General features: G+C 41.3%; 1 long non-coding RNA gene across 1 annotated transcript; it reads left to right on the top strand.

Moving 5' to 3' along the window:
* Positions 1 to 18,565: 18,565 nt before the first annotated feature.
* Positions 18,566 to 38,145, top strand: LOC307165412. Its single transcript, XR_013822474.1, has 3 exons — positions 18,566 to 18,808; positions 36,375 to 36,420; positions 38,105 to 38,145. It is a non-coding gene; the product is annotated as an uncharacterized lncRNA (long non-coding RNA).
* The last annotated feature ends 33,944 nt before the right edge of the window (positions 38,146 to 72,089 follow it).

Below are 72,089 nucleotides of genomic sequence, written 5' to 3'. Positions count from 1 at the left end.
GGATCCCTCCATAGAAGAGAGCGGTGTTGTTCAAATAATGGCAAAAGCTTACAAAGACAGTAGTATTAGGATCATTTCGGCATTATATAAAGCTTTAATAAACAACGATAAACACACAACTCAAAAAGTTAAACTAAAATGGGAAAAAGAATTTAACATAGAAATTGATGATATGGATTGGCTAGACATGTGGAAATTACACCATACAACAACCGGCTCGCGGATGTGGAGGGAGTTCGCCTGGAAAAATCTGATACGATTTTTTATCACACCCAAATTAAAAAGTAAACAATTACAGAGGCAACAGAAATGTTGGAGAGAATGTGGGGAGACAGATGTTGACCATTCACACATTTTTTGGAAATGTCCGAAACTTCTAGAGTTTTGGGAAAATACTTGTACTGCCATGTGCCAAGTCTTGGGATATACAATTCCTTTGAAACCTGAGGTTTTATATTTGTGTAATTTTTGTGATGGTACTATTCATAAATGTGATGAATATTTGGTTAAAATAATGTTGATAGCAGCAAAAAAATCTATCACGAGGAAATGGGGGAAAGCTACAGTGCCATCAAAGGAACAATGGATAACTACAATTGAGGACATATTCCTAATGGAGAAATTGACATACAGACTGAGACTACAAGAACCACAATTGGAAAGCAAATGGGAAAAATGGTCACAGTACAAGCAAAGTAATTTATAAGGATGTAAAACCTAGTCATGTTAATATTGTTATTGTTCTGTGTTAAAAAAAGTTCAATAAAATATAAGTAAAAAAAAATAAAATAAAACCAACAAGATGTCCAGCTTCTCAAACGCTTCCTAATTATTTTTAATTTGAACGCCCACTCGCGCAAAAGATATTCACATGCAAATCTCCACATGGAACGCGATCGCGCTAATTACCTCAAAAACAAAACACCAAAACACTTCACAAGTCTCTGCTTTTCGTCGAGTTTGAAAGGCGCACCGTGAGCTTACATTGGATTTAGGCTACCTCAGAAGAAGAAGAACGCGATTCGAAGACAAGAAAGATGTAAGGTAAGAAATTCTTACATATTAGTTTGTTATTGTTGCATAAATTTCACATTGCAGTTCAACTGTTGCTAGATATATGGTGAATATTATAATATTTAGACCCGTGTTTACTGTTACTGTGTTTGTGGATATCTGCTCAAACGTAGATATGTATATGGTAACCATAATGTTTTATATTTGAGCGCGATCGCGTTTGAATGTATCATATTTGATACATTCGAAAAGCAAAACTCACCAAACTGCTTCATGTTTTTACTATTATCTCATTTCATATCATCATAACGAATGGAAACATTTGAAGTAACATGATAATCAATATAATTTTCTCTAGCTTAGTTGTTACTGAAATATTTTGGAAGATTTATAGGCTGCTATGGTTATTGTTATTATTATTCTATGCAGCACTGCGCATAGCCTATGCCTACAAGGCACAACAAACCTGGTGTTCATTATATTATATTTTGTTAAAAACATTTGTGTGTGTGTGTGTGTGTGTGTGTGTGTGTATTCTGTGAATTTTAAAAAGCAATTTTAACCAGAAAAATCTAAAATGTATTCCCAAAATCGTGCAGGCCTTTCTCTTGATATCAGTATGTTCACTTTTTTTTTTTCAGGGCCCAGATGCCACTCCTGCTTACTTCAACATTCACATGAGTCTCTGTACATGAACATGGTAAAGTGAAAATCAAACACCTTGGAAATGAAAGGTATGTACAATGTTTTTAGGAATGGCACAAAGGTCTCTGTCTTTGGATCATTGGTTTCAATGAGTGCTTTTTTGTCATTTGTTGTGTATCTTTGGATTATGTTGTGTTGTAAATAAATCAAACAATCTAAAAGCCATTCTTTTTTAAATCTCCTCATTCTTTGTGAAAGGTTGCTCAGAATGATAGGGCCTGATAGCTCCTAATAGGGCCGTTAGGGGAGGGTCTTTGTCTTTCTCAGGTGTGAAAAGCTTACATATTAATGAGCTCCCGCATAAAGCTTTGTCGCACAAAACACGTCGTAAAAATTTTAAATCAATATATTGTCTTATCTGAATGAGCAGTCAGGGTGATTTTCACATAGTTTTAGAGCAAATATTCTAGGCTACGTCATACAATTTTCAAAAGTCTTGTGAAGAAATAATCAGTATGGGTTTCATGACCTTATTTCAGTGACAATTTTTTTTTGTATTTCCACAAACCACTCATAAATGTCATTATCTCAAAACTACAAACTTTTACACACATGCTGCTGATATATTATTGTAGCAGAGTTTGTGCTGAATACAGTGTAATTAGACTTTAGCCATGAAAATGTCACAAGTAACAGAAATAAGCACAAATGTCAGAGCATGTCAGAACACCTCCAGGGCCCAGAAAACAGCTCAGACCCCAGAGGGTTAATCGCTTCTCGCGACCTCTTTGCTTCACAGCTCTACGGTTTTTCGCTGACTTCACCACAGTCAACAGGAGGAAATATCTATTTTCGATCAGCCTCCGCCAGGCGTGATTGTCAGACGGTTACGTTTAGTTGCGATTTATTTCTGGTTGCAAGCCACCCACGCTCGCTACCTGGATTTGCTCAGGCTGCCCGCCTGTTTTCTTAGCCTTCACCTCTCCCATGGATCACAAGCTCTCTGGTCCCGCTAACGCGTCAGACTCGCAGTCGCGTGCATGCCCTGCCGCCTGCGGTTCTCTCATTGCCGCGAGGGATACCCATCCTTTTTGCGTGGTATGCATGGGATTGAAGCATGCGGAAGAAGTGCTTTCACTGCCTGAGAACTGCAGCCATTGCCTCGCTCTGCCTTGGAAGCTTCTTCGACGTAGACTTAACCCTCTGGGGTCTGAGGGGTTTTCTGGCCCTGGAGATGTTCTGACATGCTCTGACATTTGTGCTTATTTCTGTTACTTGTGACATTTTCATGGCTAAAGTCTGATTACACAGTATTTAGCACAAACTCTGCTACAATAATATGTCAGCAGCATGTATGTAAAAGTTTGTAGTTTTGAGATAATGACATTTATGCCTGGTTTGTGAAAATACAAAAAAAAATTGTCACTGAAATAAGGCCATGAAACCCCTACTGATTATTTCTTAACAAGACTTTTGAAAATTGTATCACGTAGCCTAGAATATTTGCTTCAAAATTATGTGAAAATCATCCTGACTGCTCATTCAGATAAGACAATATATTGATTTAAAATTTGTAAGATGTGTTTTGTGTAAGAAAGCTTTATGCGAGGAGGCGTGATCACATCATTAATATGTATGGTTTTCACACCTGAGAAAGACAAAGACCCTCCCCTAATGGCCCTATTAGGAGCTATCAGGCCCTGTCATTCTGAGCAACCTTGCACAAAGAATGAGAAAATTAAAAAAAGAATGGCTTTTTGATTGTTTGGATTTATTTACAACACAACATAATCAAAAGATACACAACAAATGACAAAAAAACACATTATTAAAAACAATGATCCAAAGACAGAGACCTTTGTGCCATTCCTAAAAACATTGTACATATCTTTCATTTCCAAGGTGTTTGATTTTCACTTTACCATGTTCGTGTACAGAGACTCATGTGAATGTTGAAGTCAGCAGGACTCAGTGGCATCTGGGCCCTGAAAAAAAAAAAAAAAAAAAGTGAACATACTGATATCAAGAGAAAGGCCTGCACGATTTTGGGAATACATTTTAGATTTTTCTGGTTAAAATTGCTTTTTAAAATTCACAGAATACACACACACACACACACACACACAAATGTTTCCAACAATATATAATATAATGAACACCAGGTTTGTTGTGCCTTGTAGGCATAGGCTATGCGCAGTGCTGCATAAAATAATAATAACAATAACCTATAGCAGCCTATAAATCTTCCAAAAGATTTCAGTAACAACTACGCTAGAGAAAAATATATTGATTATCATATGTTACTTCAAATGTTTCCATTCGTTATGATTATATGAAATTAGATAACAGTAAAAACATAAAGCCTAATGTTTGGTGCGTTTTGCTTTTCAAATGCGATCGCGCACCAAAATATGATACATTCAAACGCACAGCATGGTCCAAAATATGAAACATTATGGTTACCATATTATACATATCTACGTTTGAGCAGATATCCACAAACACAGTAACAGTAAACACGGGTCTAAATATTATAATATTCACCATATATCTAGCAACAGTTCAACTGCAATGTGAAGTTTATGCTACAATAACTAACTAATAATTAAGAATAAATAATAAATAATAAATAAATAATTACATCTTTCTTGTCTTCAAATCACGTTCTTCTTCTTCTGAGGTAAATCCAATGTAAGCTCACGGCGCGTCTTCCAAACTCGACGAAAAGCAGAGACTTGTGAAGTTTTTTCGTGCTTTGTTTTTGAGGTAATGAGCGCGTTCGCGTTCCATGTGGAGATTTGCATGTGAATCTCTTTAGCGCACGTGGGCGTGGTCAAATTAAAAATAATGAGCAAGCGTTTGAGATACTGGACATCTTGTTGGTTTTATACAAATTACTTAGAATATTTGTTTTCAGTTTGAATCCGATCATTTAAAAGTACACACTTAAATGTTTATAAAGGTATATGGCTCATAAATGTGTGACAAGTATTCGCTGAGTTTTGTTTCAGTTTATAGACGTGCTCAAGAAAAAAAAGTTCACCGCGACGGAGAGGCAGAACGCACACCCTGTTTATTTTCTTCATTTTACAAAAGCACAATGTTTTGATTTGATTGTAAGTGGACACATACAAAAGTAGAAATATCACAGATTATTTTTTCATATTTCTTTTTTCTGTATGACCATAAATGACGGAGTAAGGCGGCGCTCACATATCGCGCATAAAAACGCGTCGAAAACGCTAGGCGCGCCGCGTTCTCCTTTTTCCAAAGCGCTCGAGGTGGTTGCGCTTCGGAGGCGTCTGTCGTTGCTAAGCTTGGTTCTTGTCACGTGACCTGCGGTGCGCTTGCGGCATTCTGAAAAGTTGAGATGTTTTTATCTCGATGCGGCGCGGACGCGCTTGGAAAAAACGAGCGCGTCGCACCGCGACCGCGCCGCTTCCATTATGAGCGCGCATACCGCGCGGCTACATTTGAAATAACGAACTTGCGCGCGCAAAAGGCGCGATATGTGAGCAGGCCCTAATTTAAGTTTATTGTCCTACTATGTAAAGAAAATCCAGCAAAACGCGCCGGCACGTTTGCCGACCCCAGAGGGTTAAGGTTGCGTCCACCCAAAACACGGACGAACAATACGACTTGGATGTTGGAGTAGGTGAAAGCGTTGCAGCTCCGGGGACCTCCCAGAGCATGCCTGCTCTCAGTTGGGCTAACCAGTCTAACGAGGGCTTACTCAAGGAAATCCTTCCCGGTATTTCCTCGCTCGACTATGAGCCGCCCGGCTCAGGCAAGGACGAGGACCCCGCTATACTTGATGGCTCGGACGACGAGGAAACCATCCTGTCGGCCCAAGCTCCCCCGGTCAGCGGCTCGGCTACACTACTCGTCTCGGCATTGAATGGCCGGCCCTCCAGAATGCCGCTGACCAAGAGAGGGATGTGTATGACGGCAAACTCCTAGGCCCCCCTCCCGGTCCTAGGAAGCAGCTCATGCCTGTCCTCCCCGCGTGCGCTAAGCACATCAATATTGGAGAGACCCGCTAGATCTCAAGCACGGTTTAGCGGGTCTGGAGGTTAAAGATATGGCAGCGTGTGGCATGGGCGACCCTCCCACCATCGAGCCCTCGATTGCCAGACACCTTAACCCCTCGCAGGGAGGGTTACTGGCTCCTCCGAAGCTAGTCCTTCCTAATAAGATGGACTGCTTCTCAGCATCTGTTTTCCAGGCCTCGTACAAGGCCTCAGCTCTCGCGGTACGGGCTCTAAATGTTTCCTCCCTCCTCTCGGCCTACCAGGCTGAGCTTTTGGAGGATATGAGTTCACATTTGGAGAAAGGTGTGTCATCGCCGACGCTGTGGAAGGAGATTGTTACCGTGAACGATCTAGTCCTTCGCAACGCCTGCCAGGCTGTCCAGGCTGGCGCACGTTCTATGGCCCTGTCTGTTGTGGGGGGAACGCACCCTCTGGCTCAATCTCTCTGGTCTGCCCGACAGCGAGAAAAGACGCATAGCAGGAGCCCCACTGGAACCAGGCCAGGTTCTTTTTGGCCCTGCTATTGCCCTTATGCAACAGCGGTGCGACGATAAGAAGAAGGAGGATGAAGCGTTTAAACTGTGCCTGCCTAGAAAGGCCACTCCACATCAGCCCCCCTCATGGCCCCCTCAGGCCCCGGCCACGGGACAGCCGTACCATAACACAGCCAGACCCAAGGCTCGCAGCAGGACACCCAGCCAGCAGCATAGCCAACAGCCCAACCATCCTCCTAAGCCCTGGGGTAAGATGTCTTTCGCTGCGGCCGCAGCCAAAAAGCCCACCAACTCTACCCCGTTGGACGGGAAGAGGAAGCAGCCTACCTGATGTTCAGCTCCAGGGGCATCTCGGTCCAGGTTTTCGGGTGACCAGCCCATTGGACACAAGTTTGAGCTTTTCCCCCTCTTCACCCAAGAAGAGGAATTTCTCAACTCGAGGGCCCCTTTTCCCTCGTTCGGGTGCCCCTTTTCCCTCGTTCAGGTTGTCCGCTAGATGGCGCCATTGTATCACAAATGAACGATCTGGTTGTATTGTCAGCCCTAGGCAACTCTCCGGTGAGGGTGGCTTCTCTCACGGCACACGTGACAGCCTGGCAGTCTGTGTCGGCTCCAGAATGGGTGATTCGCACCATAATGAATGGCTACAGACTTCAGTTTGCCAGAAAACCTCCACGTTTCAGCTGAGTTATCTTTTCTCACACAGAAGAAAGGGCGTGGTTGCACAGGACGGGAAGCCTCCAGGGTGGAGCAGGTAGCTCAGGGAATCAGGGCGGAGCAGGCAGCTCGGGGGACCAGGGCGGAAGAGGCTGCGGGTGTGGCCACGGCGGAGCAGGCTGTGGATGTGGCCACGACGGAGCTGTCGGACCCTCAGGCGTCCAGGGCGGAGCTTTCGGACCCTCGGGTGTCCAGGGCGGAGCTGTCGGACCCTCAGGCGTCCAGAGCGGAGCTGTAAAACCCTTGGGCGTCCAGAGCGGAGCTGTCGGACCCCCGGGCGTCCAGGGCGGAGCTGTCGGACCCTCGGGCGTCCAGGGCAGTGGTGACCCTTCGGGTGGCCATGGTGGTGAGGACCCTTCGGGTGGCCATGGTGGTGAGGACCCTGTCGGCACGACCTCCATGGTCCCCTTAGAGGACGTACTGCGCCCCCCCAAATTTTAATGGGGAACTTGACAGTCACAAAGATTGGCTCTTGGTGTTCGGGACTGGACTCCTTGTACTCAGGACTGGGTAGGACTGGCGCCGGATCAGCGGGCTCTGGCGCAGGATCAGCAGGCTCTGGCACAGGATCAACGGGCTCTGGCACAGGATCAGCGGGCTCTGACGCAGGATCAGCGGGCTCTGGCACAGGATCAGCGGGCTCTGGCGCAGGATCAGCGGGCTCTGGCGCAGGATCAGCGGGCTCTGGCGCAGGATCAGCGGGCTCTGGCGCAGGATCAGCGGGCTCTGGCGCAGGATCAGCGGGCTCTGGCGCAGGATCAGCGGGCTCTGGCGCAGGATCAGCGGGCTCTGGCACAGGATCAGCGGGCTCTGGCGCAGGATCAGCGGGCTCTGGCGCAGGATCAGCGGGCTCTGGCGCAGGATCAGCGGGCTCTGACGCAGGATCAACGGGCTCTGGCGCAGGATCAGCGGGCTCTGGCGCAGGATCAGCAGGCTCTGGCGCAGGATCAGCGGGCTCTGGGCTGGGCAGGACCAGTGACAAAGAGGGCTCTGGGTTGGGCAGGACCAGTGGCGAAGAGGGCTCTGGGCAGGATCAGCGGCGAAGAGGACTCTGGGCTGGGCAGGACCAGCGGCGAAGAGGGCTCTGAGCTGGGCAGGACCAGCGGATTGGAGAACTCGGGGCTGGACGGGACCAGCATATCAGGAAACTCGGGGCTGGACGGGACCAGCATATCAGGAAACTCTGGGCTGGACGGAATCAGCATATCAGGAAACTCGGGGCAGGACGGAACCAGCATATCAGGAAACTCAGGGCTGGACTCATGGGCCGTAATCGATGTGTGTGTTGCCCACACACACAGAATAGCCGTAGACACAACAATCAGCACTGTGTCTTCATGAGCAGATTCAAGTGCGGCGTGCTCAGTCTCTGGCGGGCAGGCGTCGGGCTCAGGCTCTGATGGGCAGGCGATTGGCTCTGGTTCTGGCGAACAGGCGACGGGCTCAGGCTCTGGTGGGCAGGCGATTGGCTCTGGTTCTGGCGAACAGGCGACGGGCTCAGGCTCTGGTGGGCAGGCGATTGGCTCTGGTTCTGGCGAACAGGCGACAGGCTCAGGCTCTGGTAGGCAGGCGATGGTCTCTGGCTCTGGCGGACAGGCGACGGGCTCAGGACATACTGGACTCGGAACTGGCTGGAGTGGAAGATCTTCCACAACGAAGTTGGATCCACACACCCATAGCGTGTGATCCACGAACTCCAGGAAAGTCAGAGCACGATCTTTTACCAGAAGTATCTGGGCAAGAGGGTCTTTCAATCCACCCCAAAAACTCTGTTTAACCCTCTGAGGTCGGCAAACGCGCCGGCGCGTTTTGCCGTATTTTCTTCACATTGTAGCACTATAAACTTAAATTTCTCCGTCATTTATGGTCATACAGAAAAAAGAAATATAAAAAAATAATCTGTGATATTTTTACTTTTGTAGGTGTCCACTTACAATCAAATCAAAACATTGTGCTTTTGTAAAAAATGAAAATAAACAGGGTGTGCGTTCTGCCTCTCCGTCGCGGTGAACTTTTTTTTCTTGAGCACGTCTATAAACTGAAACAAAACTCAGCGAATACTTGTCACACATTAATGAGCCATATACCTTTATAAACATTTAAGTGTGCACTTTTAAATGATCGTATTCAAACTGAAAACAAATATTCTCTGTTTAAGTAATTTGTATAAAACCAACAAGATGTCCAGCTTCTCAAACGCTTCCTAATTATTTTTTAATTTGAACACGCCCACTCGCGCAAAAGATATTCACATGCAAATCTCTACATGGAACGCGAACGCGCTCGTTACCTCAGAAACAAAACACCAAAACACTTCACAAGTCTCTGCTTTTCGTCGAGTTTGAAAGACACGCCGTGAGCTTACATTGGAATTACCTCAGAAGAAGAAGAACGCGATTTGAAGACAAGAAAGATGTAAGGTAAGAAATTCTTACATATTAGTTTGTTATTGTTGCATAAATTTCACATTGCAGTTGAACTGTTGCTAGATATATGGTGAATATTATAATATTTAGACCCGTGTTTACTGTTACTGTGTTTGTGGATATCTGCTCAAATGTAGATATTTATATGGTAAGTTAACCATAATGTTTTATATTTGAGCGCGATCGCGTTTGAATGTATCATATTTGGATCGCGATCGCGTTTGAAAAGCACCAAACGGCTTCATGTTTTTACTATTATCTCATTTCATATCATCATAACGAATGGAAACATTAGAAGTAACATGATAATCAATATATTTTTCTCTAGCTTAGTTGTTACTGAAATATTTTGGAAGATTTATAGGCTGATATGGTTAGTTATTATTATTTTATGCAGCACTGTGCATAGCCTATGCCTACAAGGCACAACAAACCTGGTGTTCATTATATTATATATTGTTGGAAACATTTATGTGTGTGTGTGTATGTGTGTATTCTGTGAATTTTAAAAAGCAATTTTAACCAGAAAAATCTCAAATGGATTCCCAAAATCGTGCAGGCCTATAGTTTCTCTTGATATCAGTTTGTTCACTTTTTTTTTTTTTTTTTTTTTTCAGGGCCCAGATGCCACTCCTGCTGACTTCAACATTCACATGAGTTTGTACATGAACATGGTAAAGTGAAAATCCAAAACCTTGGAAATGAAAGGTATGTACAATGTTTTTAGCAATGGCACAAAGGTCTCTGTCTTTGGATAATTGTTTTCAATGAGTGCTTTTTTGTCATTTGTTTTGTATCTTTGGATTATGTTGTGTTGTAAATAAATCCAAAAAATCAAAAAAATCTAAAAGCCATTCTTTTTTAAATCTCCTCATTCTTTGTGCAAGGTTGCTCAGAATGATAGGGCCTGATAGCTCCTAATAGGGCCATTAGGGAGTGTCTTTGTCTTTCTCAGGTGTCAAAAGCTTACATATTAATGAGCTCCCGCATAAAGCTTTTTCACACAAAACACGTCGTAAAATTTTTAAATCAATATATTGTCTTATCTGAATGATCAGTCAGGGTGATTTTCACATAGTTTTGGATCAAATATTCTAGGCTACATCATACAATTTTCAAAAGTCTTGTGAAGAAATAATCAGTATGGATTTCATGGCCTTATTTCAGTGAGAATTTTTTTTTTGTATTTTCACAAACCACGCATAAATGTCATTATCTCAAAACTACAAACTTTTACATACATGCTGCTGATATATTATTGTAGCAGAGTTTGTGCTGAATACAGTGTAATTAGACTTTAGCCATGAAAATGTCACAAGTAACAGAAATAAGCACAAATGTCAGAGCATGTCAGAACACCTCCAGGACCCAGAAAACAGCTCAGACCTCAGAGGGTTAAGTTCCTCTTCATCCCATGTCACATCACCATAAAGATCCAGGTAAATCCCTGCATATTCCTCAAGTGAGCGCTCATATTGAAAGAGGATAGGTGTTTCCATAGGGTTCACCTTTTTCTTCTTTTTATTTCTCACCTTGCTCATTTTTGGTTTTAAAGGGGTTGGTCGTTCTGTCAGGGTTGTTGCAGGATGCTGAAGATGAGGACACAGGAACTTCAATGTAGTTGATTTATTTACAAACTAAGCTTCCAGAAACATACAGGAACAAAGGAAAAACTCCAGGAATTCAGTACACACAACCATACATGGACGACGACCAACAAACACTGAGGGAAAACACAGGGTTTAAATGTACTGGGGCTAACGGGACAATTAACAAGACACAGGTGATGGGAATATCTAATTAAACAGACAGGGAAAAACTAACAGGATTAAACCAAAATCACAAAGACAGGGGAAAACAAGATCACAGAACAGAACTCAACACATCAAAACGTGACAGCCACAAAACACATACTAAATATATGTCCACAAGACTTCTGAATAATGCATTTTGTCGCCTAGAGTTTTTTCTTCAAAATGATCTGAAAATCATCCTGCCTTATCATTCACATAAAACAATACATTGATTTAAATTTTGTAAGACACTTTTTGTTTGGAAAGGCAATATGCGAGTGAGCGTCAACGATCCAACACCATCATGCATATAGAGTGGTTCACACCTGAGAAGACAATGGGGCCCACATACATAATGAGCCTTTCATTCAGGTGTGTCACTGAGCCACAGGAAAGAATGCAAGGACTATATATATATATATATATATATATATATATATATATATATATATATATATATATATATATATATATATTGGTTCACAGTTGTTGTTGTTGTTTTTTTTCCACAAATTGTGCTTGCAAATTGTATAATATCCAAGGTAAACATTTCTAGTAATAGTGCAGTTAATTGTTCCCATACTGTATTTTCAGAAAGTTTTTGAATATATTCTCTACCCAAATGTGTCACTAATAAAACACAATAAAAATGATTTAAAGAGAAGGTTTATATTGACCTTTTAAGATTTTGTTTACATCTATCTTGTATATATATATTTTTGCAATTTCATTAAAAAGGTTATACAATTACAACAACAATAAAAATTTTAACAATATTTCCAGTGTAATCTTTCTTTGTAAAAACTAAAGTATACATTTTATTATACGTATTTCAAAGTTAAGGATTCATTAGTTTGAATATTGCCTACATTGGAACACTATAATAACATCTTAGTTGATTACTTTATTTTTGACAAAACATAATATAGGCCAGAGGTTCTCAACTCCAGTCCTCTGCACATGTTGTATGTCTCTCTTATCTGACACACTCAGTTCAGTTCATGGAGTCTCTCCTGACGAGCTGATGATCTGGTTCAAGTGTGTTAAATAAGGGAGACATACAACATGTGCAGAGCAGCGGGTCCCGAGGACTGGAGTTGAGAATCTCTGATATAGGCTATATATATATATATATTTAACATGAGCAGAAATTGGCAACATTATAAGCTTATTTGATGTGTGGCAGTAGGCTATTTTAGAGTAAAAACTTTATAATCTATCCGATTTTTGTAGTCGATTTTTCCTCATCTCAGTATAGCAATAGAGTTTGGTAAAAGCTGGTCATACATTCACACACAAAAACACGATTCATATTTAAACAGTCTTTTTGCGTACAGACACTATTGCGATTAGAACAAAGCGAATATGGAACTGACCTATTCCTGGATCCGTTGATCCTCGAAATGAAACTTCCAGCACTTCTGAGGTAAATTTTCCAGGATTATTAAGATAGTATTATTCCTCACAGCGTCGTAAAGTTTAGTTATGTTTGTGATTTAGTTAAATATATATATATTATAAATATATATATATATATATTATATAATATATATATAATATATTATAAAACTTGTCCACAATATGTATTTGGTTTCTGATTCTCTGCTTGCAACAAAGTCCATTTTACAACCTTGATCTTGTTACATGCTCTAAGTGCTGTACAGGCTAAGGAATAATTATTTTTCGGTGGCCATGAAAGATCCCACTGAGCAAGCGACGTCTGTTGACGTACAAAACAGGTTGATATCAAGTCCGTCCGTCCAGGCCATGATCTGAACGTCCATTGACAGCCAGAATTAGTCGATTTATGACACTGAGAAATTATGTACAATCCGGCCATAATCTAAACGTCCACTGACAGCCAGAACTAGTTCAGAAAAGACGTTCATACTGACTATAATCTGGACGTCCGTTGACATCCAGAAACAGTCCATAAATGACATGAATAAAGATGTCCAATCCGACCATTATCTAAACGTCCACTGACAGCCAGAACTAGTTCAGAAAAGACGTTCATACTGTCTATAATCTTTACGTCCGTTGACATCCAGAAACAGTCCATAAATGACGTGAATAAAGATGTCCAATCCGGCCATAATCTAAACGTCCACAGACAGCCAGAACTAGTTCAGAAAAGACGTTCATACTGACTATAATCTGGACGTCCGTTGACATCCAGAAACAGTCCATAAATGACGTGAATAAAGATGTCCAATCCGGCCATAATCTAAACGTCCACTGACAGCCAGAACTAGTCCAGAAAAGACGTTCATACTGGCTATAATCTGGACGTCCTTTGACATCCAGAAACAGTCCATAAATGACGTGAATAAAGATGTCCAATCCGGCCATAATCTAAACGTCCACTGACAGCCAGAACTAGTCCAGAAAAGACGTTCATACTGGCTATAATCTGGACGTCCTTTGACATCCAGAAACAGTCCATAAATGACGTGAATAAAGATGTCCAATCCGGCCATAATCTAAACGTCCACTGACAGCCAGAACTAATTCAGAAAAGACGTTCATACTGGCTATAATCTGGACGTCCGTTGACATCCAGAAACAGTCCATAAATGACGTGAATAAAGATGTCCAATCCGGCCATAATCTAAACGTCCACTGACAGCCAGAACTAGTTCAGAAAAGACGTTCATACTGACTATAATCTGGACGTCCTTTGACATCCAGAAACAGTCCATAAATGACGTGAATAAAGATGTCCAATCCGGCCATAATCTAAACGTCCACTGACAGCCAGAACTAGTCCAGAAAAGACGTTCATACTGGCTATAATCTGGACGTCTGTTGAAATCCAGAAACAGTCCATAAATGACGTGAATAAAGATGTCCAATCCGACCATAATCTAAACGTCCACAGACAGCCAGAACTAGTCCAGAAAAGACGTTCATACTGGCTATAATCTGGACGTCTGTTGAAATCCAGAAACAGTCCATAAATGACGTGAATAAAGATGTCCAATCCGGCCATAATCTAAACGTCCACAGACAGCCAGAACTAGTCCAGAAAAGACGTTCATACTGTCTATAATCTGGACGTCTGTTGAAATCCAGAAACAGTCCATAAATGACGTGAATAAAGATGTCCAATCCAGCCATAATCTAAACGTCCACTGACAGCCAGAACTAGTTCAGAAAAGACGTTCATACTGACTATAATCTGGACGTCTGTTGAAATCCAGAAACAGTCCATAAATGACGTGAATAAAGATGTCCAATCCGACCATTATCTAAACGTCCACTGACAGCCAGAACTAGTTCAGAAAAGACGTTCATACTGGCTATAATCTGGACGTCCTTTGACATCCAGAAACAGTCCATAAATGACGTGAATAAAGATGTCCAATCCGGCCATAATCTAAACGTCCACTGACAGCCAGAACTAGTCCAGAAAAGACGTTCATACTGTCTATAATCTGGACGTCCTTTGACATCCAGAAACAGTCCATAAATGACATGAATAAAGATGTCCAATCCGGCCATAATCTAAACGTCCACTGACAGCCAGAACTAGTTCAGAAAAGTACTGATTATACTGACTATAATCTGGACGTCGGTTGACATCCAGAAACAGTCCATAAATGACGTGAATAAAGATGTCCAATCCGACCATTATCTAAACGTCCACTGACAGCCAGAACTAGTTCAGAAAAGACGTTCATACTGGCTATAATCTGGACGTCCGTTGACATCCAGAAACAGTCCATAAATGACGTGAATAAAGATGTCCAATCCAGCCATAATCTAAACGTCCACTGACAGCCAGAACTAGTTCAGAAAAGACGTTCATTCTGACTATAATCTGGACGTCCGTTGACATCCAGAAACAGTCCATAAATGACGTGAATAAAGATGTCCAATCCAGCCATAATCTAAACGTCCACTGACAGCCAGAACTAGTTCAGAAAAGACGTTCATACTGGCTATAATCTGGACGTCTGTTGAAATCCAGAAACAGTCCATAAATGACGTGAATAAAGATGTCCAATCCGGCCATAATCTAAACGTCCACTGACAGCCAGAACTAGTCCAGAAAAGACGTTCATACTGGCTATAATCTGGACGTCCGTTGACATCCAGAAACAGTCCATAAATGACGTGAATAAAGATGTCCAATCCAGCCATAATCTAAACGTCCACTGACAGCCAGAACTAGTCCAGAAAAGACGTTCATGCTGACTATAATCTGGACGTCCTTTGACATCCAGAAACAGTCCATAAATGACGTGAATAAAGATGTCCAATCCGGCCATAATCTAAACGTCCACTGACAGCCAGAACTAGTTCAGAAAAGACGTTCATACTGGCTATAATCTGGACGTCTGTTGAAATCCAGAAACAGTCCATAAATGACGTGAATAAAGATGTCCAATCCGGCCATAATCTAAACGTCCACTGACAGCCAGAACTAGTCCAGAAAAGACGTTCATGCTGACTATAATCTGGACGTCCCCGTTGACATCCAGAAACAGTCCATAAATGACGTGAATAAAGATGTCCAATCCGGCCATAATCTAAACGTCCACTGACAGCCAGAACTAGTTCAGAAAAGACGTTCATACTGGCTATAATCTGGACGTCCTTTGACATCCAGAAACAGTCCATAAATGACGTGAATAAAGATGTCCAATCCAGCCATAATCTAAACGTCCACTGACAGCCAGAACTAGTTCAGAAAAGACGTTCATACTGGCTATAATCTGGACGTCTGTTGAAATCCAGAAACAGTCCATAAATGACGTGAATAAAGATGTCCAATCCGGCCATAATCTAAACGTCCACTGACAGCCAGAACTAGTTCAGAAAAGACGTTCATACTGACTATAATCTGGACGTCCTTTGACATCCAGAAACAGTCCATAAATGACGTGAATAAAGATGTCCAATCCGACCATAATCTAAACGTCCACTGACAGCCAGAACTAGTTCAGAAAAGACGTTCATACTGGCTATAATCTGGACGTCTGTTGAAATCCAGAAACAGTCCATAAATGACGTGAATAAAGATGTCCAATCCGGCCATAATCTAAACGTCCACTGACAGCCAGAACTAGTTCAGAAAAGACGTTCATACTGGCTATAATCTGGACGTCTGTTGAAATCCAGAAACAGTCCATAAATGACGTGAATAAAGATGTCCAATCCGGCCATAATCTAAACGTCCACTGACAGCCAGAACTAGTTCAGAAAAGACGTTCATACTGGCTATAATCTGGACGTCCTTTGACATCCAGAAACAGTCCATAAATGACGTGAATAAAGATGTCCAATCCGACCATAATCTAAACGTCCACTGACAGCCAGAACTAGTTCAGAAAAGACGTTCATACTGACTATAATCTGGACGTCCGTTGACATCCAGAAACAGTCCATAAATGACGTGAATGAAGATGTCCAATCCGGCCATAATCTAAACGTCCACTGACAGCCAGAACTAGTTCAGAAAAGACGTTCATACTGACTATAATCTGGACGTCCGTTGACATCCAGAAACAGTCCATAAATGACGTGAATAAAGATGTCCAATCCGGCCATAATCTAAACGTCCACTGACAGCCAGAACTAGTTCAGAAAAGACGTTCATACTGACTATAATCTGGACGTCCGTTGACATCCAGAAACAGTCCATAAATGACGTGAATAAAGATGTCCAATCCGACCATTATCTAAATGTCCACTGACAGCCAGAACTAGTCCAGAAAAGACGTTCATGCTGACTATAATCTGGACGTCCCCGTTGACATCCAGAAACAGTCCATAAATGACGTGAATAAAGATGTCCAATCCGGCCATAATCTAAACGTCCACTGACAGCCAGAACTAGTCCAGAAAAGACGTTCATACTGACTATAATCTGGACGTCCGTTGAAATCCAGAAACAGTCAATGAATGACAGCCAGAACTAGTTCAGAACAAAATGACAAACAATATCTGTAAATTAATTAACTGACTGTTAATTTACGGACTATATCATTAACTGTTAAATTGATCTTGCTGGTCAGACACCAACAGGGTTCATGATGCACACATGATGCTTTTAAGTCCTCCTGGGAAGTTTGTATTCATGAGGTTTTACTATTTTTTTAATTGTTTTTATGTTTTAAATTAATTTATGAAGCCACTGTAAAATGTATCATTACATGTTATATTGTAATACTATAATACTGTCATATTTTGTGCAGGCATTAGCTTCCTTCATCGTAAATAGAAAAGCCTGACAATGTAACTGCTAAATACCCAAGTATTGTGGTATTCCATGTTTCTCACTGACACACTCATAACTCTTCAAGATCGGGCTAAAAGAAAATCCCAAGCTTCCTACTCATATTTTCATCATTGTGGCGGCGTTCATGTATGTTCAATTTGTAAATACGATCTTTATGATACAGGTATGTCTTGAATGCATCAATAGCTCTAGTTTAGGGACAATCCATACAAACAATCTTTACTAAACAGAGTGTCACAGTGAGAAGATTTTTGTCCTTTATCAATGCTAAAGGCCTAACCACTGCAGTTAACACCATGCTGTTAAATAAAAGTCTGTAGACAAGTCTTAAGGTTAGGGTTAGGGTTAACCTTAACCCTTAATTTCTAACCCAGACCCGGTTTCACAGACAGGGTTTAGATAAAGCCAGGATTTGTCCTTAGTTCAATTTGGGTATTTAATTATAGCTTTTAAAAATGTGCCTTAAAAAAAAAAACATTACTGGCGTGCATCTTGAGACAAAACAATGGCACTGCCATAAGATATGTCAGTACAAGTTGCTTTCAGGTAATACAGCTCAAACATGCATTTTAGTCTGGGACTACAGGCTTAAGTCTTGCCTGTGAAAGTGTGAAACCCAGGGTATTATGTTGTAACTTGTATATAATTATGCCAATGTTACCAAAGTGTTGCGTTGGACAGAGGATTAACTCTAAACCAACAGGTTGTGTACCAGTGCTGTGCCACACAGGGTGAAAAAGGATGTTGACATTATTAGGCATAAGAGTGTTTCTAACTGTCACCACCATGATACCAATTCATTAGATTTTCACATAGATCTACATACAGAATTGTATATGAATATATGCAGTGTTTGCACTGTTTAATATACTGTTTGCTCTATTAAATTGCGCTTTATCAGAACAGTGGTAAATACATATTATATATGGTCAGTTACTGTAAGTTCTTACAGTATTTTTTATTAATTTTATTTTTAATGTTTAATTTTTAATCATGCACTGCAATGAAAAAAACAATTTAACCAATTGCAACCAAATAAATAACACATTATATATATATATATATATTCAGATTTTCCTGTAATTGCAATGTTGCCACACTATTGGCTGTCTCTCCTCGCTGTTTTGAGCATGATTGGTTATTCTCTGTTTATTCTGACTGTCATCCAGGAATCTAGCCAATGACAACTATGCGCGCCTTTACGAGTCAAGTTTGAATAAACGTCAGTTGAGTGAGTCGGTGTTTGCTTTGCTGCTGCGCGGGATCTTCAATATTAGCCTATTCTGTGGGTTTTACATCGTCTAAAACATGGATTATTTTACATCGGACTGCTAAATGTTTATTTTGAGCGAGTTGCTGGGTGTTGCTGGATGTAAATGAAGAACAAACAAGGAATATGGACAAAGAATTTTAACAACGGACATATTGCAATCTACGGAAGGTAAATAACTTTATTTTAATTCTGCTACATCAAGATATAGTGTATTAAATTGAGAATCTAAACGCGATTAGAGCAATATTTTTAGTGCATACGGTATTCCAATGTATTAATGTTATGTGCTGCTAGCATGTGTAACTTGTCTAACTTAGTTTATGATAAAAAAAATAAAATAAAACTCAGCATGGGAGCTTTACAACGAGTGAACTGAGAATATTGTATCTTTAGACAGAAAGGAACTGTCACAGTCTTACTCTAATCTGCAAACTAGGCTTTTGAATCTATTGTTGATCGCGGGATGGCTAACCGATCAGTTAAATTAACGAGTCGTAATAATATGTTTTGGAGCTAGTGAGAGAGGGAGTAAAATCTTTCCGTGGCAGGGGCAGCTGCCACTGGCGCCTGTCACTCGACCTGCCACCGCTATACGCGCCTGTCACTCGACCTGCCACCGCTATACGCGCCTGTCACTCGACCTGCCACCGCTATACGCGCCTGTCACTCGACCTGCCGCGCCTGTCACTCGACCTGCCACCGCTATACGCGCCTGTCACTCGACCTGCCGCGCCTGTCACTCGACCTGCCACCGCTATACGCGCCTGTCACTCGACCTGCCACCGCTATACGCGCCTGTCACTCGACCTGCCACCGCTATACGCGCCTGTCACTCGACCTGCCGCGCCTGTCACTCGACCTGCCACCGCTATACGCGCCTGTCACTCGACCTGCCGCGCCTGTCACTCGACCTGCCACCGCTATACGCGCCTGTCACTCGACCTGCCGCGCCTGTCACTCGACCTGCCACGGCTATATGCGCCTGTCACTCGACCTGCCACGGCTATACGCGCCTGTCACTCGACCTGCCACCGCTATATGCGCCTGTCACTCGACCTGCCACGGCTATACGCGCCTGTCACTCGACCTGCCGCGCCTGTCACTCGACCTGCCACCGCTATACGCGCCTGTCACTCGACCTGCCACCGCTATACGCGCCTGTCCCGCGACCCGTCACGGCTATACGCGCCTGTCCCGTGACCTGTCACGGCTATACTCTCCTGTCCCGCGGGTATACTCGCCTGTCCCGCGACCCGTCACGGCTATACGCGCCTGTCCCGTGACCTGTCACGGCTATACTCTCCTGTCCCGTGGGTATACTCGCCTGTCCCACGACCTGTCACGGGTATATGCGACTGTCCCGCGACCTGTCACGGGTTTACTCGCCTGTCCCGCGACCTGTCACGGCTATACTCTCCTGTCCCGCGACCTGTCACGGCTATACTCTCCTGTCCCGCGATCTGTCACGGGTAGCCTATATACTCGCCTGTCCCGCGGGTATACTCGCCTGTCCCGCGACCTGTCACGGCTATACTCTCCTGTCCCGCGGCCGCGGGTATACTAGCCTGTCCCGCGACCTGTCACGGGTATACTCGCCTGTCCCGCGACCTGTCACGGCTATAATCTCCTGTCCCGCGGGTATACTCTCCTGTCCCGCGACCTGTCACGGCTATACTCTCCTGTCCCGCGGGTATACTCTCCTGTCCCGCGACCTGTCACGGCTATACTCGCCTGTCCCGCGACCTGTCACGGCTATACTCTCCTGTCCCGCGGGTATACTCGCCTGTCTCGCGACCTGTCACGGGTATACTCTCCTGTCCCGCGACCTGTCACGGGTATATGCGACTGTCCCGCGACCTGTCACGGGTATATGCGACTGTCCCGCGACCTGTCACGGTTAGCCTATACTCGCCTGTCCCGCGACCTGTCACGGGTATTCTCGCCTGTCCCGCGACCTGTCACTGATATACTCGCCTGTCCCGGGTGCGGCTGTCCCGCGACCCGTCACGGATATGCGGCTGTCCCACGACTTCCCGCGAATTAGAGGAACAAAGAATTTCGTTTCTAGCCCTTTTGATTCAAAAGTTATTAGCATAAACATGTGAACAATAGGAGCCTCCGCACCTTCGGAGCTGGGCCCCTAATAATAATAATAATAAATTTATTGTAGCTAAATTATTAACTGTTTCATGAAATATTTCATTAAAGAGGCCAGGTAGGCCTATATTTATCTAAAATGCACAGTGATGTAGTTGCAGAGTTACAACAGTAACCTAAAATGCAATATATGTATATGTATATGTATAAATATAAATATCAATTTTTCACTATTTCACCTACGAATTTTTGTAAATAAACTTCCAAAAAGTCCCCTATTGAAATGTTCACGCATTTTTATGATAAGAAATATTTTATTCACACACATTTTTATAAATATATTACGCTAAATATGTATAAACATGTATATAAATTAATATTTCAATAACAATCTTTACATAAATATGGATCTTTACAGAAACATAATTTAGAGACAGGGCATGAAACAGATTTTGCAGAGGGCCTCCTCTGCTCTTTGGCCAGAAGTACAGTTGCTCAGTTGTAGCCGACCTCCCTTATCACACAGGACAAAATTCCCGCTTATGACATGCCTTCAAAACCATGGTGGATTTGATTTTTTCACCCTTTAAAAGAAAAAAATGACAGAGGTATAAGTTTTTTGGAAATGTTTTAAGGAGGAACAAAAAAAGAACAACAACAGTAAAAGAAAGACGTACTCCAAACCAAAGTTTGACTGTAAAGCCATTTCTGCCTGGAACCTGTGAAAGCCCTCAGTCTTGTGCAGAATTAAGAGTGTTAGCTTTAAAAGACAAGAAGATACAGTTATGAAAGGTGTATGTACTGTGCATTTAATGCTTTTGTCAATGTACTGTATCAAAGCGTCTGTATATGTACCTCAGGGGTCAAAACATCAAGAACACTGTAAAAAATTCACCCGTAAATTTACAGTAAAATACTGGCAGCTGTGGTTCCAGCCCTTTACCGTAATTTTACGGTTTCAACAATGCTGTTATTTTACAGTAAAATACTGGCAGCTGGTTCCAGCTCTTTACCGCAATTTTACGGTTTCAACAATGCTGTTATTTTACAGTAAAATACTGGCAGCTGGTTCCAGCTCTTTACCGCAATTTTACGGTTTCAACAATGCTGTTATTTTACAGTAAAGTACTGGCAGCTGTGGTTCCAGCCATTTACCGTAATTCTACAGTTTTTAATTTTATGGCTGTGCTTCACAAAGTACTGGCAGTAATGGTTCCAGCTATAATTCTATAGTATAAAAAGTTAGAATATAAATACTGTTTTCTATTTACTCTATTGTCCGATATCTATTAACATCCCTATATTTACTCAATGGAAAAAATGAAGAAAATATAGATTATGGTACAGTATTGTTTGCCATTTATTTAAAACAGCTAACAAGTTTTAACAATACATTAAAAAGTCACAGAAAATACATTGTAAAATTCAATGTGAGGAACCAGTAGGCAAACAAAGAAACCTTACATTCAACATGTCACATCAGCATCCAGGCAAGAGAGGAATTCTGAGTCTGAGAGGAAAATATTGAGAACCAATGGATGAAAAATCCTTGATAGAGGCAAAAAATTGCCAAAACATCTCAAACCTGCTTTTGAAAGATCTGGTCTGAGAGGAAGTCCGGATCTGAGAGGACAAGAGATCCAATGGGTGAAAAAACGTAGGAAGAGGCAAAAAACAGCCAACACGTCCTACATCAGCTTTTGACCCATCTGGTCTGAGAGGAAATCCCGATCTGAGAGGACAAGAGAACCAATTGGTGAAAAAACGTAAGAAGAGGCAAAAAAAAAAAACTGCCAAAACGTCCCACATCAGCTTTTGACACATCTGGTCTGAGAGGAAATCCAGATCTGAGAGGAAAGAAAATCAAGAAAATCTTAGTGGTAAAATAAATCACATGACAAAAACTAGTGATGACATATTCTACGAACACTTATAAAAGAGACATAAAATGATCATGTTATTGTACATAACTAATCTTAGAGATTATCTATACTTTACTAAACACATCTCATTAAACATTCACAGTGCTGCAGTAAGTGAACTTCTTGTTACTTAATGACCCACAAATGTTTTTTTTTTTGTTTTTTTTTTGTAATAGTTGTTCATGATTCGCTTGTTTGTTCTGAGCAGTTAAACTGTCCACTGATGTTCGGAATAAAATCATCCCCCTGGCACCCTATATAATAGTGGAGTCCTCTAACTAATGAGTAGTTCTCATTGTGAAAAGATGGGTGTTAAAACCATGCAGTCACTATTGTAAAGAGTTTAATTGTTCAGAATGTGCTGGAAAACCAAAGACTGTGCAAGACATGGTGGATTTTTCTGAAGAACATTGGGCAGTTTAACTGCACAGATCAAAAAAGGTACTCATGAACAACCATCACGAAACAAAAACAACATTTGTGGTTCATATAGGTAACAAATTAGTCACTTACAAAATGTACATTTTTATTACACTGCACTAAGAGTGGCTAATGGGATGTTTAGTAAAGTCATGAAAGATTATAATTGTTTGTGTAGCTAGCTTAAACACGTTGTTTGTCTATACATGTGACTGATGAAGAAATTTTATGACAAATTAATGCAGAAAATCATCCAATTCCAAAGGATTCAGATATTTTCTTACCACTGAATATGAATGCAGTTAAGAGGTGTTGATTCTTTTAGGAAGCTGCACAAATGTGAGTGTCAGTGGGCATTTAAGTTTAGTTACCTAGACGAAGTTCCATTTGAAATCGAAGAGGTTCTTCGGGAGAGAAGCAACTTTGGGATTGACAGTGGCAGACTTCTTGCTGACAAGTTTTCCAGTCTTCTTTGAAACCAGCTTGCCTCTGCAGGTCTTCGAACCTCTTTCAGGGTTTATCCCAATGAATCGTCTAAGGGTAATAAAAAAAACACACCCCCACACACACATTAAAAAAGAAAACTTACTAATTTAAATATTGGATTAAATATAAATAAGCTGTAATGCAACTAATTTGTCTCTTAACTTGAAAAGAGACAAAAAAAATTGCAACCAGGCAGAGCACAACTAAAAGTTATATTGGAAACATGTCTGAATTCGCATGTGCCTTATAAATGCACATGGTGCTGCATGCTTGTGCACAAAGTTTGCAAGTATACATGGCGTGAAACTCACCAAAGATTAGGGCTGTGTACTGTCTCAGTCAAACATTTACATAAAGTGAATGATTCCTAGAAAAAAAGAAGAAATAATTATTATTTCGTCATCTTAAACCAAGCAAAGAAATTCGATGTCGAGCACGGAGAACATTGAATAGAGAAATGCCTCTTAGCTGTTGAGAACTGTCTGTCTTCAAAACGTGTTTCGCGCCGAAAAGTCGAGAATATCCGCCTCGTCTTTCAAAAATAACCTCTTTGACTTTTAGTATGTAAGTTACATGTGAATCTCACAAAAACACTGGTAACAGTTACTCGCACCACTAAATCGATATATATATATATATATATATATATATATATATATATATATATTTTGCTTTGGGAATTTGAACAGCTTTACATTATTTGCATGGAAACTAAACAAATTGACCACTAACTTTTAATTATTATAATGGATCTGGATATTTCGTGTAGTTTTGTAATTATTCTCCATCTTATGTGCATGATATTATGCGAATATCATTAATGCATCTGGTAAAATTCGCATTGTGTAACATTACTGAATCAGAAATTCATGTAAATCGAGTTCAGGGTTACTACAAATGAAAGCCAAACTAATTTCTAAATGGTAACTTAACTTTAATCAAGCAAATAGTTCGCCGTGATAATCGGAGCTCAGAGAACATTCATTAGCAGGCGAAATGCCTCAACCGTTGAGAGCTCTGTCTACAAAACGCGATTCGCACTCAGTAACAGCACAATCAAAAAGAAAAAGGCGATTGTACAGGTTGGGAGCAACATAACAGAATAACAGTAAAGAAATAAACTTACCTTGAACAATGTCCTTCTTTAAGACCGTCTAGATGAGTGTTGCGAAACAATTCTGTTATTTGACTGCTTTCTGTTCGAAAATAGACTGCGTTGAAGATGCCCCGCCCCCACGTGCTATTTTTTACAGTCCAAGACTGTTTTTTCCAGAAACAAATGGGTTTACAGGATTAAACTGTTTATTGAAATAACAGTATTTTACTGTTGGAAATTCACTGTATTTTTACAGCAATTTTTAACAGTGAATGTAGGTTGTGTTTTCCAGGGAGTCTCTGGGCAGTTGTGTTACCGTGTATAATCTTTCAATTATCCTCTCGGTCTGTAGAAAAACGATTGTTAAAATTGTACTTATTAAAATTTATATGCTTTAAAAATATATTACAATGTATATATTAACTTTGTAAAAAAAATCTGCTGAAAATCTACATTGATAGTGTATGGATGTGATGAAATGTGAGATGTTCAAATATGGCTGACATATATTTTCTTATGCATCTGTATACAGTCTTCTATTCTTATGGTTCAACTTAAATAAATACAAACTTATTTTTACTATATAAATTGTTAAACAAGGCAACAATGTGAAATGTTACCTGTTCTTCATCAAAAAAACAAAACTTTTCATTGAGCTTCATCTTGAGCTTTGGAGAAAATGTAGGATTTTTAAATAAAAACATCCTGTTGGATCGGATTGTGTCAGTCTGCAAGCCTTCGTGTAAATTCTGGAATGTTATATAGTTACAAAAGTTACAAAAGACAAGTGTAAGACACATATATATATATGTGTCTGTGTGTGTGTGTGTGTGTGTGTGTGTTTATGTGTCTGTGTGTGTCTCTGTGTGTGTTTGTGTGTCTATGTGTGTTGCATTTAATTAATCAAATTTTTTGTGCCCCCCAACAAGGTCTAACAGATTACATTGCTATACATTATGTACAAAAGTGAGATGTAATTGAGAGACTACCTCTTTGTAAATAACAATACTCAAAATAATACAGCTAGGATATAAGTAGTAAAATGGTTTGCTTAGTAATTGTTAATATTTACCAAGATCTCTTGATCCTCTATTACCATGTCAACCAACCAGCCTTGCTCCAAGAGTGCCAATGTTCTGTAAAATCAAAGTGGCATTAAAACCTGTATTGTAATTTATTATGCAAAAGATATAAGTTAAGGTAAAACATACTTCTCAAAGGTATGCACATGTTTAGTGTCACATCCACAGCTGAACGATGTTTCTGCTGTGACCACTTCAAGACTGATGCCAGCGCAGTCAGCGTGCAGCCATTTTTGGCAAAGGTCACACTGAATCCAGCCCAGTGACTTGATTTGTGGGTGCATCACTCTGCAGACAGATACATGATAACAATGAGTGACTGCTTAATCAAAACTGTAGACCAAGTGGAAATGAAATAGTCATTACATACTTTGATCGAAATTTTTGGTACATGCAGACTTCAAAATCCTGGGCCATACAGCTGTTTTTTGTTGCACTCTGGACTGCTTTAACCTCAGGTGGAAAGTCCTAGGAAATTTTTTCATGTTAAGCTTGGCAAACCCTGTAAACTGTAAAGTTTTTTTTAAAATTCCCAGCAATACCTCTGGTTGCAGATTTTTCACCATGCACGAGGCATGGTAAAGACGAAGATATGCCATCTGCTCATTGTGCAGAATTTCCTGGCACATTTTAATATTTTTAGCTTCCATCTCTGCCATCTAGTCCAAAAACGATTTAACAGAATCAGTCACAGTTACATATAAAAATTATTTCACAAAATATATAAACAAAATCAACATAATGCATTTATATAAAAACAGTTAACTCACTGTGCATACGAAAACACCACAGTTCCTTCCATCATCTCTGTTCCATTGCTTTGGACTGGACACAGTCCAATCTTCTAAGGATGCGATATTTCTAAAAGCATCTCTGAATTTTTTTTTATATTTTGATAATTTATTATTTACATATCATTATACATTGGGCACAATTTATAATTACATGAAATAGTGTGTAAAAAGAATTACAGTAAGAAAGTCTTACTTCAGAATTTCCATGTCGAGGTCGGATATTGTCAGATATTGACTTGTGTTGTCATAAAGTCTAATGTTTTTTGTAGTCATGTCAAAAACCTGTTAAGTAAAAATAAGAGTAACATATTTTACATATGAAAAAGCAATGGCTACTGTAATATGAAATAGTGGTCCAGTTTAAAGCAGCCTAAAGCTGGAAAAATGGGTAATAGTTACTAGTAAAACTAGAAATATTTCATTAGTATATCATTTGTTTTTACCCAAAGAATGAAGTGTATTCCCATCTCTGGGTTATCTCCAGGTCCAACAATCCTTGGAAAAATGATTTTCTGGAGATCTGAAGCATTCTGAAATGAAGAAAACTGTAAACATTCACTTTTGAGACATTTATGACACTATTATGTCAAACTATTAGTATTGATGCTTATGCTGAAAAACATGTGCATTTTGTACTGCACATTTTGTAAATACCCCAAGAACTTTCAAGTGCTCGTCTGACACTGTTGCATTACTCTGCCAATCTCTGTGCCATAGGATAAACGTGTCTGTGTTCAGAGCCAGAACCTGGAAGGCAAAATCACAGGTTTTAGTCTTTATATAACAAACTATTAATGTCACAGGTAAGTCATAGGTTCTGTTTGAATAACTTACATCCTTAGTCTCTTCCGCAAGTTGAGCAATGCGGCAATTGACAGCCTTTCAACAACAACAAAAAAGTTTTATATTGTTATATACAGGGGTGACACAAAATAAATATTAAATTTCTGGATAAGACAACTTTTATAATGCTTTATAGCATTTCATACTTACATTATCAGTTAGCCAAGGCATTGCTATACTGCTTGTGTCACTCAACAGATGAGGGGGTAGAACAGATTTCAGGTCCTTCAGAAATAAAATGGCAAAGCGAGAAATCCTGGCAATGACATCATCTTCTTTCCTCGTTACAGCGTACAGTTTGGAGATTGTCTCCTAATGATGAGAAAGTACAACGAATTACTATTAAGCGTATATGTTGATAGTACTGTTCAATTTCTTATTGTTGTTCATGGTTGTCATTGGTGTGAAAATTCCAATGTTGTTACCTTGTGCATCTGCTCAATGGGGAACATTGCCACAGAAAACTTCTTCCCCTCCTCAGGCAATTTGTCAAATTTTGCTGGGCCATGTGAATCTCTGCCCTGTTCTTCCATTGGTCGTGTGTTTGTTTCTGCAATTATTTATGAATACATTACTCCACAGTAAATATTACAGATTCGCTATAATGAAAATGTGTAACCGCACACATTACTTCAAATTTCACATTATTACCTTTTTGCCCACACATCAGTTTTCCCTGTAGTCCTAGGTATATGTTTTCCTCTGTACGTTTCTGCATTTCTTTCAAAAATGCAGAGTTTTTCCTGGTATTGTGTAGATGGAAGTACAGGCGTAATGAAAACATGTAGTGTGTATCTCTCATCTGGCACAATGAATACCGGCTTGAGGACAGCTCCCTATTCACTTGTTCGGCTTCTGAAGTGTTGATAAGAGAAGCCAGTTCAGGGATTATTTTCAGACTCCGCAATTTCTCCTCTGGTCGTTTTTGGTTCTTTTGGTGGAACCTATCATAAAAGGAGAAGCGGTCTGATGTTCCAGTTTCTGGATGTGGTTGTAAGAAACTGTCCATTGTTGAGGGTTCTGAGTTGAGTCTTGCTTTCATCTTGATGTTGTTAACCCAGTCAGGATGTACCCTCAATTTGCCAGCAGAAGCCAATGATATGTTTGCCTCTGTTGGCTCACACACCCTCCCATCATGTGGCTGGAAAAATCGCTGCTGTGTGCGATTGTTTACATGTCTGGCAACACGTCCAGCAATGTCACTTATGTACACAGTGGGAGGGTGTTTGAAACTCAACAAGGCATCCCCATGGTCCCGAGCGGACTCCTGCCACCATAAAGGTGATGCATAGTAGACCACTCCGTGGGTGCATCCCATGTGTAAAACTCCACCTGTATTGCAACAAATATTTGGAACAGAGTAGGTTATTTTAACCAAAAAGATATTGTATCACAAAAGAACATTTCTAATATATTGTTCCCTACTATAAATTATGTACATGCCAAAGAGTAACAAAACCCATCTTACCTCCAGCTTTTTTGAGTTTCACGAACATTTTAGGATAAACATTCTTATAAAGGAGAAGCTCCTCAAGTCTGTTTATCATGTCAGCGATGGATCCACTTGCTAACACTCCGAGGACATTGCAGGCTTTAATCAGTTCATCCTTTTTTGGCTGATCAAATGATAATTTACATTAAACAATGTTTAGGAAGGCAGTATTTGTAGGTAATGTGTTGCATGTTAATGTGAATGTAAGAAAACAATGTACATTGTACTTTACCGATTTTGCATCGAGAATGTGTAAAATTTGGTCCTCATCGATGTCCTTTGCAACACGACTGCTGCTGGCCCTGTCACTGAAGGATAGCCCTTTGAAAACTTCAGTTTTCGGTAGGGTATCACTGGTGCGCGTATGTTGCCCCATCCATGGAGCAAAGGCAGAGTATGACAATGAGCTTTGAAAGGGATTGCCAGATGCACCTAAAGAATGAAATTTGTAAGGTTCATTCTGTCATGTTCAAAATGCATGGCATCAATCAAATTGTGAATTTTTACTTAAAGAATTATACAGAAATGTAACTTAAGTACAATTAGTATAAATGAATATTAAGAGTAATAAGATTAATAATGTTGCAAAATTTACAGAGCACTTAACGTATTAACATATTATGCTTACCATCACAGAATCCGGAGGCTATAATTTCCTTCTCCAGGTTATCCCATCTTGCTGCCACGTTAACTTCCGTGTCCTGGGGAGTGATATTATGTTTCTCCGGACGTTTTAGGAGATGGACTGGTAGTTGTGATAAAAAGGGAAGTGACAATGAGCATGTGAATGTGGGATAAATTATGCTAGAAGTTTTAAAATACATTTTAAATCAACTGTCACCTGGCAATTCAAACGCAACTTTCCAGTTTGCGTCAGCAATGACAACAGATGGGTGGTGTCCACAGCGGTAACAGAAATAGCTGTAGGAATACTTTTTGAGAGCGCAGAAGTGATAGAAAGCCTTCCTTAGGGAGTTGTATGGCACTTTAGTCCCAGAATGGGACTCAATTGTGCGCAACATCCGTCCAACAGCAATGTGATTCTGCAGATAATTAAAAAGAGACAATGTTTTTAAACATATGTTGTTAATATTTTTGTATGTGCTTAATTTAGTATAAACACGTCCCACATAACAATTCGATTGGACGAACTCACCGAAAGGCCGGTTGTCAGAAAAGAACATAATGGTATGGAAAGAAAGATCTTATTGTTGTAATTGTGAAATCCAGTATTGTAATCCTGAAAACGAATTACGTTTTTGCATACTGGGCACTCCTTTCCATAGACTGAAATACCTACATGAAAACACATCAACACATTGATTTGAATTGAATTGGCATTTCACTTTTTATATATGCACAATTTATATTAGTGGCTTAAGTGTAAAAATTGTAAAGAATGCCCTACCTTTGTTCTGCGAAAATATCCCATAGACTGTTGCTTGTGTTGTTATGACAAAAGCATTGTTCAGTTCAGGAGGACACGGCCCTGGACAGTAAGGACAATTTGCTTCTGCAGGCTCAAATTTCTCTGGAACGGGCTTCTCTGTCTTCGTTAAATCAAGTGGAAGATCCTCTGGTATTCTCTTGGAATTCCACAAGTAGTTGGTCATAATGATCACACTACTATGCGTGAATTCTGGCTGATAATGCATACCCAGATTTCCACTGACCATTTCCTCAATGTCTTCAATATCCTCATTTGAGGTATCCACTGCATTTTTGGCCAGGTGTGGATGCTCTTGGAACAGCCACCACATAGACAAGTATCTATGTAAACAGCTAATTCTGTTTTTTGATCCTATACACTTGCAGTGCCATTTACCTGATTTGGTATCAAATGTTGAAATCGTCCTTCCAAACCTACACCAGTTGTCCTTCTCACCAGTGTAGACTGAGAAGAAGACGTATCTATCAGAGAGACTGTGTTCCCCCCAGAAAATTGGAAACACACAGTCGACTTCCTCTGAGTAGGCACGTTGGTAGAGTGCCACACATTCTTCTTGCCTTGATGTTGAGATGAGTCCTTTTTCCACCATCTCATTCACAGACTCATTTTTCAGTATTGGTGGTGGAATATATGAAAGGGCTTTTCTGGTCCTCTCTAAGTGGTAGCATTCTTTACCAGGGTTTCCACTTTGGGCAGCTATGCTCATAAAGTCCCTACATTCTTCCACTTCACAATCATACAGCCGTGCTGGTAAACACTTCTGTACATGTATAGGAAGTCTAATACCATGGGAATGTTTTGTTGTCACATAGAGTCCATTTTTTGGGTCAATGCACATCATGGGTTCTTGTCCATCGTGCTGCTCTTTTTCATGACGTCTCAAGTTTGAGGTGGTGCTAAAATGAATCCCACATATAGGGCATACCTTGGTTCCTTGTTGGGCTTGGTCAGTTTCAACAATAGGCACAGAAGGTTGTTCCACATCTGAGAAAAATAAGATACATTCCATTTTGATTATGATAATTTCAGTTATAAACTACTGTTGTATCTCTACTTCTGTTTGGTTTAAATGTATCAGTGTACTCACCAGAAGGTGTTGCTATTACCATCAGACCTGTAGCAAAGAAAAGGAATAATACATTTGACAGATGTAGTTTGACTTTTAAACTTGTCAAAGATCCAAAGAGTATGATTTTAAATGTTTACATTGACCTACCATGCTTTTGTAAGTGGGATTTGAAATCTCCGGATCTATTTATTATTTTGGCACACTTAGGACAATGCCAGTGGCTCCTTTTACCACTTTTACGATCTGGACAGTGACATGGTATGGTGAACTTGCCTACGAAGACAATAAGATGTTTTGTAAACAATGTTTCAATACGTAAATTCTACATATACATTTAATAGATTATTAATATTTGCAAGATTTAATTATCAAGATATTACTCACTTGTGCCACCCTCTTTAAAGTGTACAGCAAATCTCAGATGCTTTATAGAAAAATGATCTTTAGATGCTGTAACTAAAGAAGAGCAGTAACAACAATTCTGATCACCTCCAAGTCCAAAAAAGTGTTCTTTGTTGAGAAACTCAAATACCCTTCCTTTGAAAAAAAAAAACAACAACAACAGAAGACAGGTTTATTGAGAGAGAGAGAGAGAGAGAGAGAGAGAGAGAGAGAGAGAGAGAGAGAGAGAGAGAGTGATGCATAGAGCATATGATTTATTCAATTATGTAATTGGAAAACTCACATCCATTTATACTTTGTTGCCAAATAAATATACAACACAACAATAGAGCAAATAGCTATATCAATATTGATTGGTACATTTGTTATAAAAATGTTCATATACATACAAAAAAATATAAATACATAAATAAATAAATAAATAATCTTAAGTCAATCATGATCAATAATGAAACTTTAGGGTCACGCAATTAAGAATCAGGCTATGAATTGTATAGGTAGCCTACATCGCACATGCGGAGGTTTCATAATCTGAACGAACTGAACGGATCAATTATCTGCTTAATATGACTGTGACTGAAGTTTAATTTTGCATGAGAGGCACTCAAATTAGAAAGCTTTTTCTATTTATTGTGGTACATTTTGACAAGTTGTTGAATTTATAGCCTAATAGATAATCTCTGTTAAGGGAATAGATTTTTCACTAAATATTTACTAGCTACAACTCTGGCATATTTTAGTTATAGTTTCTAACTGAGTAGGTTGCCATTTGCCATTACAAATGCTATAGATAAAAAAATTAAATAAAAAAGGAACGTTGGCCTAAGCATAGGCTTTATGAGGAGCATGCTAAAGTTAAAAAATTACAAGATGTTACTTTGAAGGCGAGCACAATTTAAAAAAAGAGCTTTAAAATAAAGACCTTATTGAATTATCGACTTAACAATTGCTTTTCCCCATGTGGAAAATGTGTTCTGCTATGACAGATTTTCCAGGAAGATGACAGGAAATTGGCAATTTGGAGTAAATTTTAAGTAAAGTTAGTTGGACTCTACATTGCACTTTTTAAACAACTAACTTAACTATAGGCTACTTAATTGCAGTTATGTTGCATGTGTTATGTTCCAATTTGCATGTTTGGACCATTATGCAAAAAACAAACAAACAAACAAATAGACCTCACGATGGAGCATGCCCTGGTAACCCGTTAAACGGTTCACACTTCCACCCCCCAATGTTCAATCCAAAACTACTGTGGAAAACAACCAACCCCCACCCACAATAAAAGCCCCACCCACTTTGGTGAAAACCGGCACTTGAATTTTTCCACTACAAGCACTAAACAATCATAATTTGAAACGTGTCACTATCACCTTAAAGCCAAATGTCACATCTCATCACTTCAACAAAGTGATAGGCCTACACTATGAATACAACGCCATACAAAAGAAACCCAGCGCTCTTAAAGCTATGCAAGTTGTTTAAATTTAATTGTACGAACTTAAGTCTGCTGATACCCAGCAAAAATTGGTCCGACGGTATCCTAGTGACTCGTGTTCCTGGCCATAAATAGTCGCGATTTAAAATAAAAAGTATTAACACAGAACAGATCACGTCAAAGACGTGCGTTCAAATTTCATTTTGGAACTATTTTTCAAACATGATGGGACGTGTTTGTGACTTGTGCATAGTAAGACTAAGACTTTTAAGACATCTTATAGCCTACTAATTAAGACCTTTTTATACAAATGGATCTGCGGACACCTGTGAAAGAATTATAAAAATAAAATGCAAAACAAATAATAAAATGTTATGACTTTGCCTACCTTCCATAATTGAGTCAAACAAGTGTCGATTTACCTATAAAAAAAGGCCTATATTCAGTCCCAATACGAAAGAGATTGACATACATGTATTTATTTATCAAAAGTATCAAATGCTATTTTATAAAAGACAAATCATGCAAATCTATGGTTAAGCTACATCAGAACAAATTTGTACTTACGCTGATGATACTCCTGCATGTAGGCTATGATCCTTGAAGCTCATCATCGCTGGCTCCGACGCGCCGTTGGTGTCGATTTTGGACCAATCAAATTAAACTGGTCAACGCACTTAGACCAATCAAATAGCTAGCTTTCAGGGTACTCGAGGTTAAAAAAGGTAAAGGTAAGGTATGGTATGTGACGGGGGTACGGGGGTGCGGGGGTGCGGGGGTGCGGGGGGGGGGGGTGCGGTATTTTCAAACTTGCAGTAAAACACATTAAAAAAATGTTTTTCTCATTCTTACACACCCAATCCCCCACCTCAACAACTTCCCTCCTCATTTACTACAAATGCATCTCATCAGCTTGACCAGCTTGGACATGAACTTCAAACAAATTGTTGTTGAGCTCGCGCACTGTTATTTGCGCAAATGACAGAGCATGGACCTCCACATCACTCTTCTCCATTTTCCAATGAACACCTTCAACAGTTTGTCTGAATATAGACTTAATTTGTCACCGTGACGTAAATTTACTCATTAACACAGTCCATTGATTTTCGCGCACACAGCCTTCACGTTAACCAGGTTCCTGTGTCCATTCGGTCTAAGTGTAGGCTAGCTACGTTTGAAAGGTCCACTAGTGCGCACATACTGAACGAGTCCTCAACACACCACGCAGCCAGTGTGTCGCCGGCCTATAAGGTCAATAAACTTAAATGTTCCTGTAGTAGTATGCTTTTGTTGTTTTTACAGAGCGATATTCTTATTGGCCTATGTAGCTATCCCGCTGTCGTGCCTGCCCTATACATCTCATTCCCTCGGCTTCACAAGACCTAGGCTAACATCTAATAAACTCCGTAACTTTAAGTTTTAATGTTAATTTAATTAATCGTGTATTTTTCTTATGTTAGCCTATTTAGAAATCGAGGCTATTCATTCTTACCGAATGCTTTCATGCAGCCTCGTTTAATCGTTTATTTCATCTGCGTTTTTCTGACTGCATGTTATCAATTAGTCCTACAGTACAAAAAAAAAAAGTTGCACAGAAAAACAAAACATAACAAAATAGGCTACAATGAAATAGCTTGGCCGTGAGTAACGACTCAGTAGTCCAACAGTGCAAGTTTACCTTAAGATAGCATGCAGTGAGGTTGGCTTGATATAGCCTATAATGATTATTATCACTATGTTTATTATTAGTATTATCATCATTATCAATATTATTATTGGTATTATTATTATTATTAGGCTTAGCCTAGCCTATATTGTGTAGGCTAGGCTACATGTAGAATTACAACTAGCCCATGACATCTTTATTTAACCGTGAGTTAAAGGCGCATAGCCGTGACAGGTCGCGGGACCTGCTGCGCATATATCCGTGACAGGCGAATATAGCCGTGACAGGTGAGTATAGTTGTGACAGGTCGAGTGACAGGCGAGTATAGCTGTGACAGGTCGCGGGACAGGCGCATACCCGTGACAGGTCGCGGGACAGGCGAGTATACCCGTGACAGGTCGCGGGACAAGCGCATATACCCGTGACAGGTCGCGGGACAGGAGAGTATAGCCGTGACAGGTCGCGGGACAGTCGCATATACCCGTGACAGGTCGCAGGACAGGCGAGTATACCCGTGACAGGTCGCTGTACAGGAGAGTATAGCCGTGACAGGTCGCGGGACAGCCGCATATACCCGTGACAGGTCGCGGGACAGCCGCATATACCCGTGACAGGTCGCGGGACAGGAGAGTATAGCCGTGACAGGTCGCGGGACAGTCGCATATGGCTACCCGTGACAGGTCGCAGAACAGGCGAGTATACCCTTGACAGGTCGCAGGACAGGCGAGTATACCCGTGACAGGTCGCGGGACAGGAGAGTACAGCCGTGACAGGTCGCGGGACAGCCGCATATACCCGTGACAGGTCGCAGGACAGGAGAGTAGCCGTGACAGGTCGCGGGACAGCCGCATATACCCGTGACAGGTCGCGGGACAGGAGAGTATAGCCGTGACAGGTCGCGGGACAGGAGAGAATAGCCGTGACAGGTCGCGGGACAGCCGCATATACCCGTGACAGGTCGCGGGACAGGAGAGTATACCCGTGATAGGTCGCGGGACAGCCACATATACCCATGACAGGTCGCGGGACAGCCACATATACCCATGACAGGTCGCGGGACGGTCGCATATACCCATGACAGGTCGCGGGACGGTCGCATATACCCGTGACAGGTCACGGGACGGTCGCATATCCGTGACGGGTCGAGTGACAGGCGCGTATAGCGGTGGCAGGTCGAGTGACAGGCGCGGCAGGTCGAGTGACAGGCGCGTATAGCCGTGGCAGGTCGAGTGACAGGCGCATATAGCGGTGGCAGGTCGAGTGACAGGCACGCATAGCGGTGGCAGGTCGAGTGACAGGCGCGTATAGCGGTGGCAGGTCGAGTGACAGGCGCCAGTGGCAGCTGCCCCTGCCACGGAAAGATTTTACCCTTACTGGCTAGTGAGTCAATTTTGCAAGCTTTTGCAAATGTCTCCGTTAGTAAGTAAAACAAATAACTAATATTGATGTGTATGTGTGTGTTTCCTTCATGATCCAGGCATTTTGGGAATAAATATTATCCAGCCACATGATGTTCAGATGCGGTGAGTATTGTCATAAAATACACGTGAAATAGAGACAGAACATGTAAACTCTGCTCAAATGCACTGGTTCAAACCCTCCAGACAAGCTTTATCTTCTTGAGTTTACAGGCCTAACTGACCCAAAAATAAATGTCTTTCAAAATGAAAGTATTTTCAAACCTCTATAACTTACTTTTGTGAAACACAAGAATTTTGGGAATAAAACAACTGTATTCATTGTATGACAAAAAGGCATAAGGCATTAAAAAAAGGCATTTTTCAAGATATCTTAATTATGGTTCTACATAAGAAACTCATACAATTTCAACATGAGGGTGAGTAAGCTAGGCTACATAATGAGATAACTATTTTTTTTTTTTTTTGGATGAGCTGTTCTTTTAAAGGGGGGTGAAATGCTATTTCATGCATACTGAGTTTTTTACACTGTTAAAGAGTTGGATTCCCATGCTAAACATGGACAAAGTTTCACAAATTAAATTGTACGTTTGAAGGAGTATTTCTGTGCCAAAAATTGTCCTTCCGGTTTGTCACAAGTTTCGGAAAGTTTTTTTCGAGTATGGGTCTGCGTGACGTCAGCTGTAGCGGAATTTCCTTATATGGGTCCTAAGGGCACTTCTCCCGGAAGGACGCGAGCGCGCGCGCACTCGTAGACCAGAGCAAGAGAGCGAAAGCAGTACCTCATCAAAGCGCTGTGCTCGGCTTTAGTAAAGTCAATGTCACCAAAGAAGTGGGTTTTTGGTTGCCAGGGCAAGACAACCCTGCACAGATTCCCAAAGAACCCAGCGTTAAGGGACCAGTGGATGGAGTTTGTTTTTTCGAAGCAACAAGGGAGTTGTGTAAGACTGTTTGTTCCCTGCATTTCGACGATGATTGTTTTATAAACAAAGCCCAGATCGACGGATTTGCAGATCGTCTAATGCTTAAGGATCGAGCAGTCACAATGATAAAGGTTCGCGGTCGCAGGCGGTGAGTAAAACTTGCTTCAAATGTCTAAGTGTGTTGTTGTTAGCTAGGCGGGTAAGCACAGCTTTAGCTCCGCCCACACGGCCCGCCTTCAGCTGCTCGTTTTTTTTTTTCGGAAAGACTCGGTACAGCCTATCTTTCTTTTATAAATATAATAAAACTAAAGACTTTTTGGAGATATGAAGGATGCAATACTACTTTATAGGTACTCAAGATTAACAGGAGATTGAGTGAAAAAATTTCACCCTCCCTTTAAGGACATTTGCTAAATTAACCATGTTTTTTATTATAGTGTAGAAACCATGTTTTTATGGTGGATTGATTACAATAATTTATTAAGTGAGTATAGGAGCAGGCTTCACTGCACATATTAATAAACTTTTAGAGTGCTGGCCTGGATAATTGTAATATGTAAAATAGGAAAGAGGCCGCACTATGCATACATTTTTATTTGCAAAAATGCGTTTCGGCGCGTGCAAACTGATGAAGGCACGCGCCGAAACGTGTTTTTGCAAATAAAAGTTTATGCATAGTGCGGCCTCTTTCCTATTTTACGTATTACAATAATTTATTACCATTTGGTTAGTGTCGCAAAACATTGTTAATTTTTAGTAAGGGTTCTCCAGATTTATATAACACTTATGGAACATTAAAAAATGGTCCTATGTTACCCGATCAATAATCCTATTAACACACTTTTTAACAAAATTTTTATTTTTAGATCAAGCATTGGACTTACGGAGCAGAATAGGCACCAACAGATAAAAACAAGTCCATCACTAGTAAGTATCCACTGCAGTATCTGGTTACACTTTATTTCGATAGTCCACTTTAGACATTCTACTAACTATAAGTAACTTTTCAACTACATGTCAACTAACTCTCATTAGAGTATTAGTAGGCTGTAGTAGACAGTCAATAGACTGGTAGGTTAAGTTTAGATGTTAGGATACTGGTTAGGAGAATAAGTTGACTTGTAGTTGCCAAGTTACTTATAGTCAGTAGAACATCTGTTAGGGGACCAACAAAATTAAAACAATTACCGTTTGGACAGATCCACTGTGTTAATCTACATGTTCCTTCTTTTGGTGATGCACATTTTTCTATCAGACATAAGTTTTAGATACCAGACAAAACGAATGAAATGTGACCCATGCTAATTAATTCCCCCCTTTTACCTCTCTTTTATCTTTCTGTGGCCAGGATCCGTCATTCATCGGAACAGCTACCAAGAGAAGTGAGTATTCGTCCTCTACCTCCTTTGTCTCAATGTTATTTCAACACAATTGGTCTCCAAAGTACTATATGTATGTGTTTATATTAGGGGTGTAAGATTAAGAAAATGTCATAATTCGATACAATTGCGATTTTCGATTCAAACGATTCTCGATAAATAAAAAAACGATTCACAGTATGTAAATGTGGTTACTTTTCCTATGTAGGTATTAGGGATGTGCATCTCCATAACTGAGGCCGATACGATGCGCATCTCGATGCATAGCCAACGATACAATACATTAATGATACAGATAAGCAGCTTCCAGCTACCGATGCAATGCAATACGATTCACTATTATTATGATCCGGTGCGATTCGATTTCGATTCAAGCGCATTGCAAAAAAAATGATGCTATGCAATTCAATATGGTATAGATCAGGGTTCACCAATCTCGGTCCTGGAGGGCCACTGTCCTGCAGAGTTTAGCTCCAACCAGCTCCAACACACCTGTTTGAAAGTTTCTAGTATGCCTAATGAGACCTTGATTAGCTGGTTCAGGTGTGTTTAATTGGGGTTGGAGCTAAACTCTGCAGGACAGCGGCCCTCCAGGACCGAGATTGGTGAACCCTGGTATAGATAGTTAACTTTTATTTCTTTTGTTCAGACAGGGCAAATCATAAAGTAGCTTAAGTGCCATCTGACTTTTAACACATGGCTCTCTCACAATCAAAAGATTTGGTTTCCACAAAAAAAGCAGGTACTGTAGGCTAACTGACCAGAAAGCAGGTGCTGTTATTATGTGCTTCACGGGCCGTTTATCAGTTTGGACCAGTGCAGTGCGAGCCGATCTTGATCAAGCGACACTGTTACTACACGGCGCTAAGAGATCCCCACTGAAGTAATAACATCGCTGCGAGATCTAGTGAGAAGCATTCATATTTCTCTGTTATTAATGGATCAAACAGCGCTGACGTGGAAACATTGTGCCATGAATGAACAATCCAGTGTCCACAGATCAGCAACATTCACCATGGATTTACTGTAGTAACACTAACTGTAACCATGGAAGTTTGGCAGGAATAGTAGGCTATAATGCTTTCAAGTTACATTACGTTGGTTTTATTTTGACATAAATAAAATTACTGCCCTCGAATGTTAATCTGAACTAAAATAAACCTTTGTTTATAACTACAATATTACATTTAATTTTTTTTAAGGAGCTGTTTTACATGCTTCTAAGAGTCAATTATAGCTTCATCATTCCTCAAAGTAAAAAAAAAATCATACTTTATGATGTTAGGTTTAATAAAAAAAAAAGTTAAAAAATATTAAATCAAGGAAATTTCTCTGGCATTTCTTTCTTTTTCCTGTATCGAAAACGTACCTTACCGTGACACAAGTGTATCACATTTAACCGAACCATGAATTTTGTGAACCGTTAACTTACACCCCTAATATGTGTGTGTGTGTGTGTGTGTGTGTGTGTGTGTGTGTGTATGGGGCTGTTTAAACCTGGCCACTTGATGCGTTTTCTCAGATCGGATAGCTATCTGTTTTATCACAACAATTCCATTTACACCTTACACCTTTTGCAAAACGGATATAAATCCGATCTTCGATTCCCTCGCTATGCAAATTTAATGGCGTTCACGTCACCGAAAGCAACAGATATGAGCTGCATTTTATTGATCATCCGTTAAAATTTCTAAATCAAAGACAGCAAAAGGAGAGAGCGCAACAGCCCTGGTAAGATCATTTCGTTTCTTTACTTTTAAAGATGATAACTGTGTGTTAAGCATCGGGGGCTTACTTTCACTTTGATTTGCGCTAAGTTTGCACGTTGGCTTGATGAATAACGTTAGATGGTCAGCGGCGATGTGGCAGTAGCGTCGTCATAACTTGCTATAACATGACATATAGCCTATAACACGCTCTCACACCTTTATTTTAGAGCGTTTTTGGGAGGAGTAAAATTTACATATGTGGTTTCAACAACCAGATGCATTTACACTTGTCCAGTTTCTTCTGGAATGCGGCCCAGACCTCCTCCTGAAGTGGTTTGAGCAATCAGATTCAAATGCGTCACGAATGCGTTTCGGAGGGCATTTACACCTGGTCTTTTCAAGATCATATAGCCTAGCTATCCAATCACTAAAATCGCATGAAGTTGTAAATGGCCCCTATATGTGTGTGTGTGTTTGTGTGTGTGTGTGTGTGTGTGTGTGTGTGTGTGTGTGTGTGGAATGCCTTATATCAGGCTTGATGTAATTTTACTTGATTTGTGATTTATTTCATTTAATTGATTCGAGTACTCAAATTTTCAACTATGTATCTCTGCTATAAGCTAAACCACAACAGTGGCATTTGTATTTATTTATTTAACATGTGGATTTTTTTGCTTTGATTGTAGCTGCTGTCATGAAATGGGACCCAGCTGCAACAGAGGCCCAAATAAAGTCTGCAGCCGATCATCTGAAACTGCTTGCTGCTATAAATGAAGCTTGTGAACCTTATAGCAGCCATATTTTGTTAATTGTTATGTTATAGCCTATTGTTTTAACAACATTTGATAGATTATTTAAAGGGAAAATGTGTTAATTTACAATTTAACTGTTCTGGTTTTTAAGTTTTATTGTGTTAATTTATACTTTACTCTTCCGGCTGTTAAGTTTTGGTCCAGCAGAACAAAATAGTAATAAAAATATATTTTGAGATTTAAATAGTTGATTTCTTGGAGTGATTAGTTTGGTTTACAGGAAAATGGTAAGCAGTTTATTACAGTTATATTGTTAAGATATACAAATGCAATTATATACACTACACAGTTATTCAATTGAATATTCAATATTATCAATATTCTTTAAAATCTTATTTAGGTCTATGGTCTGTGTGTCTGCAGTTTCATGACACGACAACCATTAACAATGAGTAACTGGGGTTTTCTCAGTGAGAACTAGCTCACTCACTGCCACTGTTTTGTAAATATTTGTAAGTAAATATTTTTTAAAGGACAAGTTCGGTATTTTACACTTAAAGCCCTGTTTACAGATCGTATCTGATTAAATAGAACGGGTAAGATTAAAATTTGGACACATGCTGCTGTTCCGAGAATTTTAGGTTTATTTCGCTTTCCCCCCCCCACCTACACAATGGATGTCTATGTGCACTCGAACATTCATTCCTAAAACACATTAAACTTTCGTTTACAAAGACGTGAAACTCACCGAGTGGTCAGGGGTGTTCACTGGTATGTTCACTCAAAAATCGCTGAAAATGATGCATTCCAACAGGTGTTTTACCATTCGTTGTAAAACTGTGGATCTATTTTTCCAAACGTCTCACACCCGTAGATTCTTCCGTTGAGAGCTTGAATTATAGACACTCCAGCCCAGTTGGTGGCGATAATGCACCTTTGCCAATTGCTAGCAAACCACTGGCATTTCATTGAATACACAGAAGAAGCAGAAGAAGAAGTGGCGGAGTAATACCGTACCTCACACAGCTCTTTCAATACAAGTCAATGGAGTTGGACAAAAACTACGATAAAACCTGTTGGAATGCATCATTTTCAGCGATTTTTGAGTGAACATACCAGTGAACACCCCTGACCACTCGGTGAGTTTCACGTCTTTGTAAATGAAAGTTTAATGTGTTTTAGGAATGAATGTTCGAGTGCACATAGACATCCATTGTGGGGGTGGGGGGGGGGAAAGCGAAATAAACCTAAAATTCTCTGAACAGCAGCATGTGTCCAAATTTTAATCTTACCCGTTCTATTTAATCAGATACGATCTGTAAACAGGGCTTTAAGTGTAAAATACCGAACTTGTCCTTTAAAGTTGGATCCTTGCAAAATGCACATATGGGATTTCCATGTCAGTATGGGTCTTTAACAGTCTTTGACATTTCTACTACAGAAAACACGTCTAATACAACTTTTATTCTTGCTGCCTTTAGATTTCTAACAATTACGTCTGTAGCACGTCTTTAATTGACATCTATACAATGTCCAGAAAAGACGTATAAAAAAATTTCATTCTGGCTCCTGTGAGGACGTCTTCTGGATGTCTAAGAATGACGTCTTTAGCACGTCTTTAATTGATGTCTATACAATGTCCAGAAAAGACGTATAAAAAACTTTCATTCTGGCTCCTGTGAGGACGTCTTCTGGATGTCTAAGAATGATGTCTTTTAGACGTCTTCTGGACGACTTTTTGCTCGCTGGGGAGGATTTAATAAAAGTGATAGCAGAGAAAGTAGGAGTTTAGAAGATGTTAGCAGTAAGACCTAAACAAAACAGACTGTATGAAGTGACTGACAAATGAAGAAACCTGTGATGAACTTGTGGATGGACTGGAAATTAAAGGAGTGAAATGTGAGGTGAAAAAGCTACAGGAGAGGGAGTACGCAGTCTCATTTATGCATCTGCCAGCCTACCTTGAGGACAGAGATATTCTAGACAAACTGAAAGGTTGGAGACGGTACATGGAAAACCCAAAGGGAAGAGCAACGAGAGGAAACGAGGCCAGAAAAGACGAAAGAAGCAGAAAGGATGGAAGTCAGCACAACAGAAGAGGAATCAACATATAAGAGAACTGAGCAAATGGAAGTGGAGAACAGGAAAAGAGACAGTGAAATAGAGGAGGACGGAGATACATGTGAAAGCGAAAAGAAGCAGAAGGCAAAGAAGGAAGATAAAGGAATGGGAGAAGAGATAAGAACTGAAGATGAACAGGACAATGAGGATTCGCAGAGGCAAATGGACTCACAGATTGGAATACAAGGACAACAGGAGATGGTGGAGGTGGACAAAACAGAAATGGAAAAGGAGGAGATGGGGAGAACAGAGTGGGAAAAGGTGATGACGACCAGAAGAAGACCACTAAAGGTAACCCCAAGTGTAGAATTTGCACAAAAAAGACATATAACAAGAGAAAAATGTAAAGAAAAGGGGACCAAAAGAAACTAAATGAAGTGGACATTATGGACTTTTATGCATTTAATGCTGCTAAAAATAGCAGTATTAAATGTTAGAGGTGTAGCACATTTAAGTGCCAAGTGTTGATACCGATTTTAAAAGAAGTTTATGAGGACATTTTTAAAAGAGATGAAATGAGTAACTTTATGGGGATAGGGTTGATTCAATTAATTTATAAAAAAAGAGGAGACATTAAAGATCGCAGAAACTATAGGCCAATAACAATGTTGAATAGTGATTTTAAAATGTTGGCAAAAATTGTAGCTAATAGATTAAAAGTGATTTTACCAAACATAATTCAGACAAACCAAGCATATGCAATAAGGGGAAAAGATATTATGGATACTATTAGTAGTATAAGAGATGTGGTTAGTTTTTTTATAGCAGAAAAGAAAAGAGGGTATGTGATTAGCTTGGATCTGGAGAAGGCGTTTGATAGAGTTGAGCATACATTTTTATTTGGGGTCTTGAAACAGTATGGATTTGGGGAAAATTTTATCAAATGGATAAAGATTTTATACAAAGATGTAAGAAGTCAGATTAAATGTAATGGATTTGTGACGGACACTTTTAAATTAACACGATCGATAAGACAAGGAAGTCCACTATCCGCATTGTTGTATAGCTTAGTTGCAGAAGCATTGGGGTTGGCTTTAAAAGAGGAAAAGGGAATTAAGGGAATAGAAATAGAAGGAATGGAAGAATTACAGAAAGTTTATCAATATGCAGATGATACGACCTTAATAGTAAGAGATGTGAATGATGTAAGAAAATCAATGAATATAATTGAAAGTGTGACCGGAGCAGTATTTTCGATGATGCAACTCTATACAGATAGCCTGACTACGCCACCTTGGGAATTACACCCAAGGAAATATAAAAAAGGAACCCAGGTTCGGTGGTGCAGAGAAAAGTCAGAGTCGTGTAATTCAGCAAACAAATAAATAATTTTATTTGTGAGGAAAATACTCTACTGGCATCATTTATTCATAGTGTAAATCACTGACAAGTTTATTATAAGAATAGGATATATCAGTTGTTAGAAGAACATTCCTCTCCACATAACTGATTCAAACACGGAGTCACATTAAACAAACATCACAAAAGAAATTCCCCACAAAATAAAACAAAAAAATAATTAACACAAAAAGAATATCAACGACAAGGCTAAAGTTTACTTTAGGGGTGGCAAGCTAGCTGTAAACGATTGTGCTCTCAACCATTTATGTGTGCACGGCAAACCAAATAGGAAGAGGTGCTCAAACCCTGGTACTCCAACCTCACAACAAATGTGTTCACCCAGGTGACTAGCCTCCCCCTTGGTACACTCAGCCTTGACTCAAACCAAAAGAAAACAGAAATTAGTGGGTGCGATACAAATACAAAAATCACATCAATCACATCAGACACAAATATAATAGACCAGATCAGTTGGTGCACGGATAATAATCCATCCTACCTCGTCGAGGACCCCGAAATACTCACAGGTGTTAGAATAGATAGACACTACGCGCTGATATACAATTACACCACACGGCCACTATGGCCCAAATCACACTGGTCAAACCAACATCATTAAAGAAATAACCAAATAACTCAAACCATAAAAATGAAAGCAAAACAAAACACAGAAAATTATATCTAGTCACGAAAAACAAAGGAAATAACCTAATCATGAAAAACAGCAGCACGACCCGAGTTAATCACGTGGTATGCGGGAGACTGCAAAACAAAACGTAACACTCAGATCAAGGTCTTACATTATTTCAATCAAGGCATATAAAACATTTACTAAATCATACGTACCACACGAGAATCACACACACCCACACATCACGAACCACCATATCACGATGTCAGGATGCACTCGCGAATGTTCAGCTTAAAACCCTCAATGAGCGCTTGACGCAACTCCCAGGGAACGCCGCCGAGACGGCAACAGCCATCACTTCAAGAGGTAAAAACACATACTCTAGACACTTTTAAAAACACACAACTTGTACATAATCTCCGTCACTTACCTCAACTAACGTGACACCAGTAACAAGAAGAGGGGCGGGTATGACAAAGCCTACGTCCTAGGGCTTCCTGTTTACACACTTAAATACACCGGCCCTAATTACCTCATCCACCCATTACCATATAAAGGTAATGACGCAAAGAAAAGGAAAAGGGGAAATCCCCTACTGCTACAAAAGGTATTGTAAGGGATCTGGAGCTAAAGTTAATATACAAAAAACGTTTTTTGCTCGTTTTTTGGTTGGGAAAATGGAAAGGATTTTAAATTATTGGAAATTAAGAGCACTAACATTAAAAGGGAAGGTATTGGCTTTTAATGCATTAGTACTGGCAAAGATGTGGTATGTTTTAGGGGTGGTGCCAATGCCCACATGGATTGCTAGAAGGATTAAAAATACAGGTTTAAATTTTATTTGGGATTCTAAACCACCAAAAATAGCTTACAACACATTGCCTGGGCCCGGGACTAGATAATCTTAGATGCCCCCGCATATAATAATTAATTTAACTATGTTCATTTGATTTCATTCAGTTTTAGAGAAATTTGGGTTTGGGGAAAGTTTTAATAAATGGATAAGGATAAATTAACAAAAGTGAAATGCAATGGATTTTTAACAGAACCTTTCGCTATTTCACGGTCAATAAGACAAGGGTGCTCATTATCAGCTCAATTGTATTCACTGGTAGCTGATTATTTCACATTTTTATGTGGAGTAGCCGAAAGAATCTAAGTTTAAATCTAAGTATAAACGGGTATTCTTATCTTATAAAATTCTTATCTTATTATCTATAAAAATGTACTGAAAGAATGAATGAGGTGTTTAAACACCACTTCCTCTTTAAAAAAGGGGAGGAGACCGAATGAAACTCTGGGTTTACCGAAGATAACCTGCTCCTGACCAGGTTAGGTTCACAGAGTAAGTTACCATGGTAACTGAATCGGAGTATAAGTTACCTCTCTTTCAGGAACGGGCTTGACTTACTCTGCTTTCTCAGGTTTGACATACCTCCCATTCTGAAACAGAAAACCCAGAGTTTCCCTCATTTCAGGGTTAACATACTCAGAGTTTTCACTTAACCTCCTTTCTGAAACAGGCCCCAGGTCAAATAGACCTATTCAGTCTGTCCAATGGTTGATACAACACACACACACACACACACGCACGCACGCACGCACGCACACACAAACACACACACACACACACACACACACACACACGCATAAAAAAAGAGAGTAAAAGAACACTCCCAAAAGAACACATTTCAAGGTTTAGATAAAGTGTCGGGACAGTTTATTTATTTAAAACAGGGTTGCATTGAGTTTAGAGTTTATTCCCTTTGCTATGCAAAATAAGAAACACAGAATCTTATTCTTGCGACATTTTACATGTGTATTGCCAACGAAATTGCAGCTAAGTTAAAAAATTAAAATGGTACAAAACGAAAATAGTTCAAAGCAACAAATTAAGAACAGGTGTTTTTCTTTGCCTCTCTCTCGCGCTGGATCTCTTTTTTAGTTTCTTTTGTCTCCCTCACAGCGCGCGCCGGGTCTTTCTCGAAATTAAGCATTTCAGGGTAAAAACACACCATACAGCTGATAATACTGTATATGTCGCTGTGTGTCATCCACACAAATCACGAAAGAAAAACTGTAACAAATAGCCTTTGTTGCTTCAAAGATACAACATGCCTTGCTGAATTCACCTCACAATAAAACAAGGTTGATCGTGAATTAAAGAGCTCTGTATCTGCTAAATTGAAATTGTGTGTGGAAAACCTTTAAATACAATAAAAAAAAAACTACAATATTTATAATTGAATAAGATATAGGGGCTACATATGGACTTCTGGAGATTTTGAGATTTATCCTTAAAAGAAGTTTGCCTTTGCCTGCTCATCAGGCTGGCTCCGACACTCTCCATATGAAAGACGGAACATTAACACCTCTGTCCTGCACCCCCACGATAAAGCAACTATACTGCCTTCTCCAAACCCCCCACAGGCTATCTGAGTTTGAGACTGACTTAAAACAAAGAGTCTCCTATTCTAGACATTAGCAATAGGCTTTTAAAGTGTTGATAATGAAGGAATTAAATAATTTAGGCTATGTAATAATATTTCTGTCATATGTTTATTACTAAATATTTAATTATTTCAATAATTGAAGAATTAAAACGGTACTTTGGGCCACCTTTTTCCAAGCAAAACTAAATACAATCTTCAAACCCATGTTCATTTGTTGTCATGAACAAAATGTTCAACTCAATATTAAATTCCACAGTGATCTTTGAATCCTTACAACCAGGGTGCGATTTGTGAATTAAAGGGACACTAAGTGGGATTTTCTCCCATCTAGTGGTGAAATTGTATTTTGCAATCAAATGAATAGTGCTCTCTAGCGCCTCGCATTTTCAAATGTGTGTTGCATCTACGGTAGCCATTATGTACCAAAAAGCTATGACAGGATGTCCTCTAATAGCACTTCATCGAGTTTTCCTTCGCGTGAACTGGTTTGTTTTTTCTAACAAACTACAACTTGACACAACGGACAAACGAATGTTACAGTTTTGAACAAACAAAACTTACAACCTTGTTTATAGGACCTTCTCTACTTTACTCAATAGTAGAGATACTACTTTGATACTATACCTTGAAATGTGCTGGGGTTTTTTTATTTAATTTTTGATGTGCACAAATAAATGACAGGTACCATAAGATTTTCTTCTTCCTGTTCCTTTTTTTTTTTCTTCGTTCATGCATGTTACGAATGCATGAATGAATGAATGAATGAATGAATGAAACATTTATGTATGACTTGAGCAATAAATAAATAAATAAATAAATGTATCAATTTTCAATACCACAGGGAAGAACTTATAGGCCTACTGTCATATAGATATTTTTATTTTCTTACTTTTTTTGTCCATCCATTTAAAATCTAGGAAATCATTACTTTCTTCTGAAGAGATCACTTTACATAATGACATATTCAATTAAGGCTTTTTATTCATATATCATTCACCTAAATGTTTGCTCACTCAGTGTATGGGATAATTATTGGGATAATAATTGGGATAATGTGATAATTATTGGGATAATTTTGTTATAATTGCACAAGATAGCTTGTTTTTATATATTTTATGTAGCCTAATAATTTCACAGTAAATCTCCAAATTAATGTAGAAACATCATAAAGACAGTATATTTCAAATAACTGTTTAATGGCATCTTTTTATGAATGAAGAGTTATTTGATTCTGATGTCACTGCTGCACTGTCACATGTGGATCCCACACGCGTCCCATTTTCTCACAACTCTTAACGTTCATTTAAGACTTTATTTAACTAATTTAAGACTGCTCTGATGAGGATACTCAAAGCGAAAGCGCGAAAGAGAAGTCGAGTCTGGCGCGCGTCGTGTCAGCATCACAGACAGCGCATTCTCTTTTGTATTTTCTCGCTTGCATGGTTAGAAGCATTTGCATGAAGAAGAACGTGATTATATAATGTAACGCTAGCCAAAGGATGACAGAAAAAAAATGCTGCTTTAATTGCGTTAAATATTTTCAACGTGTTAAACTGCAAAACATTAATCGCACGCGTTGCGTTGACAGCAGCACGGACATAACCGATGCGTTTATGTGAATACGCGGCAAGACGGATGTTTGTGACAATGTTTTCGTGTGTATTTGACTGTAAGCGCATCAATGAAAAATAGGCAGCTTTATGTGGACGCACTGGGAATAAGGCACGGGAATAAAATCACACGCAAGCGCGACCTCCGCAATTCAACGCCGAAAACTTATGATTTGCATTTTTATTATAAATTTGTGCGCATTATTTGTTGTTATTAGAGACTTCCGACGATCCGAGATTGATGGTAAAAATGTTTTTATTTTTTTACACAGCACCCCTGCTCTCGCCAGAAGCACCCCAGGGTGCCGCGTCACCCCGCTGGGAAACGCTGGTCTATATAGGCTAATAAAAAAATAAAAATAAAAAGCCTGTAATTAAGACCTTAACATTGACTTACCTGTCGAGAAGAAAGCAGGCAACTTCAGCGTCTCTTTTGAAAGCTTTCTCCTGCATTTGCTATCCCGACATTATAATAACCCTTGTTTTAGGAAAGTACTTGATTCAATTGGCCCAAGTATTCTGTTTATTATGAATACTAGTTTGTCATCTGGTGTTGTTCCGGTTAGTTTTAAGCATGCGGTTATTCAGCCCCTTTTTAAAAAAAACGGCTTAGATCCCTTTGACTTGAGTAGTTATCGTCCGATTTCAAAATTGCCTTTTATTTCTAAGATATTAGAAAAAATTGTGAATGCACAGCTTAATGATTTTTTAACGAGAAATAACATTTCCGATAGATTCCAGTCAGGTTTTAGAGCTGGCCATAGTACAGAATCTGCTCTTTTGAGGGTCTCTAATGATATCCTGCGAGGTGTTGACTCTGGAAACCGTGTTGTTTTGCTCTTGTTAGATCTTACAGCGGCATTCGATACAGTTGATCATAACATTCTCATTGATCGTCTTAGGGATCAGGTTGGTATTCAGGGCTTAGCCCTGAAATGGTTCTCTTCCTATTTGAAGAATAGGACTTTTTCAGTCAATTTAGGGGATTATTTTTCTTCCGTTGCACCTCTTGTGTGTGGGGTTCCACAGGGCTCTATACTGGGACCAATTTTATTTTCCCTTTATATGCTCCCTCTAGGTTTGATTTTTGAGAAATGTGGGATTCAGTTAGCCTGGTAATACCAGACTCTGCTACTTCACTTCGCTTCGTAGACAGAGTCTGGAATGGCATAACAGAGAAGTGTTTTCTCTCTTGCTAGGGGGCGCTTGTCTGAAGTTTAAAATCATTGGTTACCCGTAAGCCAATCACATAACGTTTGGTTATGGCGTGTGTTATGCGCATGCTCAGCCGCATTTAACTTTCACTGTAATCACATGTATGATGCAAAAACAAAACCATCGAGCGAAATACCGGAGTGAACATGGCTGTGAACGACTTTTGCAGGTTAAGTGAAGTAAATCTACGCATCCACGGTACAATCAGCGTCTACGTCACGGCTCTCAGCCCGCCCTCTGTTCGTTGATTGGCCCGGCTGTTTCCAGACCGGTGGCAAACAGAAAGCTCTGAAGCTGTCTCAGACTGAGTACAGAAGCGAAATGAAATTGAGCGGAAGTACGAAGTCTGACGTAGTCAGGCTAGGATTCAGTATCATCTGTATGCGGATGATTCTCAAATTTATTTACCACTTAAACATGGGCATAAATTTGCCATTCAGTCTCTTCAGGCATGTCTGGCCGAAGTTAAGTGTTGGCTTGCGAATAACTTTCTCCAATTAAATGAGGATAAGACCGAGATGATTTTATTTGGAAATAAGGGGTGTGTGGATGATGACTGCCTGGGGTTGTTTCCTGGGAAAAAAATGTCTAGCGTGAGGAACCTTGGTGTCATTTTTGACTCGGAGCTTAAATTTGACCGGCAAATCAATGCTGTCGTTAGAATAGTTTCTTCCATCTTAGATCAATATCTAAATTGAAATCTATCCTTTCTTTTGACGATATGGAGAAGGTTGTTCATGCCTTTGTGTCATCCCGTTTGGATTATTGCAATGTGTTGTATTTGGGTGTGAGTCAGGCTTCTCTCTCCCGTTTGCAACTCGTTCAGAACTCAGCTGCTAGACTTTTAACCGGTACTAAGAAGAGAGAGCACATTACTCCAGTGTTAATTAAATTACATTGGTTACCTATACGCTACAGAATTCAATACAAAGCGTTGTTGTATGTTTTTAAGTCTCTGCATGGTATAGCGCCTGAGTATGTTACTGATTTAATCAGCCGCTGTCAATCCAGTAGATCTTTGCGCTCAAATGATCAATTACTTCTCATGGTTCCGCGATCCCGTTTAAAATGTAAAGGTGATCGGGCATTCTCTGTTGCAGCTCCTAGGCTCTGGAATGACCTTCCTCTGTCTGTAAAAACGTGTCCTTCATTGGGTGTTTTTCAGAGTGCGCTTAAAACTTATTTGTTTTCTTTAGCATTTGATAATGCTTTGTAAGTTGTGTGTCATTTGTTTGCATTGTTTTTATGTTTTTGTTTTTATTTTCTCTTCTTATATCTTCTGTACAGCACTTTGGTTCCACTTGTGGTGTTGAAAGTGCTTTATAAATAAAGTTGAGTTGAGTTGAGTTGAGTTGTTTTTGTAATCTCCGATCACGTTTCCTTTTACTGTCTTATTGTGGACTTTTTTGACGAAGAGGACTCGTTATCCTGTGACTTAACCGTGCAGTGCAGCCTTTTAAACTTGCCGGGGCAGTGACAAAAGCGCCTCTCACTGCTCTGCTCCGTTTCTGCTGGTTTCAGTCACGTGACGCGGGCTCTGAACGAAACGCGTTGTGGAAACGCGTTGGCCTAGTACTTTTTGTCCGTCTCTGCTATTATAGTTTTTCAAGATGGCGGAACTACATGGAAGCCTCCGTGGACTTACCCGTCCTATGTATATAAAGATAATAAATTCTTCGTTTACGAGGATAAGTCAGATAATTAGCAGAGGTATTTGTACACCATTGAGGACATATTTATGAATAAAAATATTGATTTTAGATAATAAAATACCTAAAAAGTTACTTATTGTCCCTTTAAGTTTTTTATTTTATTTTTTTTATTCAAATAAATCTCGAACCACAGTGCTTCGTGCTGCTGTTAAACTAAATAACATTTATAGAATAATTATGAACTTCAATGAAACAATATCGCAACATTGACAAATACATTTATTCAGTGGCGGTTCTAGGATTTTTCTGTAACAGGGGCCATTAAGGGGCCACATGTTACATTCAGGGGCCAAGTACAGGGTACATTCAAGCACACAAAATAATTTATTCAGTACGGTGCAAATACATTTCGGCAGTCATTCCTTTTTCAAACGCTCGAATAAAAAATTATGAGCCAGTAAAGTTCTTAATGATTTTTTTCATTTATTTATACTGTGTCCTTTAGGACACAATGCATAAATCACACACACACACACACACACACACACACACACACACACACACACTAAAATACATCACAGCGATTAATTAATCAAATACAATTTACAGTGTGGATTTATTTAGACCTCCCAGCTTAAACATCTCATACAGTACAAGGTAAAGTGCAGCAGAGCACAGCAAATTCAGAACAAACAAAAGAGGTATTTTAACATGTACGTATGTTACCATAATGTTTCCAAATACAATACAATTTACAGTGTGGATATATTTACCTAAACATTTGTTTCTTATTTCTCATCTTTTTCACATATTGTCAGAAAAACAGATTTTTTGATGAGATAAACAATTTCGTACATGCAAAGCAGCATTAACATACTGTAGGAGCAACAACTTGCACCTCCCAGCTTAAACGTCTCTCTCTCTTTATCTTTCTCTCACTCAATTTCTTTCACTTGCTCATTCACACATACACACACCCATACACACATACACCTCAAAAAAGAAGAATCCTCCAATTGCTATGCTTGGAGCTGAAACGCCTGACAAATTCATCCAAATCTAATGACCTGGCCCGTCGGGATTCAACGCTTAGGACACCCAACTGACTCAAACGGGCATCACCCATGGTTGTCCTCAAGTGGTTTTTAATAAGTGCTAGAGCTGAAAAGCTTCTCTCACACGAAGCACTGCTTACCGGTATTACTACAGCAATCTTGCAAAGCCTGAAAAGCTCATGGAACACCTCTTTGAAAGGCTCCAGAAAAGCAACAAACTCAAGGAGCGTGATCAATCTCTGCATTCCACTTTTCTCTTTCCTATCCAGCACTCTCTTGATCTGATACAGCTCATTTGACAAGTCCTCAACATTTGAGTCAAAAATCTTTGCAAAGGAAAAAAGAGCCTCTTCCTGTAAAAAGGTAACACTTTGTGGGTGAAGTGCTTGAATTCCCTTCATAATTTTGCAGTTGGGTTTAGAGAACCGTCTTTGCAACTCACCAGCCATTGAATCAAGCACCGGGTAGTACACATGTCTCTTAAAGCTTTCCCCATCATCTTTATTGACTCTACGCTCACCAGATGGTGCAGTTATTATGTAATCACACAATCGTGTGTTCATCTTTGGCTGCCTCTTCTCAGTCTTTTCCAAGCTGAGGTCACATTTTACAGCCATTTCCTCAACCTCTTTCCACAGAGCCTCAAAATAGGCCTCACTCCTGTATTGCTCTAATGTGTCCAGCAATGATTCTACAAGAGTGACTGCTGCTGCTAGATCCAGTGAGGGGGACTGTAACATGTCCGACAAAAATTTGGACTGTCCCAAGACTTTGTTGAATGTCACTAGAACACCAATGAAACTAACATCAAGTTGAGCTAATAAACCACGAGCACCTGTTGCCCGATCACTGTCCTTTTCCTGCCCAATTTGCTGAAGAACACGGTACACTGCTGGAAGTCTATCAAGCATATTGCGACAGGCTGAAAATCTGCAAGCCCACCTGGTGTCACTTAATGAAGGCATTTCACGGGGCTGACCACCATACATCTCTTTCTGTATGTCATGCCATTTTGTGTGCACGTAAGATCCTGATAGGAAATTATGTAATTTCTGCATGAGTGAAAAAAAGCAACCTGCCTCAGTCACCGATTTAACACTATCCACAATCACAAGATTTAAGCAGTGAGCCTTACAATGCACATAAAAGGCATATTTTGCTACCTCCTGAATTCTTGTGCAAACACCAGAGTGCTTGTCACTCATGACGGCAGCTCCATCGTAGCCCTGTCCAACGAGGTTGCTACGATACTCCAGCCCATGTTTTTCCAAGCATTTTATAATGTCTACTTAGACCTGCTGCATCAAGCTGTTCGGCATTCACAAAGTCAAGAAAACTCTCATTGATGGTACCATTATAATAATACCTCACAACAAAAGACATCTGCTCTTTCTTTTGCAGGTCTTTTGTTTCATCTGCGATTATGCTGAAGACCTCGCTTTGTTTAACTTCCTTGATTATGTCAAGTTGAACCATCTCTGCAAGCGTTTCTAAAATTTCATTTTGAATGTTCTTACTGGTGTATTTTGCATTCCCATGTGCATTCATGCGTTTCTCAATTAATGAATCGTGCTGTGCAATTGCATCCAAGATGGCTAAGAAATTGCCGGGGTTATCCGAGCCTTCAGATTCCCTGTGTCCACGCTGAGAAATGTTTTGAACAGCTGTTAAGAGCAGCACCTGAGCAATGGTTTTGATATATATCTGGTTCTCTCTAACTCTTTTTTTCCCTTTCTTTGTTTATTGATTCGATCATGGAGTTTTTTTTTTTCAATGACTAATTTGTGCTGTGTCCAAGCAAACACAACACTTCTGTGATGTTCTGATTTGCAATGATCTCTAAAGCCACCATTTCTGCACAGTGCTTTTTTCCAATTAGAGAACCCTGATTCTGACCTGAATATAGACATTGGGGCATTTGGGAGCGAAAAGTGGCGACAAGGGTAGCAAAAAACAGAGTCTCTAGAGACAGAAAACTCCAGCCACGTAAAGTCTTTGTACCAGGTCTCAATGAATGCTCTCTTCCTGTTCCCGTGCTGTGTCTTGGGGAAGACCTTGAGGACAGGTTGCACTGGACCATCTGCTCTGGACTGGGAAATGTCTGGAGAGAAGCAAAAAAAAAAAAAAAAAATGTATAGCTTCTTTCTGAATTCCACCTTTTAAGTTTCATAATCATGTAGTCGCTTACAAACAGTAAATTATTGTTAATCAATGCATAGTTTGTTAAATGTCCATTGAGAACTTCAACAGGATGAAAATATAGGCATACCATCAGGTCCAGGTGGAGCAGCACAACTTCTCTGCACCGAGCCCTCTGCTAGGCACCAGGAAATGTCTACAAGAAGCAAATGAAAAACAATTAAACATAACCACAGAGTCAGTACCACATACATTGCCTGTAATGTTTCTCTCATCTTATTTAAAATATGCACACAGTAAGAAGATAGTAGCTTACCGTTGGAAGCAGCACTATCTGGGGACTCTGGTCTGGGTGGTTCTGGAGATTGTGGGTTGAAGGCATCAGGTTCGCACTCATTCTGGCTTTCATCATCTGAGCCTGTGCCTTCACATAGAGCTAAAACAGAAATATGTGTCACAAAAATAATCCATGCTTCTATTCAACATGCCATCTGACACCTATAAATTTAGTTCTGTTTAAGAAATAAAATAATAAAATGCAATCCATAGAACATTAATCATGTTAACCTAGAAAGGGTAACAATGACAGCTAAAGTTGAACTGTATAGGTTACTTGACATCAGTCAGACATCAGCGAGGCATGCATTCTTCTGAAAATTAGGTTAATATGAGCAGTTATTGCTAACTTTTGCTAAAACTCTGAATGGCTCCCTGTGTCTGTCCCTTTTTTTTCATGCTCACTATATCTGCCAAACACGATAGTTAACATTATCACAAAGGTCTAATTACATACGGTTAGTGCATGCAAAAACTCTAAAGCTAACGCCACAGACGTTTGACAGTCCTTCCAGTTTTTCGCGATCGCTGAATACAACGCAAAATCAACAAAATGTTGAATTTTTTTGCGATCCTGAATAATTCCTAATTTAACCGCAAAATAATCACAAAAAAGAAAAAGACCTCACAAAACATTAAATTATAAATCACCCAATTGAAATATCTCTAGTTTAATTAAAGTTTCAATGCATTTTTACGTGGATACAGATGTTGCGGGAAAAGGGGAAACTCCTTTTCCTCGATTTACTGAAGCCTATAATGTAAAACGCATTTTGCAGCTGCACAGCTAGCAGTGAGTGTCTGGCTCACTCATTGGCTGTGCTGCGGCAACTGCACATCCAATGGCGCGGGCGCCTCTGACGTGTGTGCCAATGAGCTAGCATCACGCCATTACACGTCAGAGCCCGCCAAGGGGGCGCGGCCTTAGCCCATATTATTCTTTTACTGTCTATGATATTAGTCCCCAAAAAATGCCATTTTAGCAGGTTTAACGACTGAAGTGACAACTTGCCAGGTTACTACAGTGCGGCCGGCTACGCAATACTCGTTCCCTACTCTCAGGGAAATGAGGTTACGAATAGTAACCGAGGAGTTCCCTTTCGAACGGTCACTTCGTATTGCGTAGCTATACGCAGTGGGGACGCCATGCAAAACGCCGCACTATAAGTAACTGGTTGCCTTCTGCAGCTCAGGACCCCTCAACTCAGGATTTACTTGAAAAATTGTCCATAGGTTGTTTTAAAAGTTAATTTGATGAAAATTTGATTAGACCAAAATAAAAAAGCTTTATGCATTTTGTTTGTGATTTGTGTCGTACGACTATTGTGTATCTGACATAATACTATTATGGTAAATGTGATGTCCTAATTATAAAATATAAAAATCATTATTTTAGTTATTTTGATCGCAAAAATCACACAAAAAAATCGTGAAATCCTGGAGGGACTGGTTTGATAAAGTTAACTACAGAATCTTTGCTAGCGCTATCTTAGCAAAAACATGTTAACATTGCTAACAAGTTTAGTGGCTTACAAGTTTATTGGTTTACTTCGACAGTGCTTCTAGTGCTCCTTCCACAATTTAGTTAACAAACCTAAAATAAGTGAGAGCAGCAGCTAAATATCCTTTAATATTTTAATGACAAACAACACGAGGATTTGTGACTCACCAAGACTTGTCTTCAAGTTGGATAATGTTAGATGGATTCTTTCTCCCGCCTACTGTCATAACGTCAGAGAATGTTCTGGTATCGCTCAAGCCAAAGCCGCAAAGATAATATAAAGCCAAGACCTCTGCTTCTTCTCCCAAGTTGCATCGACACATTACTGCCGCCAATTGTTTGGGGGTGGAATTGCATCTGTGATCGTTGTGAAGAATTCTCTGGTTGCTCTTCTCGTCGACGATTGATGGAAGGGGGGCCAATCAGATTTCAGCAGGGGCCAGGGCCCCTGTGGCCCCGCCTCTAGAACCGCCCCTGCATTTATTTGATCTGTTTTTACAATTTAATTCAGGGCGATTTAGCCTAGATTTAATTAGAGCGAGATTTTCACCCTTTCCTTGTCCTTTCCTCATTGGGAAGCGCTCACGTGATAGCTAAACATGTTTGAGTAGATCATCTGTACCTCTCGGTTTCATATGGATTACACAATCAGGCTTTAGACAGCCGATTTCGTATCGTGACTGAGCTGAGGCAAGTGGCTTTCGGTTCATTTTTGTGACGCGCAGTTCCCGGAGACAGAGACGACAGACAAATTTGTCGTTAGCCTAATATGAATAAAAGTTTACAGTTTTGATGTAGTCTACTCTTATCTATATGACCTAAAAATTACAGAGTAGCCTATTAAGTTATTTTAGCTGTTAAGAGTAAAATAAATCCAAATGAACGCGTCACCGCGTTTGTCGAACACTAATTCAACATGCCAGAATAAAACCCGACTTAAGAACAATGCATAGCGCCACTCGTCGTGGTGTGCCAAAACACTTAATTATAAACTTCAATATTTCATTCAAAACAATCTCAAACCGCTTTGTGACCTTTTGAAAAGCTGTGCATGCATTTCGTCCACTGAAACCACGAACGTAACAGAATACTGGTTCTGATTTTATTGTTTGTCGTTTAAACGCGCCTGTTGCATATCTTTATTTTATATATTTTATATGGTTTATTGGTGAAGTAGCAATATATATATATATATAACAGAACTGCTTTTGAAATTAAGATTGGAATTATTATAGGCTACAGATGTAAAGTCATTGCATAATATTTGTTCCTTAGTGTAAAATGGAAATGCATGGTAATTGTATTTTATAAATATAAGCAAAAAACTATGGTGTAACAGAGTTTTAGAACTAGACAAATATCTCTGCATCAATAATAGGCTATAAAATGCATTAATAGGCTAATATAAAAATTACAGTTGTACAAGTTGGTTCGGGATTTGAACCCGTGTCATCTAAATGATCGAAACGTAAGTTCTACCACTCGGCCATGACTTTACTAGATATGAAATGCCCAAACGTTCTAATGTGTGTTCGCTCACACGAGCGAGAAGCGCTCTTCATTCGTCTCATTCCTCAATAGAATAGTACAAATAATCAGCTTCATTACACATAATTTACTTTTGTTTGTTATTTTGGTATTACATTTGTTTTTGTGTTTTTTTGTTGTTGTTTTTTGGGGAATAGGCTTGTCGCCCACCGACGTCTAGGCCTACAATATGAAATACAGGTTATATTGTTATTGTCTCTATTTTTAATTTGTTATTCTATTTTTCTGGCCTTATAAAAATGTTCTATTCTGTTTACCATAGTTGTAGTATTTCATCCTTACTGTTAATTGACATTAACTCCACTTAAGGCAATTGAAAAAAGATTCAGAAATTGCTGCTGTTTTGCACAATATCCCTTTGCGCCACCTGGCGATCATTTCACGAATGACTTTGAAATGCGACTGGTTTATTTTTGCCGCGGTAGTTTTGTAGTTAATAGGCATTCTGGTTGAGTACCATCTGTAGACCTCTTCGCCTCAGAAGCCAACTCTCATTGCCCATAATTTTTCTCTACCCAAAAATGGCCCAAGGCTCACCTGTACGCCCAGTCTCTCTGCTTCCTCAGGTCATCAGATGTAGCAGAGAGACCAGATCCTCAGCCCTCCTGGTGGCTCCACTCATGGTTGACAGCTCTGTGGCTGATTCCGCTGAAGAGAGACCTTCCTTCTCAGGCGAGAGGGTCCCTTTGGCATCCCCAACTTGAGTTGCGGAGCCTACATCTGTGGTACCTCGACGGGAGCCTTTGTAGCTCCCTGTAAGGGTAGCCAACACTATAGTGAAGGCCAGAGTGCCATCTACAAGACTTACTTTGCCCGGTCTGGGCCCTCAGGACTTATGTGGAGCACTCTAGCCAGTGTCGGGAGTCAGAATAGCTCCAGAATAGCTCTAGACAATATCCCTTTTTAATCCATTTAAATGCTTTTGTCACGTCATGCCCTTCATGTCTGGTGTAGACATGCTGTAAGTTTGTTTTAGTTGTTTTGTTTCTGCTCGATCTCTTCTCTTTTTCTGTTCTTGTTCCTCTTTCCTTCAGTAATTATGCTTGTTAAAAGCAGCTGTTCATCTCTAATGCTCAATCATCACTTACACATTCACTTAATTATCACATTAGCTTCCGTCTTAAAGGTCTTTGTCTTGATCTTGGAGGGTTTGGTCTTGACTACACTTCTGGTTAACATTCCTGACAAATGTATGTGAATGTGTAAAAATTAACACAAAAAGTGTTGTCCCAAAATTCACACATTGATGTGTAAGAATTTAACACAGTTTGAATCAGTTTTAACATATCCTTTATAAAAGTGGATAGTGGACCTTCCAGAAATGTGCAGTTTATATTTGTGTTCATTTTAGCACTAATATAAATATTTCCATACAGAATATGAGCTGTAAAGTTTTCCAATTTAATATTTTAATGGTGGGACTAACTTTAGGAAAGTAGTTCAAGCAGATGAAGTTCTGGTTATGCCCTTCTGACGTAATTCATGTAGGCGGAACAGCTTCCTTTTTATCCTTGTTAAAGTCAATTTGCGCTCCAAAGAAACAAATAACATTATTTGAATTTATACTACAGGGCTGTTGAATGCTTGAATCTGATTGGTTGACGAACGTTCTATGGTGTGCATTATTTTCAGGGAAACGCACAGCTAAAGTAGTTCCAGGCAGGTCTTGACCGCATTACAGTTCCATATCACTTCGCGTAGTTAACGGTAATAACGGAAAATAGGATACAATAACAAGAAAAAACATTTAGCCCCATGCGCTTGATCTGCAATTTTCAATGTCTAGCTTCACAATCAATGGAAACATGCAGTTTAATTTTAATAAATAAAGTATATAGTCCTAGGCTATCTATAATCAATAGAAAATTAAACTGAATATAGGCTAAATAAATGGATAGTCCTGCAGCACGGATTTTTATTGCAGATAATATATAACAAATAAATAATTATTGATAGGCCTACTTGTTATAAGGGCTTTGTGTTTCATTTATTTGGCTAGTCTACTGTCATCTGTCAATAATATAAAAAAGAATGAACAAATTAATTATAACGAATTGAATTAATAAATAAATAATAATATTGACGCACATGCTTTTCTGTCTCATTATTGCAACATCTCTCTATAATAACTGCATTAATAACTGCATAAAACCGGGGACACACTTTAAGGCCGGTTATGTAATTTGATGACTGATCATGCCCAAACGCGACAGCGCGTTCAGTCTGTGTGTTCAAAGTCGGTGTTTAAAATCTGCTGCAGTTGATGAAAACAGTCAGAGAATGTGTCAGCTAGTGGTGTGTCCCAGCATTAGTCTGCTATCAGTGGCTCAAACCTCCGTTACTAACTCTGTGTCAGCTAGTGGTGTGTCCAGCATTAGTCTGCTATCAGTGGCTCAAACCTCCGTTACTAACTCTGTGTCAGCTAGTCGTGTGTCCCAGCATTAGTCTGCTATCAGTGGCTCAAACCTCCGTTACTAACTCTGTGTCAGCTAGTGGTGTGTCCCAGCATTAGTCTGCTATCAGTGGCTCAAACCTCCGTTACTAACTCTGTGTCAGCTAGTGGTGTGTCCCAGCATTAGTCTGCTATCAGTGGCTCAAACCTCCGTTACTAACTCTGTGTCAGCTAGTGGTGTGTCCCAGCATTAGTCTGCTATCAGTGGCTCAAACCTCCGTTACTAACTCTGTGTCAGCTAGTGGTGTGTCCCAGCATTAGTCTGCTATCAGTGGCTCAAACCTCCGTTACTAACTCTGTGTCAGCTAGTGGTGTGTCCCAGCATTAGTCTGCTATCAGTGGCTCAAACCTCCGTTACTAACTCTGTGTCAGCTAGTCGTGTGTCCCAGCATTAGTCTGCTATCAGTGGCTCAAACCTCCGTTACTAACTCTGTGTCAGCTAGTGGTGTGTCCAGCATTAGTCTGCTATCAGTGGCTCAAACCTCCGTTACTAACTCTGTGTCAGCTAGTGGTGTGTCCAGCATTAGTCTGCTATCAGTGGCTCAAACCTCCGTTACTAACTCTGTGTCAGCTAGTCGTGTGTCCAGCATTAGTCTGCTATCAGCGGCTCAAACCTCCGTTACTAACTCTGTGTCAGCTAGTCGTGTGTCCCAGCATTAGTCTGCTATCAGTGGCTCAAACCTCCGTTACTAACTCTGTGTCAGCTAGTGGTGTGTCCCAGCATTAGTCTGCTATCAGTGGCTCAAACCTCCGTTACTAACTCTGTGTCAGCTAGTGGTGTGTCCCAGCATTAGTCTGCTATCAGTGGCTCAAACCTCCGTTACTAACTCTGTGTCAGCTAGTGGTGTGTCCCAGCATTAGTCTGCTATCAGTGGCTCAAACCTCCGTTACTAACTCTGTGTCAGCTAGTCGTGTGTCCCAGCATTAGTCTGCTATCAGTGGCTCAAACCTCCGTTACTAACTCTGTGTCAGCTAGTGGTGTGTCCAGCATTAGTCTGCTATCAGTGGCTCAAACCTCCGTTACTAACTCTGTGTCAGCTAGTGGTGTGTCCAGCATTAGTCTGCTATCAGTGGCTCAAACCTCCGTTACTAACTCTGTGTCAGCTAGTCGTGTGTCCAGCATTAGTCTGCTATCAGTGGCTCAAACCTCCGTTACTAACTCTGTGTCAGCTAGTCGTGTGTCCAGCATTAGTCTGCTATCAGCGGCTCAAACCTCCGTTACTAACTCTGTGTCAGCTAGTCGTGTGTCCCAGCATTAGTCTGCTATCAGTGGCTCAAACCTCCGTTACTAACTCTGTGTCAGCTAGTCGTGTGTCCCAGCATTAGTCTGCTATCAGTGGCTCAAACCTCCGTTACTAACTCTGTGTCAGCTAGTGGTGTGTCCAGCATTAGTCTGCTATCAGTGGCTCAAACCTCCGTTACTAACTCTGTGTCAGCTAGTCGTGTGTCCAGCATTAGTCTGCTATCAGCGGCTCAAACCTCCGTTACTAACTCTGTGTCAGCTAGTCGTGTGTCCCAGCATTAGTCTGCTATCAGTGGCTCAAACCTCCGTTACTAACTCTGTGTCAGCTAGTGGTGTGTCCCAGCATTAGTCTGCTATCAGTGGCTCAAACCTCCGTTACTAACTCTGTGTCAGCTAGTGGTGTGTCCCAGCATTAGTCTGCTATCAGTGGCTCAAACCTCCGTTACTAACTCTGTGTCAGCTAGTCGTGTGTCCCAGCATTAGTCTGCTATCAGTGGCTCAAACCTCCGTTATTAACTCTGTGTCAGCTAGTCGTGTGTCCCAGCATTAGTCTGCTATCAGTGGCTCAAACCTCCGTTACTAACTCTGTGTCAGCTAGTCGTGTGTCCCAGCATTAGTCTGCTATCAGTGGCTCAAACCCCCGTTACTAACTCTGTGTCAGCTAGTGGTGTGTCCAGCATTAGTCTGCTATCAGTGGCTCAAACCTCCGTTACTAACTCTGTGTCAGCTAGTGGTGTGTCCCAGCATTAGTCTGCTATCAGTGGCTCAAACCTCCGTTACTAACTCTGTGTCAGCTAGTCGTGTGTCCCAGCATTAGTCTGCTATCAGTGGCTCAAACCCCCGTTACTAACTCTGTGTCAGCTAGTGGTGTGTCCAGCATTAGTCTGCTATCAGTGGCTCAAACCTCCGTTACTAACTCTGTGTCAGCTAGTGGTGTGTCCCAGCATTAGTCTGCTATCAGCGGCTCAAACCTCCGTTACTAACTCTGTGTCAGCTAGTCGTGTGTCCAGCATTAGTCTGCTATCAGTGGCTCAAACCTCCGTTACTAACTCTGTGTCAGCTAGTGGTGTGTCCCAGCATTAGTCTGCTATCAGTGGCTCAAACCTCCGTTACTAACTCTGTGTCAGCTAGTGGTGTGTCCCAGCATTAGTCTGCTATCAGTGGCTCAAACCCCCGTTACTAACTCTGTGTCAGCTAGTCGTGTGTCCCAGCATTAGTCTGCTATCAGTGGCTCAAACCCCCGTTACTAACTCTGTGTCAGCTAGTCGTGTGTCCAGCATTAGTCTGCTATCAGTGGCTCAAACCTCCGTTACTAACTCTGTGTCAGCTAGTGGTGTGTCCCAGCATTAGTCTGCTATCAGTGGCTCAAACCCCCGTTACTAACTCTGTGTCAGCTAGTCGTGTGTCCAGCATTAGTCTGCTATCAGCGGCTCAAACCCCCGTTACTAACTCTGTGTCAGCTAGTCGTGTGTCCAGCATTAGTCTGCTATCAGTGGCTCAAACCCCCGTTACTAACTCTGTGTCAGCTAGTCGTGTGTCCCAGCATTAGTCTGCTATCAGTGGCTCAAACCTCCGTTACTAACTCTGTGTCAGCTAGTCGTGTGTCCCAGCATTAGTCTGCTATCAGTGGCTCAAACCTCCGTTACTAACTCTGTGTCAGCTAGTGGTGTGTCCAGCATTAGTCTGCTATCAGTGGCTCAAACCTCCGTTACTAACTCTGTGTCAGCTAGTGGTGTGTCCCAGCATTAGTCTGCTATCAGTGGCTCAAACCTCCGTTACTAACTCTGTGTCAGCTAGTCGTGTGTCCCAGCATTAGTCTGCTATCAGTGGCTCAAACCCCCGTTACTAACTCTGTGTCAGCTAGTGGTGTGTCCAGCATTAGTCTGCTATCAGTGGCTCAAACCTCCGTTACTAACTCTGTGTCAGCTAGTGGTGTGTCCCAGCATTAGTCTGCTATCAGCGGCTCAAACCTCCGTTACTAACTCTGTGTCAGCTAGTCGTGTGTCCAGCATTAGTCTGCTATCAGTGGCTCAAACCTCCGTTACTAACTCTGTGTCAGCTAGTGGTGTGTCCCAGCATTAGTCTGCTATCAGTGGCTCAAACCTCCGTTACTAACTCTGTGTCAGCTAGTGGTGTGTCCCAGCATTAGTCTGCTATCAGTGGCTCAAACCCCCGTTACTAACTCTGTGTCAGCTAGTCGTGTGTCTCCAGCATTAGTCTGCTATCAGTGGCTCAAACCTCCGTTACTAACTCTGTGTCAGCTAGTCGTGTGTCCCAGCATTAGTCTGCTATCAGTGGCTCAAACCCCCGTTACTAACTCTGTGTCAGCTAGTGGTGTGTCCAGCATTAGTCTGCTATCAGTGGCTCAAACCTCCGTTACTAACTCTGTGTCAGCTAGTCGTGTGTCCCAGCATTAGTCTGCTATCAGTGGCTCAAACCTCCGTTACTAACTCTGTGTCAGCTAGTGGTGTGTCCAGCATTAGTCTGCTATCAGTGGCTCAAACCTCCGTTACTAACTCTGTGTCAGCTAGTCGTGTGTCCCAGCATTAGTCTGCTATCAGTGGCTCAAACCCCCGTTACTAACTCTGTGTCAGCTAGTCGTGTGTCCAGCATTAGTCTGCTATCAGTGGCTCAAACCCCCGTTACTAACTCTGTGTCAGCTAGTCGTGTGTCCAGCATTAGTCTGCTATCAGTGGCTCAAACCTCCGTTACTAACTCTGTGTCAGCTAGTCGTGTGTCCAGCATTAGTCTGCTATCAGTGGCTCAAACCTCCGTTACTAACTCTGTGTCAGCTAGTCGTGTGTCCCAGCATTAGTCTGCTATCAGTGGCTCAAACCTCCGTTACTAACTCTGTGTCAGCTAGTCGTGTGTCCAGCATTAGTCTGCTATCAGTGGCTCAAACCCCCGTTACTAACTCTGTGTCAGCTAGTCGTGTGTCCCAGCATTAGTCTGCTATCAGTGGCTCAAACCTCCGTTATTAACTCTGTGTCAGCTAGTGGTGTGTCCCAGCATTAGTCTGCTATCAGCGGCTCAAACCCCCGTTACTAACTCTGTGTCAGCTAGTCGTGTGTCCAGCATTAGTCTGCTATCAGCGGCTCAAACCTCCGTTACTAACTCTGTGTCAGCTAGTGGTGTGTCCAGCATTAGTCTGCTATCAGTGGCTCAAACCTCCGTTACTAACTCTGTGTCAGCTAGTGGTGTGTCCCAGCATTAGTCTGCTATCAGTGGCTCAAACCCCCGTTACTAACTCTGTGTCAGCTAGTGGTGTGTCCCAGCATTAGTCTGCTATCAGCGGCTCAAACCCCCGTTACTAACTCTGTGTCAGCTAGTCGTGTGTCCAGCATTAGTCTGCTATCAGCGGCTCAAACCTCCGTTACTAACTCTGTGTCAGCTAGTCGTGTGTCCCAGCATTAGTCTGCTATCAGCGGCTCAAACCCCCGTTACTAACTCTGTGTCAGCTAGTCGTGTGTCCAGCATTAGTCTGCTATCAGTGGCTCAAACCTCCGTTACTAACTCTGTGTCAGCTAGTCGTGTGTCCCAGCATTAGTCTGCTATCAGCGGCTCAAACCCCCGTTACTAACTCTGTGTCAGCTAGTCGTGTGTCCAGCATTAGTCTGCTATCAGCGGCTCAAACCTCCGTTACTAACTCTGTGTCAGCTAGTGGTGTGTCCCAGCATTAGTCTGCTATCAGCGGCTCAAACCCCCGTTACTAACTCTGTGTCAGCTAGTCGTGTGTCCCAGCATTAGTCTGCTATCAGCGGCTCAAACCCCCGTTACTAACTCTGTGTCAGCTAGTCGTGTGTCCAGCATTAGTCTGCTATCAGTGGCTCAAACCTCCGTTACTAACTCTGTGTCAGCTAGTCGTGTGTCCAGCATTAGTCTGCTATCAGTGGCTCAAACCCCCGTTACTAACTCTGTGTCAGCTAGTCGTGTGTCCAGCATTAGTCTGCTATCAGTGGCTCAAACCTCCGTTACTAACTCTGTGTCAGCTAGTCGTGTGTCCCAGCATTAGTCTGCTATCAGCGGCTCAAACCTCCGTTACTAACTCTGTGTCAGCTAGTCGTGTGTCCCAGCATTAGTCTGCTATCAGCGGCTCAAACCTCCGTTACTAACTCTGTGTCAGCTAGTCGTGTGTCCAGCATTAGTCTGCTATCAGCGGCTCAAACCTCCGTTACTAACTCTGTGTCAGCTAGTCGTGTGTCCAGCATTAGTCTGCTATCAGTGGCTCAAACCTCCGTTACTAACTCTGTGTCAGCTAGTCGTGTGTCCAGCATTAGTCTGCTATCAGCGGCTCAAACCTCCGTTACTAACTCTGTGTCAGCTAGTGGTGTGTCCCAGCATTAGTCTGCTATCAGTGGCTCAAACCTCCGTTACTAACTCTGTGTCAGCTAGTCGTGTGTCCAGCATTAGTCTGCTATCAGTGGCTCAAACCTCCGTTACTAACTCTGTGTCAGCTAGTCGTGTGTCCCAGCATTAGTCTGCTATCAGCGGCTCAAACCCCCGTTACTAACTCTGTGTCAGCTAGTCGTGTGTCCAGCATTAGTCTGCTATCAGCGGCTCAAACCTCCGTTACTAACTCTGTGTCAGCTAGTGGTGTGTCCCAGCATTAGTCTGCTATCAGCGGCTCAAACCCCCGTTACTAACTCTGTGTCAGCTAGTCGTGTGTCCCAGCATTAGTCTGCTATCAGCGGCTCAAACCCCCGTTACTAACTCTGTGTCAGCTAGTCGTGTGTCCCAGCATTAGTCTGCTATCAGCGGCTCAAACCCCCGTTACTAACTCTGTGTCAGCTAGTCGTGTGTCCAGCATTAGTCTGCTATCAGTGGCTCAAACCCCCGTTACTAACTCTGTGTCAGCTAGTCGTGTGTCCAGCATTAGTCTGCTATCAGTGGCTCAAACCTCCGTTACTAACTCTGTGTCAGCTAGTCGTGTGTCCCAGCATTAGTCTGCTATCAGCGGCTCAAACCTCCGTTACTAACTCTGTGTCAGCTAGTCGTGTGTCCAGCATTAGTCTGCTATCAGCGGCTCAAACCTCCGTTACTAACTCTGTGTCAGCTAGTCGTGTGTCCAGCATTAGTCTGCTATCAGTGGCTCAAACCCCCGTTACTAACTCTGTGTCAGCTAGTGGTGTGTCCCAGCATTAGTCTGCTATCAGTGGCTCAAACCTCCGTTACTAACTCTGTGTCAGCTAGTCGTGTGTCCAGCATTAGTCTGCTATCAGCGGCTCAAACCCCCGTTACTAACTCTGTGTCAGCTAGTCGTGTGTCCAGCATTAGTCTGCTATCAGTGGCTCAAACCTCCGTTACTAACTCTGTGTCAGCTAGTGGTGTGTCCCAGCATTAGTCTGCTATCAGCGGCTCAAACCCCCGTTACTAACTCTGTGTCAGCTAGTCGTGTGTCCCAGCATTAGTCTGCTATCAGCGGCTCAAACCCCCGTTACTAACTCTGTGTCAGCTAGTCGTGTGTCCAGCATTAGTCTGCTATCAGTGGCTCAAACCTCCGTTACTAACTCTGTGTCAGCTAGTCGTGTGTCCCAGCATTAGTCTGCTATCAGTGGCTCAAACCTCCGTTACTAACTCTGTGTCAGCTAGTCGTGTGTCCAGCATTAGTCTGCTATCAGTGGCTCAAACCTCCGTTACTAACTCTGTGTCAGCTAGTCGTGTGTCCAGCATTAGTCTGCTATCAGCGGCTCAAACCTCCGTTACTAACTCTGTGTCAGCTAGTCGTGTGTCCCAGCATTAGTCTGCTATCAGTGGCTCAAACCTCCGTTACTAACTCTGTGTCAGCTAGTCGTGTGTCCCAGCATTAGTCTGCTATCAGCGGCTCAAACCCCCGTTACTAACTCTGTGTCAGCTAGTGGTGTGTCCCAGCATTAGTCTGCTATCAGCGGCTCAAACCCCCGTTACTAACTCTGTGTCAGCTAGTCGTGTGTCCAGCATTAGTCTGCTATCAGTGGCTCAAACCCCCGTTACTAACTCTGTGTCAGCTAGTCGTGTGTCCAGCATTAGTCTGCTATCAGTGGCTCAAACCTCCGTTACTAACTCTGTGTCAGCTAGTCGTGTGTCCAGCATTAGTCTGCTATCAGCGGCTCAAACCTCCGTTACTAACTCTGTGTCAGCTAGTCGTGTGTCCCAGCATTAGTCTGCTATCAGTGGCTCAAACCTCCGTTACTAACTCTGTGTCAGCTAGTCGTGTGTCCCAGCATTAGTCTGCTATCAGCGGCTCAAACCCCCGTTACTAACTCTGTGTCAGCTAGTGGTGTGTCCCAGCATTAGTCTGCTATCAGTGGCTCAAACCCCCGTTACTAACTCTGTGTCAGCTAGTCGTGTGTCCAGCATTAGTCTGCTATCAGTGGCTCAAACCCCCGTTACTAACTCTGTGTCAGCTAGTCGTGTGTCCCAGCATTAGTCTGCTATCAGCGGCTCAAACCCCCGTTACTAACTCTGTGTCAGCTAGTGGTGTGTCCCAGCATTAGTCTGCTATCAGTGGCTCAAACCTCCGTTACTAACTCTGTGTCAGCTAGTCGTGTGTCCCAGCATTAGTCTGCTATCAGTGGCTCAAACCTCCGTTACTAACTCTGTGTCAGCTAGTGGTGTGTCCCAGCATTAGTCTGCTATCAGTGGCTCAAACCCCCGTTACTAACTCTGTGTCAGCTAGTGGTGTGTCCCAGCATTAGTCTGCTATCAGCGGCTCAAACCTCCGTTATTAACTCTGTGTCAGCTAGTGGTGTGTCCCAGCATTAGTCTGCTATCAGTGGCTCAAACCCCCGTTACTAACTCTGTGTCAGCTAGTCGTGTGTCCCAGCATTAGTCTGCTATCAGTGGCTCAAACCTCCGTTACTAACTCTGTGTCAGCTAGTGGTGTGTCCCAGCATTAGTCTGCTATCAGTGGCTCAAACCTCCGTTACTAACTCTGTGTCAGCTAGTCGTGTGTCCCAGCATTAGTCTGCTATCAGCGGCTCAAACCCCCGTTACTAACTCTGTGTCAGCTAGTCGTGTGTCCAGCATTAGTCTGCTATCAGTGGCTCAAACCCCCGTTACTAACTCTGTGTCAGCTAGTGGTGTGTCCCAGCATTAGTCTGCTATCAGCGGCTCAAACCCCCGTTACTAACTCTGTGTCAGCTAGTCGTGTGTCCCAGCATTAGTCTGCTATCAGTGGCTCAAACCTCCGTTACTAACTCTGTGTCAGCTAGTCGTGTGTCCAGCATTAGTCTGCTATCAGTGGCTCAAACCTCCGTTACTAACTCTGTGTCAGCTAGTCGTGTGTCCCAGCATTAGTCTGCTATCAGCGGCTCAAACCCCCGTTATTAACTCTGTGTCAGCTAGTGGTGTGTCCAGCATTAGTCTGCTATCAGTGGCTCAAACCTCCGTTACTAACTCTGTGTCAGCTAGTCGTGTGTCCAGCATTAGTCTGCTATCAGCGGCTCAAACCCCCGTTACTAACTCTGTGTCAGCTAGTCGTGTGTCCAGCATTAGTCTGCTATCAGTGGCTCAAACCTCCGTTACTAACTCTGTGTCAGCTAGTCGTGTGTCCAGCATTAGTCTGCTATCAGTGGCTCAAACCTCCGTTACTAACTCTGTGTCAGCTAGTGGTGTGTCCAGCATTAGTCTGCTATCAGTGGCTCAAACCTCCGTTACTAACTCTGTGTCAGCTAGTCGTGTGTCCAGCATTAGTCTGCTATCAGTGGCTCAAACCTCCGTTACTAACTCTGTGTCAGCTAGTCGTGTGTCCAGCATTAGTCTGCTATCAGTGGCTCAAACCTCCGTTACTAACTCTGTGTCAGCTAGTCGTGTGTCCCAGCATTAGTCTGCTATCAGTGGCTCAAACCCCCGTTACTAACTCTGTGTCAGCTAGTCGTGTGTCCAGCATTAGTCTGCTATCAGTGGCTCAAACCTCCGTTATTAACTCTGTGTCAGCTAGTGGTGTGTCCAGCATTAGTCTGCTATCAGCGGCTCAAACCCCCGTTACTAACTCTGTGTCAGCTAGTGGTGTGTCCCAGCATTAGTCTGCTATCAGCGGCTCAAACCTCCGTTACTAACTCTGTGTCAGCTAGTCGTGTGTCCCAGCATTAGTCTGCTATCAGTGGCTCAAACCTCCGTTACTAACTCTGTGTCAGCTAGTCGTGTGTCCCAGCATTAGTCTGCTATCAGTGGCTCAAACCTCCGTTACTAACTCTGTGTCAGCTAGTGGTGTGTCCCAGCATTAGTCTGCTATCAGTGGCTCAAACCCCCGTTACTAACTCTGTGTCAGCTAGTCGTGTGTCCCAGCATTAGTCTGCTATCAGTGGCTCAAACCCCCGTTACTAACTCTGTGTCAGCTAGTGGTGTGTCCCAGCATTAGTCTGCTATCAGTGGCTCAAACCCCCGTTACTAACTCTGTGTCAGCTAGTCGTGTGTCCCAGCATTAGTCTGCTATCAGCGGCTCAAACCTCCGTTACTAACTCTGTGTCAGCTAGTCGTGTGTCCCAGCATTAGTCTGCTATCAGCGGCTCAAACCCCCGTTACTAACTCTGTGTCAGCTAGTCGTGTGTCCCAGCATTAGTCTGCTATCAGTGGCTCAAACCTCCGTTACTAACTCTGTGTCAGCTAGTGGTGTGTCCAGCATTAGTCTGCTATCAGTGGCTCAAACCTCCGTTACTAACTCTGTGTCAGCTAGTCATGTGTCCAGCATTAGTCTGCTATCAGTGGCTCAAACCCCCGTTATTAACTCTGTGTCAGCTAGTCGTGTGTCCCAGCATTAGTCTGCTATCAGTGGCTCAAACCCCCGTTATTAACTCTGTGTCAGCTAGTGGTGTGTCCAGCATTAGTCTGCTATCAGTGGCTCAAACCTCCGTTACTAACTCTGTGTCAGCTAGTCGTGTGTCCAGCATTAGTCTGCTATCAGTGGCTCAAACCTCCGTTACTAACTCTGTGTCAGCTAGTCATGTGTCCAGCATTAGTCTGCTATCAGTGGCTCAAACCCCCGTTATTAACTCTGTGTCAGCTAGTCGTGTGTCCCAGCATTAGTCTGCTATCAGTGGCTCAAACCCCCGTTATTAACTCTGTGTCAGCTAGTGGTGTGTCCAGCATTAGTCTGCTATCAGTGGCTCAAACCTCCGTTACTAACTCTGTGTCAGCTAGTCGTGTGTCCAGCATTAGTCTGCTATCAGTGGCTCAAACCGCCGTTACTAACTCTGTGTCAGCTAGTGGTGTGTCCAGCATTAGTCTGCTATCAGTGGCTCAAACCTCCGTTACTAACTCTGTGTCAGCTAGTCGTGTGTCCCAGCATTAGTCTGCTATCAGTGGCTCAAACCTCCGTTACTAACTCTGTGTCAGCTAGTGGTGTGTCCCAGCATTAGTCTGCTATCAGTGGCTCAAACCCCCGTTACTAACTCTGTGTCAGCTAGTCGTGTGTCCCAGCATTAGTCTGCTATCAGTGGCTCAAACCTCCGTTACTAACTCTGTGTCAGCTAGTCGTGTGTCCAGCATTAGTCTGCTATCAGTGGCTCAAACCTCCGTTACTAACTCTGTGTCAGCTAGTCGTGTGTCCAGCATTAGTCTGCTATCAGTGGCTCAAACCTCCGTTACTAACTCTGTGTCAGCTAGTCGTGTGTCCAGCATTAGTCTGCTATCAGTGGCTCAAACCTCCGTTATTAACTCTGTGTCAGCTAGTGGTGTGTCCAGCATTAGTCTGCTATCAGTGGCTCAAACCTCCGTTACTAACTCTGTGTCAGCTAG

The sequence above is a fragment of the Squalius cephalus genome (assembly GCF_949319135.1).
Source record: "Squalius cephalus genome assembly, chromosome: 1".
NCBI lineage: Eukaryota > Metazoa > Chordata > Actinopteri > Cypriniformes > Leuciscidae > Squalius > Squalius cephalus.
Note: the sequence above shows the minus strand (reverse complement) of the source record. Positions and strands in the feature narration are given on the sequence as shown.